This window comes from Phyllobates terribilis, unplaced genomic scaffold (genome assembly GCF_046119375.1).
Source record: "Phyllobates terribilis strain yellow unplaced genomic scaffold, ASM4611937v1 Scaffold_11__3_contigs__length_659146591, whole genome shotgun sequence".
In the NCBI taxonomy this organism is placed as follows: Eukaryota; Metazoa; Chordata; class Amphibia; order Anura; family Dendrobatidae; genus Phyllobates; species Phyllobates terribilis.
In genome coordinates, this window is record NW_027362771.1 from 541,897,779 (window position 1) to 541,969,867 (window position 72,089).

General features: G+C 44.3%; 1 protein-coding gene across 6 annotated transcripts; it reads left to right on the plus strand.

Moving 5' to 3' along the window:
- The first annotated feature begins 746 nt into the window (after window positions 1-746).
- Window positions 747-49,479, plus strand: LOC141166823 (uncharacterized). 6 transcript variants are annotated; one of them, XM_073653902.1, is made up of 16 exons: window positions 747-870; window positions 16,873-16,939; window positions 17,558-17,657; window positions 18,883-18,952; window positions 19,325-19,360; window positions 20,263-20,328; window positions 23,081-23,146; window positions 24,264-24,308; window positions 25,987-26,093; window positions 35,112-35,160; window positions 36,280-36,346; window positions 37,098-37,269; window positions 37,357-37,444; window positions 37,839-37,969; window positions 45,945-46,040; window positions 46,508-49,479. In XM_073653902.1, exons 1-16 carry the CDS (start codon window positions 795-797, stop codon window positions 46,802-46,804), a joined length of 1,533 nt encoding a protein of 510 aa, XP_073510003.1. In that variant the 5' UTR covers window positions 747-794; the 3' UTR covers window positions 46,805-49,479. The 6 variants fall into 6 exon arrangements, with proteins under 6 accessions (XP_073510003.1, XP_073510004.1, XP_073510005.1 ...); XM_073653903.1 differs by having other exon boundaries at window positions 20,266-20,328; XM_073653904.1 differs by lacking the exon at window positions 23,081-23,146.
- The last annotated feature ends 22,610 nt before the right edge of the window (window positions 49,480-72,089 follow it).

Here is a 72,089-nt window from a genome sequence, read left to right on the forward strand (position 1 = left end):
TATCGCTTTTATGAATAACACTTATAAAGCTAATATTACATTATCAAGTATATAAGTAGATTTAATTGTCTAAAATAATAATCAAAGCAAAGTATAAATATTTACCCCAACACCCTGCACCTATTGTAGTTACACCCCTGAGACTAACTCCTAATTTGCATTACCACCTATAGGGGAAAAAAAGAATAATGAAATAAAATATCAAAAAATGGTAAAAATTTAAGCTAAAATCGCCAGGTCTTGTGTCCGCAGGAGGTGAGTAGACAAGACCACCCAAGCCCCCCGGAGATGTCAAACCTCGCCAAAGCCTCTGAAAAGCAGCGTTTTTCGGGGTGTCACAATGCGTAGAAGTCAGGACGGTCAAGGAACACTAATTGTGACCCCATTCTTTGCAGGACCCAATAACCCTTCAGGATTCCAGTCTCTGCATGCTGCATATATTATAATATAGAGTATATTATGGCCATACATAATAATAATATACAATATTCTACAATATTTGTATAATAACCCTGCTATTATCTATGCACCATGTGGTGGTGTTATAGGGTGAGCTGCACAGCTTAGAGGGAGATATGGGTCCAACTGCTGAGAGTTCACACTGTGCCCGACGCCTGCGGCCGACATACTGTCAGAACTAACGCGAGAGCCGAGCTTTCCACAACAAAGATGGAAAAAAAAAAACGACATTCAGCTACTTTCTTTACGTCACATCCGGGAAGCAACCAATAGCGTTCTCTGATTAGGTTGATGGACGGGGGAACTGTCCAATCGGAACAGAACAGGTTCACGCGATGTACGCATGCTCAGTGTCCAAATTCGGAAGGGGAGCTGGAAACAACGCGGGCACTATGGCTGCCGGATACTGGGGTAAGCATGAAGATGGGGGTTTTAGTCACTGCGGTCATTTACATGTGGTAATACAGCAGGACCCTACATGTACCAGAGAGGGGGAACGACAATCCCCAGTTCGCTCTGCAAATTCCTGCAGGCAGGCCAGTTGTTGGCAGGGCATGCTGTTACTGCTAGTTCTCCTGCTAATGTAGCTGTGCAGTGTAATAACTGAGAGGTCAGAATTATACCAAATGGGCGTGAAAGTGGGCAAAACTACCTGGCTTGTTGTCTTGTGCTTCACCCAAAAGTCACATATTGTGTTTTCATGGCACTAGTAATAATCAGCCCATCTAATGCATCGGGGCGGATTAACCTCTCGCTATGGTCATCTTGCAACAGGAAACCGTAACAGTATGGATGAGAAGAGATGTATAGATGGGGGCCACTGATACAGAGGGGTCCCTGAGCAGAGAGGTACAGATGGGGGAGGGGGTCACAGATACACAGGGGTCCCTGAGCAGAGAGGTACAGATGGGGGGGGTCACAGATACACAGGGGTCCCTGAGCAGAGAGGTACAGATGGGGGAGGGGGTCACAGATACACAGGGGTCCCTGAGCAGAGAGGTACAGATGGGGGGGTCACAGATACACAGGGGTCCCTGAGCAGAGAGGTACAGATGGGGGGGTCACAGATACACAGGGGTCCCTGAGCAGAGAGGTACAGATGGGGGGGTCACAGATACACAGGGGTCCCTGAGCAGAGAGGTACAGATGGGGGGGTCACAGATACACAGGGGTCCCTGAGCAGAGAGGTACAGACGGGGAAGGGGGGGGGTCACAGATACACAGGGGTCCCCGAGCAGAGAGGTACAGACGGGGAAGGGGGGGGGTCACAGATACACAGGGGTCCCCGAGCAGAGAGGTACAGACGGGGAAGGGGGGGGGTCACAGATACACAGGGGTCCCCGAGCAGAGAGGTACAGACGGGGAAGGGGGGGGGTCACAGATACACAGGGGTCCCCGAGCAGAGAGGTACAGACGGGGAAGGGGGGGGGTCACAGATACACAGGGGTCCCCGAGCAGAGAGGTACAGACGGGGAAGGGGGGGGGTCACAGATACACAGGGGTCCCCGAGCAGAGAGGTACAGACGGGGAAGGGGGGGGGTCACAGATACACAGGGGTCCCCGAGCAGAGAGGTACAGACGGGGAAGGGGGGGGGTCACAGATACACAGGGGTCCCCGAGCAGAGAGGTACAGACGGGGAAGGGGGGGGGTCACAGATACACAGGGGTCCCCGAGCAGAGAGGTACAGACGGGGAAGGGGGGGGGGTCACAGATACACAGGGGTCCCCGAGCAGAGAGGTACAGACGGGGAAGGGGGGGGGGTCACAGATACACAGGGGTCCCCGAGCAGAGAGGTACAGACGGGGAAGGGGGGGGGGTCACAGATACACAGGGGTCCCCGAGCAGAGAGGTACAGACGGGGAAGGGGGGGGGGTCACAGATACACAGGGGTCCCCGAGCAGAGAGGTACAGACGGGGAAGGGGGGGGGGTCACAGATACACAGGGGTCCCCGAGCAGAGAGGTACAGACGGGGAAGGGGGGGGGGTCACAGATACACAGGGGTCCCCGAGCAGAGAGGTACAGACGGGGAAGGGGGGGGGGGGTCACAGATACACAGGGGTCCCCGAGCAGAGAGGTACAGACGGGGAAGGGGGGGGGGGGGTCACAGATACACAGGGGTCCCCGAGCAGAGAGGTACAGACGGGGAAGGGGGGGGGGGGGTCACAGATACACAGGGGTCCCCGAGCAGAGAGGTACAGACGGGGATGGGGGGGGGTCACAGATACACAGGGGTACTCCCCGAGCAGAGAGGTACAGACGGGGCTCAGATAAACAGGGGTCTCTGCTTGCAGCATCAGAGAATGCACAGTTTGGGCCAGCGGCACAATGACACAGTTTGTTCAAGCTGTTCAAAAGGTTGTCCAGTCTAAGTAGAAAAGCCTGCAGTCAGTCTGTGACTGCAGACTGCCAAATAGTGACAGTGTGCGATGTGCACACTGTCACGATTCCCCTGAATGGCCTATGTGAGTGGGCGGTCACCTGCCGACTAGAATTTCCTTCTCTAGAACATTGAAAAGCGGAGGAGAGTCTAGTCTGCACTTGACTGCAAGGATGCAAATCGCATATATGTGACCACCTACACTCACTGGGCACATAACGGAATTGTGACAGTGTGAACATTGCACATGTCACTATTCGGCAGGCTGCTGTCCCATAGAGTGTCTGCAGATTTTTCTTGAGACTGGAAAACGCCTTTTAACAAAGCAGGAAGCCGGTTGGCAGAGCAGTGGTGCCCTCCTGCAGAAGAGGAAGATAAAAACCTTTAACCCCTTCATAATAATAATTTGTATCTATATAGCCCCAACATATTCCACAGCCCTTTACAATTAAGTAGGGACATATAAAAACAATACAATATAACACATTTCAACAATTACAGGAGGAGTGAGGGCCCTGCTTGCTCCCAAGTAATATAGTGTACTGGAAAACGGGAAAAAAATTCCAAGTGCTGTGAAATTGCCAAAAAATGCAATTCTATAGTTGTTTTTTTTTTTGTTTTGTTTTTTTTTTAAATCATGTTTACTAAATGCTAAAACTGACCTGCCATTTTGATTCCCCAGGTCATTACAAGTTTGTAGATGCCAAACTTGTATAAGTTCTTTTTTATTTAAGTGGTGAAAAAAATCCAAAATTTGTTTAAAAAAAAAAAATTGCGCCATTTTCCGAGACTCATAGCATCTCCATTTTTCTAAGATCTGGGGCCTTTGTGAGGGCTTATTTTTTTTGTGCGCCGAGCTGACATTTTTATTGATACCATTTTGGGATAGATACGATGTTTTGATCGCTCGTTATTGCAATGTTGTGGCGTATTTCTGGCGTTTTGATTTTTTATTCTCGTTATGCCATTTACCGATCGGATTAATTCTCTTTATATATTGATAGATCGGGCGATTCTGAACGTGGCGATACCAAATGTGTATTATTTTTTTTATTTTTTATTTTATTTTGAATGGGGCGAAAGGGGGAGGGGTGACTTGAACTTTTATAATTTTAAAAACTTTTTTTTTTTTCTACTTTTCACATGCTTCAATAGTCTCCTTAGGAGACTAGAAGCTGCGATCGTCTGATCGCTTGTGTACACAAAAAATACTCGTCTATGCATGCTGGGCCGCACTTAGAGCAGTTATTCTAAATTTAGGCTGAGACCAGGCGTCTAAGTGCCCACGATGCAGAAATGCTGCAGATTTTTTCAGCATCTCCCTGGCAGGAAAAACGCATGCGGATTGTACATGCGGATTTTACATGCGTTTTTCCCGCCAGGTAGAAGCGTTTGTCAAGCGTTTTTGCATGCAATTCTGCATGCGGGTTATCAAGCGCTTTTCCAATCGATTTTAGCACCACTTGGAAAAGTGCTTGACAACTTGGTCACACTATATAAATCCATGCAACCGGCATAGATTTATATAGTGTGACAAAGTTAATAGTTGAAAAAAAGAATAAGAATGGTAAAAAAGAAAAAATAAACATTATACTCACTTACTGATGGCCCCCGGTCTCGTCCGGTGTCTTGTACGGCACGCAATGGTGTAAAAGGACCTTTCATGACGTCATTTAGTCATGTGACTGCTGACGTCTGCAGTCGCGTGACCTGTCACATGACTAAATGACATCATGGAAGGTCCTTTTAGACCATCGCGAGCTGCTGGGGAGCCAGGACGCATCGCTATGGAGACCGGGGGCCATCAGAAGGTGAGTATAATGTTTATTTTTTATTTTAAATTTTTTTTTTTTTTTTTTTTTTTACAGTTTCTATGGTACCTGGGTCTGGAGGAGAGTCTCCTCTTCTCCAAACCCGGGTACCATCCGCGCATTGAACCGCATGATATCCGCATGTGCCCATGTAGTCATGCGGATATTATGCGATTCAATGCAAGTCAATGGCAGCAATTACGCTGCGTGTCCGCAAAATTAATGGACATACTGCGTATTTTCCCGCAATGATCATCCGCAGCGGAAATTTCAGCAGCATGTGCACAGCACATGCGGATTATCATTGAGGAGTCACATGGAGACAGGTAAGAATTAAAACAAAGGGGTAAATTAGGAGACGGGAGATAAGAGAAACTTACCTACTAACACAGCAGGTAATTGAATAGGAAGAAGCCATATCAGCAAAAACAGAGACACTGTTGTGAATGGGGTTCAGTGAATATGCAGAGTATTGCAAATGGCGAACTTCATAAGTGATAACTTTTCTTTTTATTATGTCATCATAGCCTTATGATACATTTTTATTCATATAATTTTTGGGTATTGATTAGGGTTGAGCGAGTATGCTCGGGCCGAGCTCCGAGTATTTATAGCTGCTCGGTGATGAGGTTAAATCGCTCCCGTGTGCATGATTTGCAACTGTGTGACAGCTTTATTACATGTGAAGAATGTGTAAGAAATAGACATTCCTCACATGTAATAAAACTGTCAAAGGCTCTGTGCCCACGATGCGTTTTTTAAGCGTTTCCGCAGCGGCAAAAACACTGCAGAAACGCTTAAAAAACGCATGTTAGAAGGCTTGCCATGTCCCCTAATGATAATCCGCATGTGCTGTGCATATGCTGCGGAAATTTCCGCTGAAGATTATCATTGCGGAAAAAAAACGCAGAACTACCAATTATTTTGCGGAAGTGCTGCGTTTTCGCCGCCATTGACTTGCATTAGAACGCACCAATTCCGCAAGACTGCATCTGTACTTGGCGCTTTCTAATGTGCGGATGGTACCTGGGTGTGGAGGAGAGTCTCATCCACACCCAGGTACCATTAAAAGCTTTAAAAAAAGACTAAAATAAAAAAAAAAATTAATGTATACTTACCTTCTGGCGGCCCGCGCTGCGCTCCTCCTTGCTTCCCGGCACTTCGCGATGGACTGGAGGACCTGCGCTGACGTCAGTCATGTGACAGGTCACGCGATGCTGACGTCGGCAGGTCCTTCACTCTACCGCAGCCGGGACCGAGCGAAGCAAGACAGCGCGGGCCATCGGAGGGTAAGTGTGTGTATATGTGTGTATATATATATATATATATATATATATATATATATATATATATATATATATATATATATATATATATATATATATATATATATATATATATATATATATATATATATATATATATATATATATTTTTGACATTCTCTCGGTCACACTATATAAATCCATGCCTTTTGCATGGATTTATATAGTGTGACCAAGTTGTCAAGCACTTTCCATGTGATGCTAAAATCGCTTGGAAATGCAAGTGAAGAACGCTTCACTTCCGCATGTCCCTGGCAGGAAAACGCATGTACAATCCGCATGCGTTTTTTTCTGCCAGGGAGATGCAGAAACGCTCAGGAAAAAATCCTGAGCATTTCTGCATCGTGGGCACATAGCCAAACAGTCGCAAATCATGCACACGAGAGCGATTTAACCTTATCACCGAGCAGCTATAAATACTTGGAGCTCGGCCCGAGCATACTCGGCAAAAGGGTTAATAGAACATACTCGCTCAACACTAGTATTGATCGCTTTTTATTGCATTTCTTAGGGGAAGTGCCGTGACTGCAAAATGGCAATTCTGGATATTGTTTGTTTTCCGGTGTTTGAATAGTTTTATATTTCGATAAAGTTCAATTTTACAGACTGAACAATACCAACTATGCTTTATTTTTTTTGTTCATTGTTACATTGATTTAAACTTTTTATTTTTCATTAATACTTTTGAAAACATTTTTAAGTTTGCGATCACTTGTACTATATACTGCAAGTCTACAATAATACAGTATATTTACGCTACGCAACATTGAAATTGCAACACAAAGAAGGAAAAGTCATGTAATTATGGAAATCGCAGGATGGATAGTCGTTTTAACCACTTCGCACCAGAGCCTGTTTTTGCCTTCGTGACCGGGCCAATTTTTTCAATTCTGACCACTGTCACTTTATGAAGCAATTACTCTGGAACGCTTCAACGGATCCCCCTGATTCTGAGATTGTTTTTTCGTGACATATTGTACTTCATGATAGTGGTAAAATTTCTTTGATATCACATGCGTTTATTTGTGAAAAAATCGGAAATTTGGCGAAAATTTTGAAAATTTTGCAATTTTCAAACTTTGAATTTTTAAGCCCTTAAATCAGAGAAATATGTCACACAAAATACTTAATAAATAACATTTCCCACATGTCTACTTTACATCAGCACAATTTTGGAACCAAAATTTTTTTTTGTTAGGGAGCTATAAGGGTTAAAAGTTGACCAGCGATTTCTCATTTTTCCAACAAAATTTACAAAAACATTTTTTTAGGGACCACATCATATTTGAAGTCACTTTGAGGGGTCTTTATGACAGAAAATACCCAAAAGTGACACAGTTCTAAAAACTGCACCCCTCAAGGTGCTCAAAACCACATTCAAGAACTTTATTAACCCTTCAGGTGCTTCACAGAAATTTTTGGAATGTGGAAGAAAAAAATTAACATTTAACTTTTTTCACAAAAATGTTACTTTAGACCCAATTTTTTTTATTTTCACAGGGGTAACAGGAAAAAATGGACCCCAAAATTTTTTGTGCAATTTCTCTTGAGCGTGCTGATACCCCATATGTGAGGGAAAACCACTGTTTGGGCGCACGGCAGGGCTCGGAAAGGAAGGAGCGCCATTAGACTTTTTGAATGTAAAATTTGTCTGAATAATTAGCAGACACCATGTTGCGTTTGGAGAGCTCCTGATGTGACTAAACAGTGGAAACCCCCCACAAGTGACACCATTTTGGAAACTAGACCCCTTAGGGAACATATCTAGATGTGTGGTGAGCACCTTGAACCCCAAGGTGCTTCACAGAAGTTTATAATATTGAGCTGTAAAAATAAAATTTTCACATTTTTCCCACAAAAACGTTTTTCATCCCTTAATTTTCCATTATCATAATGGTAATAGGATAAATTGCACCATTAATTTTGTTGTGCAATTTCTCCTGAACACGCCGATACCCCATATGTGGGGGAAAACCACTGTTTGGGCGCACGGCAGGGTTTGGAAGGGAAGGAGCGCCATTTGACTTTCTGAATGTAAAATTTGTCTGAATAATTAGCAGACGCCATGTTGCGTTTGGAGAGCCCCTGATGTTCCTAAACAGTGGAAACCCCCCACAAGTGACACCATTTTGGAAACTAGACCCCTTAGGGAACTTATCTAGATGTGTGGTGAGCAACTTGAACCCCAACGTGCTTCACAGAAGTTTATAATAATCAGCTGTAAAAATAAAATTTTCACATTTTTCCCGCAAAAACGTTTTTCATCCCTTAATTTTGCATTATCATAAGGGTAATAGGATAAATTGCACCATGAAATTTGTTGTGCAATTTCTCCTGAACACGCCGATACCCCATATGTGGAGGCAAACCACTGTTTGGGTGCACGGCAGGGCTCGGAAGGAAAGGAGCGCCATTTGACTTTTTGAATGCAAAATTTGTTTGAATAATTAGCGGACGCCATGTTGCATTTGGGGAGCCCCTGATGTGCCTAAACAGTGGAAACCTCCCACAAGTGACACCATTTTGGAAACTAGACCCCTTAGGGAACTTATCTAGATGTGTGGTGAGCACCTTGAACCCCAAGGTGCTTCACAGAAGTTTATAATAATCAGCTGTAAAAATAAAATTTTCACATTTTTCCCGCAAAAACGTTTTTCATCCCTTAATTTTGCATTATCTTAAGGGTAATAGGATAAATTGCACCATGAAATTTGTTGTGCAATTTCTCCTGAACACGCCGATACCCCATATGTGGGGGAAAACCACTGCTTTGGTGTACGGCAGGGTTCGGAAGAGAAAGGAGCGCTATGTTGGCTGGGATAGGCAGCAGACACCATGTCACATTTGAAGAGTCGCTGACATGCAGAAACAGCAGAAACCCCCACAAGTGACCCCATTTTGTAAACTACACCTCTCAAGGAATTCATCTAGGGAAGTAGTGAGTATTTTTTAATTTTTAAATTTATACCATTGGGCAGTGAAAAAAGCATAATTATATTTTTACCACAAAAAAATGTTTTACCCTCAGATTTTACATTTTCACACAGGGCAATGGGTAAAAATGGTGCCGAAATGTGTCACACAATTTCTTCTAAAAGTGCCAATACCCCATATGTGGCTGTATCGTACCGCTCAGCCATACGGCGAGATCTGGGGGGGACGGAGTGCTATTTGACAATTGGAGAACAAATTATTGTAGAATAGGCATTTGGATTTGGGAGCACAAAATTTTCCCCTTCTCCCATGACAGCACCACCTGAGAGAGGGTATCCGCCCACCAAGGACAGGAACCTACTGAATAAAAAGGCGGTACCTCTCCTCCGCATCAGTTTTTGGTTCCTGTCCCTGATGGGAGCCTCACCAGGTGGTACCTCACGTACCTGGATTATGGACGATGCGGCCTGGAGGCCGTGGAAGCAGCAGATGGTCCCTGTTCCCAGCCCGTCTGGCTGCTGCCCGGGTCTGCGTGTGGGGAGGAGGTGCTGTTTTCCTTCGGATGCCTCCCCGCGTGCGCCGGGGCCTGCGGCTGGGTCTGCGCCTCGCAAAGATGAACTGAGCGCGCCGGCCGGCAGGTCTTCCGGGCTGCGCACGTGGGGGTCGCGTCGCACCCTCTGACGGAGCGCGCCGGAAGTCCGGGCTGCGCACGCGCGGGGTGCTGACGCGCCCTATCACGGAGTGCGCCGGAAACCGGGTCTGCGCATGCGCGGGTGGGAAGCTGTCATCCCGCTGCAAGCGCGCCGGGTGCCGCTGGGCTGCGCACGCGCAGAGGCAGGTGGATCTGCGGGTAGCGCGCCAGCTGGCTAAAATTAAAAAAAAAAAAAGGAAAAAGAGAGATGAGCACGCTGCCGGAAGGGGAGGAGCCTAAAGGAGGTGGAGCCCTACTGCTTTTAAGGATGGGGAGCAATCAGGATGGCGGTGTCTGCATCCCCGCCATGATGAATGAGGAACCGCAGTCACCTGGGCAGCAGCTGTCACCGCCACAGGAAGTACAGCAGCAGCCACAGCCATCAAAGCAGCGCAAGCAGCTCAAACAAATGGAACCAAAGAGGGTTCAGTCTTTCCTGGGTCTCATTCTGGACTCGGAAAACCAAACCTGTCTTCTGCCAGAGGAAAAGAAACTGAAGATCAGATCCCTAACATCTCAGATTGTCAGCAATCCGACCATCACCCTGAGGAGTGCAATGTCTCTGTTGGGTACAATGACGTCTTGCATTCCGGCGGTTCAGTGGGCCCAGCACCATTCCAGATGTCTTCAACAGGAGATTCTGGCAGCGGACAGGCGGCTCAAAGGTCGCCTGAATGGGAAAATATCTCTTCCAGATGTTGTGATCAACTCCCTGGACTGGTGGACATCTCCGGTCAACCTATCTTTGGGGGTTCCTTGGACCTTCCAGGTGTCGGATACAATTACAACAGACGCAAGTGCGGAAGGTTGGGGAGCTCACCTAAGGGATCGTTCTGTACAAGGCCTCTGGTCGGACAGCGAGACAAGCCTCTCTTCCAACATGAAAGAGCTGTTGGCAGCCAGAAACGCGCTAAAAGAATTCAGTTCTGTTCTTCAGGGTCCTCACGTCGGGATAATGTCAGACAACAGATCAACAGTCGCCTACATCAATCATCAGGGGGGTACCAGGTCTCTCCCTCTGATGTTAATAGCGGATCAGATCTTCAGGTTTGCCGAGAGTCGGCTGGTTACGCTCTCGGCACTGCATATAAAAGGGGAAGAGAACATAAAGGCCGATTTCTTGAGTCGTCACATCTTGAAACAAGGAGAGTGGGAGTTGAATCCAGCCGTTTTTCAGCAGATTGTGGATCGGTGGGGACAGCCCCAGATAGATCTGTTTGCAAACAGACACAATCGGAAGACCGAAACCTTTTGCTCCCTGAATCCAAAAGAGGGGGCGTTTGCGGTGGACGCGCTGCAGATTCAGTGGGATTTCACTCTAGCTTATGCCTTTCCCCCTTTAGTACTGATCCCTACTATCCTGAGGAAGATCCGAGAGGAACGGGCGAGGGTTATATTGATCGCCCCGTTCTGGCCCAAGAGACCATGGTTCACTTGGATGAAGAGAATGTCCCAAGCAGATCCATGGGTTCTTCCGGACATCCCGGATCTCCTCAGGCAGGGCCCAGTCTGTCATCCCCAAAGAGCGGGCCTGCATTTGACGGCTTGGATTTTGAGAGGTCGCTATTGACGCAAAGGGGGTTTTCTCCAGATCTTGTTACTACCCTTCTAGCAAGTAGAAAGCCGATAACAACTAGAATCTATGGTAGAACCTGGGCTAAGTTCTTGTCTACCTCGGGTCAGTCTGCCAAAGGGAGGGTTCCTATTGAGGCCATACTAGAATTCCTCCAGAAGGGGTTAAACATGGGACTAGCTACCAGTACTCTTAAGGTACAGGTATCTGCTCTGGGGGCACTGTATAATTATGACTTGGCAGCAAATAGATGGATCATTAGATTTATTAAAGCCTGTCATAGATCCAGACCTATTCCTGTTCCAAGAATGCCTCCTTGGGACCTTAATTTAGTTCTGGAAGCATTAACCAAACCTCCCTTCGAGCCCTTAGAGAAGGTTTCAGAAAAAATCTTAACCTTAAAGACTGCGCTATTGGTGGCCCTGACATCAGCTCGTAGAGTCAGTGACTTACACGCACTATCCATTAACCATCCATTCACTCAAGTATGTATGGATAGAGTAATCTTAAGACCAGACCCGGCCTATCTTCCAAAGGTAGCCTCCAAGTTCCATAGGACGCAAGTAATCACTCTCCCTTCCTTCTATCCTAATCCTAGGGATTCTGAGGAATATAAGCTTCACACCTTAGATGTTAGGAGGGTGTTAGTCCAGTATTTGGAGGTGACAAAAGCCTGGAGAAAGAGTGACGCTTTATTTATATCCTTTCAGGGGGCTAGGAAAGGACTTAAGGTTACAAGGGGGACCATAGCTAGATGGGTCAGGGATACTATTACCTTAGCCTACTCTTCTAGCAATCTGCCGGTTCCTGAGAACCTGAAGGCCCATTCCACCAGAGCGGTAGCTGCTTCCTGGGCTGAGAAGGCGGATGTGCCCATCGACATTATATGTAAGGCGGCAACTTGGTCATCCCCTGCTACATTTTACAAACATTACCGTCTTGACCTTTCCTCTTCTACTGATCTGTCCTTTGGTAGAAGGGTGTTTCAAGCGGTGATCCCTCCCTCTGGTATTTAATCTCTATAAATCTCTCAGGTGGTGCTGTCATGGGAGAAGGGGAAAAGATCCTAGTTACTTACCGGTAACGGGATTTTACAGAGCCCATGACAGCACCCTATTAATTCCCTCCCCTTTATCATTGTGGTGTGCACTTTTTTTTAAGGTGTTTAGTGCATATGTTGAGGTGGTGGTTATGTATTAACCTGTCTTCGGAGGCCCTCTCATGCTCTGAAACAAAAAACTGATGCGGAGGAGAGGTACTGCCTTTTTATTCAGTAGGTTCCTGTCCTTGGTGGGCGGATACCCTCTCTCAGGTGGTGCTGTCATGGGCTCTGTAAAATCCCGTTACCGGTAAGTAACTAGGATCTTTTTTGAATTTCTTTTGGGGGGCAAGGGCCATTTCGCTTTTCCAGAGCCTTTCTGCTACCAGTAACTTGGAAGTCCCTTATATTTTTAACAGATGACGGACCTGAGTGGGGACTAGCTTTTTTTGAGGACTGAGTTGAAGCTTTTATTGGGAACATTTTACGTAACATTTATCCGGCGCTCTAGGCTGAGCACTTACATCGGGGTTTCCATCTAAATTTCCAAGTGATGTAATTCAGATGAAACCCCTGCGGGATCCATTCACTGTAATGAGGCAGCAGAGTTACTCTGGACTCCGTCTGGCCTCTGTTTAGCGGTGTCCTTTTTTTCAGAAGTGCACAAAACTGTGGCCAACCGCACTTTTATGCACGCCTAAAACAAATGACACCGTGGGATCACAGGCCAGACGGCATCCACAGTGGCCTATATCTGCCTCATTACAGGGAATCTTCCGTCATGGGTTCCGGCTGAATCACATATTTCAGAGATTTACATGGAAACTCTGGCGTAAGTGCTCAGCGCAGAGCGCAGGATAAATGTGTGCCGAGCCATACTGCGATCTTTGGGAGACATAATAAACAAATCAGTAGCAGGTGAAGAATTGGTTTTATTTATTTTTTTACGCCGTTCCTAGTGTGATATAACTGATTAGATTACTTTATTCTTCGGGTCGGTGCGATTACAGAGATACCAGATTTATATCGGGTTTTTATGACTGACAGCTGTCACACACTAAGAGACGCTTTTTTTTTGCAAAATCTAGTTTTTGCATCGCCATATTTTGAGAGCTATAATTTTTCCATATTTCGGCCGACAGAGTCATGTGATGGCTTGTTTTTTGCGGGACGAGTTGACATTTTTATTGGTACCATTTGTGGGTACGTGACATTTTTTGATCGCTTTCTATTCCGTTTTTTTGGGAGGTAAAATTAACAAAAACCAACAATTCAGGAATTGTTTTTTGAGTTTTTTATGCCGTTCTGCGTGTGGTAAAAGTGATCAGGCAGCGTTATTCTTCGGGTCAGTACATTTACAGCGATACTACACTTACTGTATATTTTTTTATGTTTTGGCGCTTTTACACAATAAAACAATTTTAAAGAAAAAATATTTTTTTTGCATTGCTTTATTCTGAGAGGTATAACTTTTTTATTTTTTGGCTGATGGAGCTGTATAGTGGCTTGATTTTTGCAGAACAAGATGACGTTTTCAGCGGTACCATTTCTATTTCCATTTTGCTTTTTGATCGCATTCTTTTCCACTTTTTGTTTGGCGATATGAGGAAAAAGCATAGTTTTTTGCTCCGTTTTTTATTTATTTTTATTACGGTGTACACATAAGGAGTTAATTAGTGTGACAGTTTTATAGCTCGGGTTGTTTCGAACGCGGCAATACCAAATATGTGTACTTTTTTTATTTTTGCATAACTATATGGATTTATCGGTTTAATATTTTATTTATTTATTTTTATTTATTTTGTATTTTTTTTTTAACAGTTTCAAAACATTTTTTTTTACTTTTTTTACATTTTTACTTAGTCCCTGTATGGGACATTAATTTTTATTTTTCTGATCCCTGATCTCATGTAATGTAATAGACATATATTACATTACATGAGATCTTCACTGACTCTTTCAGTCAGTTTCCTGTCTGGCATCAGCTACAGGCTGAAGTCAGACAGGAAGGACACCATATATGGCAGAGCTGGAGGCGGTCATGTGACCTCCAGCTGGCATAGCAACGCCAGGTCCTGAAAGCAATCAAGGGGTCGTCAGAGAGGTAAGTGGACGACCCCCTCTCCTCCTGCTGTCTCCTATATGCCGCGATCACTATAGATCACAGCATATAGAAGACAGCAAAGGGTTAACATCACTGGGACCTGATCTAATCAGGTCCCGATGATGTTCCCTGTCAGAGCTAACGCTCTGCACCGCTCTCACAGCGCTTGCAGGACCCAGGGGGTCCTGAGCACTGCGAGACCACCCACCGTTTTTAAACGTCCGCGCTGCACAGAGCCCAGGCAGCGCGGACGTTTATCTACAGTGGGCGGTCGGGAAGCGGTTAATGATGAAAAAAATTGTCAAAACTTCTCAATTTAGTCAGCATGGAGTATGAGTGCCACATGGAGAAATCCCAGCACTTACAACCTTGGCTGCTATTAATGAGGTTATTAATGGTCACCTGAGGAATTGTCTGTCATACTGAACAAATGCACCTTGACAAATCATCAAGATCCGCTGCTGGCAGCTCCCTTTGCAATTGCCAACCAATAAAGTCCCAGATGTGCTCTACGGGAGGCAAGTCTGGATATGCTGAAGGCCATGGAAGCACATTTATGCTACGCCGGCTGTTCACAGTAGCACGAGCAACGTACAGCAATGTTGAAAACTCTCTTCCAAATTGCAGAAAGGTTGGGACAGCTGTACATTTACCACTGCACTCCTCTCTCTCACAGCTATGATTAGCGTTCATCTTTCTGTGAAAACTGGACAACAGTGACTAACCCAATCACAGCCTTCCAGCAGAAATCCCAAATTTAAAGGGTAGACCCAATATAACGTATTCACAGTATGCAGGAGAGGTGATATATTGTTGATCACTGGAGGGTCAACCTGCTGCAGTTGGGGGAGATCTGATCTTGGAGAGGTGATGAGCAATGGTGGGCCAACCTGAGATCCTTACATAAACCCCATTCACTTCTCTACTCCAGATCATTATTAGGACCCAGATTTACACTACTCACAAAAAGTAAGGGATATTTGGCTTTTGGGTAAAATTTATGGAAAATGTAAAAAGTTCACTCTACAATGATATTTTATCATGAAAGTAGGACATTTTAAGTAGAAGCATGCAATGGTGATTTCGTCATCTCAAATAATTTATTGAAACAAAAGTCAACAGTGGTGGGTATACCCCAACAAATGTCAATAACTTGTCATGTGGCCTTGAGCATCAATTACAGCTTGACAACGATGTCTCATGATGTTCACAAGTCGAGTTGTTGTCTGCTGAGGCATCCCACTCTTCTAGAAGGGTGGCCTTCAGGTCATTGAGGTTTTGGGATGCAGAGTTACGAGCCTCTACACTGCGACTCAGCTGATCCCGTAGGTTTTCTATGGGATTCAGGTCTGGAGAAAATGCAGGCCGCTCCATTTGAGGAACCCCAGTCTCCAGCAGCCAGTCCCTAATGATGTGACCTCGATGAGCTGGAGCATTGCCGTCCATGAAGATGAAATTGGACCTATATTATTCGTGCATAGGCACAATGACTGGATTAATGATGTTATTCAAGTAGTAGGGGCTTCTTGCTGTACCATTCACAAAGTGTAGGGCAGTTCTGTATTGACAGACACATCTGCTCACACATCACCATCAAAGGCTTGTTTGGTGATAACAGTGATACATAGCGCTCTTCTTGACTTCTCCGGCCATCATTTCTGCTCAGCATGAATCGACTTTCATCAGTGAACAGTACTGAGGCCCACTGGTCCCTCGCCCAGCGTAGATGCTCCTTATGATGACGCCTGTGCCTGGTGGTGCGGTCAGGTGCCCTTGCTGGTCATCTAGCATGTAGACCACACTGATGTAAACGGTTTTGAATATTCTGATGTGACATTTGCGTGCCTCTTACCTCTCTTAAATTTGCCTGGAGTTGTATGGCATTCCTCATCCAAAGGGCATGGGTTCACAATGAAGCGGTCATCAGTGTGGGATGTTGCCAAAGGATGTCCACTTCTTTGCCGTTCTGTGACTCTTCCAATCTTTGTGTCTCTGTTGCAACCTGCTGATGACACTTTGTGACACACTAAGCTCAGTGGCCACTTCCGTCTGAAAACATCCTGCGTAAAGCCTTGTAATGGCGAGGTACTGTTGATCAGTTGTTAGGTGTCATCTTGATCTCATGATGTGGAGGACTGTTTAAATGCCAATTCTAATTGAACCCCAACGTGTATTTCTCAATTCATCGATAAAACACCTGTTGTGAATTTTACCGCTAAGCTATTTGTTAGAGAATAGCAAGTTGTGCAAAAAGTACTGAAATGTTGCACGTGTGCATTCAAAAGTTTAGAGAAGGTCACATTAAGTTCACCTGAAAAGGTTAGAGTGCATTTTAGGTTCATCCTAAAACTTCGCCCTTTAGCCAAATATCCCTAACTTTTTGTGGATAGTGTATATTTATTTGTTGTTGTCCTGATTTGCCGACCAATGAACTGATAACATCACATCAGAAGTATATGGAGGGACTTGGGATTGCCTCCTAATGTGTACATCTGACTCTGTATAGTGCCTTTGTGGAACCATCTTTATCTTCTTTCCTATTTATCTTTTTTTCTAGGTCGCCCACGCTATAACTTTTCACGTCCACCAATGAACTACCGGGGAAATATGCCACACCCTAACAGGTAGCCTGTCACAACCCAATCTTTCTTTTCAGCCGATCCCGCTCTAAGGACCCACCATCTTATATCCCGTTTAGACACCAAAACCTTTAGGAAAAAGAACTCCCCCCTCCCCTTTATAAGAAAGCTAAATTGTCTGTGCTTTGGGGCGCAAAGAGCATGTCATCACGTAATATGGGACGTTCTGAGACATTGTACCTGTTCCAAATTAAATTGTAAAATCCAGGTGTGTACAGGGGGAGAGTCATGCGCACACACTTATGTTTATTACATCGTCGGTCAGGGTTTATATAGGTTTCACTAGACATACATTGTTGCACTATAATTGTCTCAGCTTATCTTTACATATGTGCTGGCATTCTCATATATACATCTATTTGGCTAAAGTTGATATCACCTACATCCTATGTGTGGCTCTCACGTCTTTCACTTTCCTATGTGTTATCTCTTAAGATCCGTTCTCAAAACATGCACAGACTCCATTTTGGAAAGCAAGCGGATGGACGTAGAATAACCAAAATGCAGTCAGGATAGATAAATAAATCCTGCTCTTCACCTCCCTGAAGCCTGCCCCCTATTGAGCTCAGTATGTGTGTAATGTGTCATTATTGTTCTCTCCAGACCATTCCATTACGGTCAGTTTACCGAGAATACCGAAATGCATAGCGACTCCTTTGTGGTTGGATTATTTTCAGAGCCATTTGACTCAAAGCAAGTTATGGTGAGTACTCACTCCCAGTGATAATTCTCAAGTGAAGCTACTGTATGATTATGCCTCTGGTATATAGACACTTCTATTGGCCACATTACTGCTAGTTGTGTTCCAGTGCCTTAGTATCACTAACATACCTATATAATGCCCAACCCTATAGCCTCCCCTCCATGTACTAACAGCTGATATATATGTTCATCAGGCACAGGTTGCGGTCGTATGTAGCGGGCTCAGTAGTTGAGTCTGCTAGACTTAGGGCAAGTTTCAGCTGTATTATACAGGCGGCACCTGCCGGAGCAGTGGTTCTGTCTCCGTGAGGATGCATTTTAAGAAGGACTTTGTGGCTGCTCTCAAATACTGCTGTCATGCTGTGGCATTAAGCCACAGCAACCCTGTGTGGTTGCAGTCCTTATACCGTTTCCCTGCACAATAGCTTAATTTTTGCAACTAAGTGGCTACGATCTGCTGCTCGCTTGAGGTTAAAGGGAATCTGTCCCTATGGAGGGTAGAGACCCTGATTTCAGCGATGTGTCACTCACTGGGCTGCTTGCTGTAGTTTTGATAAAATCCCTGTTTTCTCTGCTGCAGTTCTCTGAATTCTGACCTCTGTATAACCCCGACCACACCACTGATTGGTCGCTTTCTATGTACACTGTGCATAGGGAGAAAGCGTCCAATCAGTGATGGGGGCGGGGTTATACAGAGATCATGAATGCGGAGGACTACACGGCAGCAGGTTTACTAGTCGTCTAGTGATAATCTCCTGTTGACAAAACTGTGATTTTTATCAAAACTACAGATGGCAGCCCAGTAAGTGACACATTATAGGAATCTACATTATACTTAGGTGGCAAAAACCTGGTGACAGATTCCCTTTAATGTGATTGTGACAGATAACTGTAGAAAGGCTTGTGTTCTAAAAAAAAGCTGCGTGTGAACAAATTGTTAAAGGAGTTTTCCCATAATGTTATGGTATGAAATGATAACCCCTGTCCATATGCCCTAAAGAAGGACCCTGACCTCCTTAACATAGCAGCGCTCCTGCCAACCATGCACATCCATAGCCGCTCATTCACACTTGCAAGCTATAAATCAAGACCAGATTTCGCAGTCAGACTGTCTACCAAAAATGGCCAGGTCCGCACGGCGTTAGACATCAGGGTGAAATGTAATGGAGTCTGATGTCTCTGCTGACCGTATCTCCCTCTCTCTCTTTTTCGCTGGCATTTTCTAGTGGAACAAAAAGAAATATAAGAAAAAGAATCTTCTCGTTCACCAGATGCCTCAGAAACCGCAGAAGAAAGGTACACTACTTGGGGGGAGGAAACCCAATGCAAAGAATTAAGTGGAGACCTTTCCCATAGCGGCTGGTCATTCTCCAGAGGATGCCCCTGATCCATTTCTGTGGGCGCCAGCTCCCCTTTTCATGGCCCTCAATGTCCCTTTTTTTGTCTTGCTGTCAGATTTTGCTAATAATCCACAGCTGAAAAAGAAGAAAACTTTCCGTAAGAGAGCGAAAAAATACTGCTCATTTATCCCATAGCTGCTCATGGGATGGCGGTTTTCAGCGCATTTTCGATATAATAGTGGGGGCTTCTTGTGTCGATATGGGCAACTCATCAACTTTATTTGGCGGCACCAGTTTTCATAACTTTGGTATTTTTGTTCCCTTCCAGGCGCCTCCGTTAATCAACAACCGCAGACTTCAGGAGGTGAGGAATCAGATCTCTTTACAACTTTGTCACTTACTCAACCTCCCCAGGTCCAGCAACAAGTCTCCACCTCTGGTCCAGGTGTTCTTTACTGTCTACAGCGCTGCAGGCAATCAATGATGTGAGCTGTGCGGTTCGTGCTGTCCATTCAGGTTCACTGACTGTAGTGCTGTCGACATGACGTCAGCGCTGCAGGCAAAAGAAAAAAGTATGGCATAGTTTCTTTTATTTTTCCTGTTGGGATACAAGGATTTTCTGAAACTGGAAAACTCCTTTTAAAAGTATTAATAAATATGGGGAGTGAGGCAGAACTTCCTGTGAAATTAACCTTAAAGGAATCCCCAGATATTTCAGACAAAGCCAGGGGCTACACTGCAGCAGCAGTTGTCAGACAAGTTGCAAAACCAAAATAGTTTGTGCACCTTGTCTGAGACTTGCTGTTGTCCAACTATTATCGAGCTGTGATTTTTGTCGCGTGTAACATGCATCAAAGTCTATGGCAAGTGAGTCACTTGCCACCAGCGACAGGAGATCAAACACATGCGGGAACAAATGTGAGTCTGTTATAGTATTTCACAAAGTGAAATACTTGGAGGAAACTAATTTCCCTTACAGGAAACTAATTACTTTACACCGCTGCAATCTCAATGTTGCTGTGTAGCCCTAGCCTAAAGGATGAGGCATATTTAATCTCAACTTGTCCAATCTTTTCCTGGGCATCTGCCTTTGTTGGAGAGTTGGGACACCTTCATATTCATGAGATGTTCAGCAGGCTTTACAAGACATGTCCTACTCATGCTTTTATTTCCTCTGTGTTATCTAAAGACCACCCTGCATACACCATTCCCTCCAAGCTGTTGCTGTAGATTGCAGACTACCCTAATCCCATGTTTCATCGTCAGTAGGTGCCGCGAAGAATCCGCAGCAGCATCAGAAGAAAAACCCCAGCCAGTCAAAACCGTCCGGAGGTAAGGACCTATGGTGTATACATGGGGGATAATGCAAAACACCTTTGTGTTAGGAGAAAAACACTGACTTGTGCTAATTTAACTGAGGAGCTGTAAGAAAGACAAGAGATTGTGCTTTGATTATGGCCGAGCTTCAGTAACCCGACACGGACTGATCTGCTAGTGTCAGAGCTGCTCGAACTCCAATTTCAAAGTTTTTGAGATTCAATCGGCGGCCAGCGAAAACAGGGAAATACACAGCCGTGTGATCTCCAAAGAACTCTGGAGTGTCTGTATTCGAGGGGGTACCCCAAAAAAAAAGAGAATTGCTAATTTTATTTATTATTCAAGATAACATCTTGAAAACATTAATCCCCTTCAAAACACTGTCCATTAGATGATGACCTTGTCCCAACGGTTTTTCCACTGTTCGAAACATTTTTTTTTATATTCTTCAGAACTAATTTCTGAACTTTTTCTACGTCCTGAAAACACATTCCCCTCATTCTTGGGAATAAGAAGTCTTCGCAGGGGGCTAGTTCTGGAGAGTAAGGGGGTGGGAACCCGTTGTTATGCTGTTTTTCGCCAAAAGCATTGTCATGATGAAGCAGCCAGTCATCCGATCGCCACAATTCAGGTCGTTTTTTTCTTCTCCCTGCCTCACGCAATCGCTTCAGCACTTGCAGATAGTAATGTCGGTTCACTGTGGTGCCCTGAGGAACAAATTCAACGTGATGACTTTTGGTGTCGAAAAACAAACCATCATGGATTTCTAACTTGATTTCACTTGCTGTGCTTTTTTTTTTGGGGGGGGGGGGGGGTTGGACGATGAAGCTGTCTTCCACTGGCTGGCCTGCTGTTTTGTTTCAGGATCATAGGGGTAACACCAAGATTCATAACAATTTTTATTTTTATATTGCCAACATATTCTTCAGAACTTTACATTTTTAGGGGGGATTTTTACAGACAATAAAGAAGTTACAGAATAAGCATAACTCAGATATTAATAGGAGTGAGGGCCCTGCTCGCAAGCTTACAGTCTGAGGAAATAGGGGAGACACAAAAGGTAAAATGTATAATGCAGCCATAATATGCTAAATAGGGTAACTACATAGCACTACAGGAACTAGTAGCCAGCCAGTATGTGTACAGTACAGACAGTGGATGGTATGAATATGATTTTGAAGAACATTTTTTTTATATGGGCCAAACCGGCACAGTTAGATGAGCATGTTGAGGCAATAGGCCAGTCTAAAGAAATGTTTTTTAAGGGCATGCTTAAAACTGTGGGTATTGGGAATTAATTGAATTGTCCTGGGTAGTGCATTCCAAAGAATTGGCGCAGCATGCGAAAGATCTTGTAGACCTTGTAGACGGGAGTGGGAGGTTCGGATTATGGAGGATTTTAGTTTTAAGTCATTAGGAGAACAGAGGGCACGGGTAGGGTGGTAGACTGAGACAAGGGAGGAGATGTAGGGCGATGCTGAATCGTGGAGCGCTTTGTGGGTGAGAGTGATAAGTTTATATTGAACTCTGTATCGGATGGGCAACTAGTTCAATGACTGGCACAGGGAAGAGGCATCGGTGTAGCGGTTGGCGAGGAATGAGATTCTGGCTGCTGCGTTCAGGACGGATTGGAGAGGGGAGAGTTTGGTAAGATGGAGACCGATTAGTAGAGAGTTGCAGTAGTCCAGACGAGAATGAATAAGAGCGACAGTAAGAGTTTTTGCCGAGTCAAAGGTAAGAAAAATTCTAATTTTAGGTATGGTTTTGAGGTGTAGATGGCATGAGCGAGTGATTTGATGTGAGGAGTGAAGGAAAGATCTGAATCAAGTATGACCCCAAGACAGCGGGCTTGTTGCTGGGGAGTAATGGTAGAGCCACAAAAGTCATACCCCTGTGATGACTTTTGACAAAAAATCATGGTCTGTTTGTGTTTGTTCTTTTGATTCCTGACACATTCTCAGACTGTTCTCCCTCTGGTCATTGGAAAGCAGTCGTGGAACAAAGTTTTCCGTGATGCTTCTCATGTTCAGATCTCCAATTTGTATTCTTTGGCGTGAACTCCAGGAAATTCCAGTTATTTGCCGATTGTTTTGCATCGATCAAACATTATGGCATTGCGCACTTTTTGAAAATTTTCTACATTAAGGGGCAACCTAAACGGATTTTATCTTCAAGTGACTTTTATTCAATTTAGAATCGGGCAAACCACTTGTGAATTCTTGCCTGGTTTCGTTCCCATAGCTTCCTGAAGGATTGAAAGTTTGCCATCGCAAAATCGCCAAGAGCGTTGAGAGCAGATTAAGGAAACAATCACTTTGTCCACTATGATGGTTTCCCCTGAACACTACTTGGTCATCTGAGCAGGGAGAGGGCAATACTGCCAACCCATTTGCCTACAGAAAATAATTATTTTCTTTTTTTTTGGGGTACCCCCTCGTATTTATAACTTTCATGAACATAGGCGTTCTGTACATAAATGTAGGCGTTTCTTACATAATAATAAACTTCATAGGTAAGTAAAGGCTTTCTGTATCCTCCCAGCTTAGTGTAGAAGACAATAGTAGTTTGGCAGTGTATCCCTAGCTACCGTCTGTCAGAAATGACGACCGCCCAGAAGATCTTTACGATACAAGAGTTTGGAGATATATTGAAATTAATTAGCTGGACAGTAATGGTGGTAGTTCTTCAGAGGATGCACTTAGCTGCTCTGCTTTTTCATGGGCATTTTCATGTCCTCCCTCTCTTTTTTTTCTTCTCTTGCTGTCAGATGCTGATAAAAATCCTAAGCAGAGGAAGAAGAATGCTTTTCGTAATAAAGTGAAAAAATTAAGACGTGAGAGTTTCCATACTGTATTCATACATACTGCTACAGGAACAAAACCGTAGATATTGAAAACGCATTGATTGCATATTGGAAAAGGTGCAACTGCTCATTACATCCTATAGTTGCTCAGGGGATGGCGGTTTTCAATGCACTTTCAGTATAATAGCGGTAGTTTCTTGGATTAATGAGTGCAATTAGCCTTAGGCTATGTTTACATGTTGCTTTTTTGCTGCATTTTTTTAATGCAAATTTTAAGCTGTGTTTTACAGTATCAGCAAAATCTGTGAGATTTCGGAAATCTCATGCTCACACATTGGGTTTTTTTCCTGACTAAATTGGAAAACTGCTGCGTTTTTGCAAAAACTGCAGCATGTTACTTCTTTCGGGGGTTTTTGCAGCTTTTTTTCACCCTTAAAAAGCAATGAGACAGTGCAAAAACGCAGCAAAAAATGCAGGTGTCAGGTTTTGCTGCACATATTAGTGAAAAAAAAGCAGGTACAGCAGTATATTTGTGATTCCCCTCCCCCAAGTTTAAGCCATAATGTCTTGTTCTCCTCACCTGAGATGGCAGTTAGGATTAGTACAGTTTAATTAAATGAATGATGTGTGCAAAGTAAACATTGTCTGACCTAGGTGTGAAATTGAACAATACCAACTCAAGGGCCGACCAAAGTGTAAAATTAAACAGTGTCCTACAAACTCAATTCTCTGCCAATGTCTTAGCTAAACTATTCCCGACCAATTCACCTCCCCCTGCTGTTATATTTGTAATTTGTGTATTTTTTCATGAACTCTTATTGACTTTTTTGTTCAGAATAGTCATTATTTTTTCAGACATAAAAATATTTTTTCACTAAATAATTTGATCTAATTGCCATTTTTTTTTTCCAAATTAGTTTTAAGGTTTCACATATGTCTTGCATTGTTGACCTAACACCTTGCAATGTTCATGGTGGAAGTTAAGCTGAATTTTTGGGATCCTGAAAAACTCCAGCAAAACCTGCTTTTTGTAAGCCGCTTCTTTACTGCCAAGAGAGCAGGTTTTGCGTGCAGCAAAAACGCAACGATTGAACATAGCCTTATTCAGCTAAGCCAGTTTTCATAACTCAGGTTTTCCTATTTCCAGGTGCCGCTAAAAAACTACAAAACAGTCAAGCGCAAGCTTCAGTAGGTGAGGATCCATATCTTGCTTTGGCCTCCATGATGTTAGGTCTCTTGGGCTGCTAGGAATCTCGCTTCTCATTGCCAAGCATATATTATCAGCCTTTTACCCTTTTTATCACATTTGAGAACCAAAATGCCATCCGTTGTTATACTGAACTGTGCATCGGCGTCAGTTAGACAGCATCAGGACAGGTTTTCTACAGTAAAAGCAGTAGATGATTCACTGACCATAAGCAGAGACCTTGAAAGTGTTGATGAATTGACACACAAGGTATAGAAACGTAGTATACATTGGTTGGGTCTCCTGTTAACCTAGAAACCTGAGCAGTAGTCTATACACATAATCTGCAAGTCAGACTGCTGGAACCGTTGAGAATCAGCAGGGAGATGTTATAGAAATGTAGTGTTACATGGTTTTCAATGAAAGCCTTGTAATAAATGATTGCGTTGAGTGCTTCAGTGCTGGCCTTTGCAGAAGATCTGTATATCTCCAAATTCTTGTATCGTACAGTAATGGTCAGATCCCTTCTTGCAATTGGTTTTGGGCCCTGTTGATGACAACTTTTATGCTTCAAAAGCCTTTTTTTTCATATTAAGTTAGGACTTTATGACCATCTTGGCTGTGTCGACAAAACTTGCTTTATGCGGCTGCTCGATCGTAGCAGGTGTAGGAAAAATTGCTGCACAATAAGGGCTGTTTCAGACGTTCGTGATAATCAGTCCGATGTCGGATCGCAATGCACGGGCTTGGCCACACATCTCCTGACCCTAGTGTGGTGGCTCCATATATTTCTTATCAGTCAGAAGATGTGGGGCCAGCCCGTGCATTGTGAACTGACATCGGATAGATTATCAGAGACATCTGAAACAGCCTTAAGAACGCTTTCACAATATAGAAGTTCTAATGGTTTTGATCAATTCACAAAATGAAAAGTGTACAAAAAAATAAAAATCACATCAATATTTGATGTGACCGACCTTTGCCTTCAAATATTGTCAGTTCTTCTAAGTACAGTTTTTGAAGGAACTTGGCAGAAAGATTGTACCAAACATCTGTGAGAACTAACCACAGATCTTGTCGCTTGTGCAAATCTTTCCGTCTCTCCCTGTGATCCCAGACAAACTCGGATGATGAGATCAGGGCTCTGTAGGGGCCTGATCATCACCTCCAGGAAGGACTCCTTGTTTTTCTTTACACCGAAGATGTTTTTTTTTAAAGGGGTTGTCCACTACTACTACAACCACTTCTCATTCCCCAGGTTTGAGAAGCTGTTGTCCTAGTAGTGGACAACTCCTTTAAATCAGTCATTTTCTGGGCATGGCTTCCCTTTTACGCCCTTCCAGACCTGGTTGCAAAGGGTTTTTTTAAAAAAAAAAATACTGGTTATTAATCATGGAAATTTTTTATAAAAAAATAGCTCAGGTTTGTGTAGCTGAAAACCTGTGACTTAGGTTGTCATCAGCCGACCCCACTGTCAGTTTACTTGGATTTGAAGCGGTTGAATCTTTATTTTTTTTGCCCAATAAAATGTCTGGCAGGTGCTTATCTCCATTAAAAATTAATTTTGCTTTTGGGACAGCAATTCTATGTCTTTTGAATGATAGTGGTGGAATGGGGTAACAACCTCTCTTCAATGGATGTTTGTATTCTGTATACATTTATTTTTTTATATTGATTTATGCAGCAAAAAATCCACAGCAGCCGAAAACCCCAGTGGTCAGTAAGACGAAAAGTCCACAGCAGCCGAAAACCCCAGTGGACAGTCAACAGGCAAACGCAGAAGTCAAACAAGTGAGTATTGCTGGGATGGAGCCTTATAGGAGGTCTCTTACCATGAATGTGTGCGGTAGGTATATAGATGACTGCTGGGATGGAGCCTTATAGGGGTTCTCTTACTATGAATGTGTGCGGTAGGTATATAGATGACTTCTAGGACTGCTGGGATAGAGCCTTATAGGGATTCTCTTACCATGAATGTGTGGTAGGTATATAGATGACTTCTAGGACTACATGTGAACAAGGGGTAGAAATTGGGAAAACAGCCGAGTAGAATGGCATCGAAAAACTTTATTGTATAAATATTAAAAGACAGTACATCACTTTAGTAACAATGACATATAGATAGGACAAGCGGACATATAATCCCTCATATTGCATATAAATAGGTCTAAACAGAAGGTCTCTTGAGAAAGCCAGGTCCAAACACCGGCGAAACGCGCGTCGAGGCTTTTTCTAACCCTGCGTCCTATCCCTGCACCACCTTTTGCAGGTCTGGAGTCCCTCTCTATCCGGGTGAGTCTGGTGCAACATGATTTTTGAGACTTTTGGGAGTATACAACCCACATGGGAGTGATTCCTAATTTTCAACTACATGTCCCTCTCCCTGTCTTAATTTTAGCACCATGTCCTGACCCTCGGGGTGAACCTTTTGTTTAGACCTGTTTATATGCAATATGAGGGATTATATGTCCGCTTGTCCTATTGTCTTTTAATATTTATACAATAAAGTTTTTCGATGCCATTCTACTCAGCTGTTCTCCCAATTTCTATGTATTGTTTTGAGTAGGCTATGTGGTAACGGGTCCAATCTTTTGTGGAGACCCCTTACCCATATGATTTATTATGCAGGTCGTAATCTGTTTATTAATGTGAACAAGGGGGCCTGTTGAAAGTGTCATTTTGATACTAATCAAAGGTTTTGTCACATTGTTTCCATTGTAGATAAACCTGGTCTAAACTTTAGATACAATGTATCACTGTAGATAACTACCAAGACTGGAGAGAGAGATCTGTGCCTTTATTCAGCTTCCAGATGATTGAGGGGACCAGAAATGTGGCGCTTATTGCACAACTATTACCTTTTTCATTATACAAACCTCTTTAAATAGAGGACCTGTCACAAAGTCAAAAATTGCCTTTTTGTTTTTTAAAGAAATCAAACTTAGACTTAAGCCTTTTTATTTAATTTACCCAGTCTGCTAATTTTTGTGGATTTTCAGAATGTATCTTTATTCTATTTTTGCTTTATTTTTTCCATAACTACCACGCGAGCCACGTCCCATGCAAAGACCATAAAAATTAGCATATTGGGCACGCAAAATAAAAAGGCCCTTATCTGTGGAAGAGTATGGCAAATTAAAATAAAAAATAAACTGTTACTCAGGGAATCAGCATCAATATAAATAAGAGTAAAAACTGTCCACTTTTGCCTGATTTTGTAAAAGGGGTTCTCCACAAAACAGTATATACTTGCTTAGTGTAACAGTGCCAGTCCATCCATGCTGGTTCTCCTGTTGGGTGTCGTGACGTTGTATCACGTGACAGCTTCAACCTTTACTATTTCGACAAATCTGACTTCCTGATGGAATGTTGATGAGCTGCAGCAAAAGTTTTGTTATAAGAATATTATTTATCATAGATTTAACACTGTAGAACTAGATTTACCAAAAGTCATATAGCGTGATTGGAAAACACCACCTAAAATAGCAGATGTTACCTCTGCAGTCACACTCAAGACTGAATTTTCGAGAAGTGTGCAGAATCCTTAAACAGCACCTGTGGAACTCTGTATTCTTAAGAATTCTATCTACAACCTGCTACAAAGAATCAACATTAAACTGCCATTGATGGAGAAAGGCATATTTAGTATTCATATATCGCTTCATTAGGGGACACAGGAAACCATGGCTGTATGCTGCTGCCACTAGAAGGCTGACACTAGGCCGAAATAAAGGCTAACTCCTCCCCAGCAGGCTACACCCACTGACAGGGAGAGAACTAACCAGTTTTTGGTTAGTGTCCAAGGAGGAAAGACTTTGGGTCTGCGCTCAGACCCGTCTCTACCATCTTGTTGTGTTTTACTAATGATGTTTTTCTTTCAGATACAGTTTGTGACTTCAGGCAACAGAGTGTAACAACTCGCCCTGATTTCCTACCTTTTGGGACAGAGAGAACAGTGTGGTGTCTCCCACATCGTCCACTCTCTTGTCTAACAGGCAGGATCCTTTTTTCCCTCCAACACTTCAAGCATGTCTCGGAGCCGCTCATGGCGGACGGTCCTGCCTCCCCAGCCCCCTCCTCGGAGCGGGCCGGGAGGAAGACTGTGGTCACTAGTCAGTGACCCTCCCCTCATCCAGGGTCGACACAGTCTTCTGCACCGTCTGGGACCAGGGACGGTGCGGGAAGGAAAATGCAAAGGTTCCAGTGAACCCCTTTTTATTCCCAGGAGCTCCTGATGCCGTATTCAGAACTGTGAAGGAGTCGGGACCACGTCTGGATGCAGGTATCCCTCCCTTGGATAGCTCCCTGTAATTGGCGGCAGGGTTCCACAGCAAAGACACAATAAATTTAGACCCCGGCTTCGGCCCAGCTCCATGCTCCTTTTTTCTCCCTAGCCTATCATAGCCGCGGTGCCTTCCCTGCGCCTTTTTGAACCAATCCCGGGGGTTTTTACTGTCTTCTCAGCACTGGCTCTCTGTGTGCCCTTTTTGGCCCCGCCCCCCTCTTTCCGACATTTTTTTCCACACGACTGCAGGTGCATCTCATTGGTACAGCCCCGGCTACAGCTTCCGTGCGGCTGCATGCGGGACCCAGCACTGCCCGGGCCACGGCACCCATGCAGCTGCCTGCGATTCCAGGTTCGGCCGGCCGCTGCATCCGTACGGCTACCTGTGATTCCCAGCACTGTCCTGGCCGCAGCATCTGTGCGGCTGCCGGCAGGCCCCAGCTGCGGCATCAGAGCGGCTGCCTACCAGCCCGGTCTCAGCCCTGACGGCTGCATCAGTAACGCTACCTGCGGGCCCCAGCTCAGCTCCAGCCGCAGCATCCATGCGTCTCTGGACGCCTGCAGCCTCTAGCCTGCTTGCCACTACATCCATATTCCTTCTGTGGCTCGCAGCATGTCTCCAGTTGCAGCTCCCATCTGACTGCGGCCTCACAGCCCCGGCCTCATCATCCGCGCGGCTGACTGCTTGCCCCGGCCGCCGCATCGGTGCGGCCTTCCGACCGGCCCAGTCTCAGCCCTGACCGCGTCATCCGTACGGCTTCCTGCAGGCCTCAGCTCCAGCCGCAGCATTCATGCGTCTCTGGACGCCCGCAGCTTCTAGCCCGCTCGCCACTACATCTATATACCTGTCTGTGGCTCGCAGCATGTCTCCAACCGCAGTTCCCATCTGACTGCGGCCTCACAGCCCTGGCCACAACACCCACGCGGCTGCCTGCCGAACGGGGCTCAGCTCCTGCCGTGGCTTCCATGCGGCGGCCTGGGCCCTCACCATAGTCAGCCGCGACATCCATGCGTCTGCGGCGCCCACGGTTTATATATGCTAGCCACTCATCAACACGGCTGTCTGTGGCTCTTAGCATGGCCCAGCCGCACCACCTGTCTATCTGCAAATGCCTTTTGCCCTGGCGTAGCTCCAGCCACATGTCCATGCACAGCGGATGCCTACAGCCCTGGCATATTTTCAGGCAATATTCGTGGACTTCTAGCTGGGCAACAGCAGGGTCTCCACACAGGACCAGGTAGGCCTAGTCAGCTTATTCCACAACCATAGCGTTTGCGGGGCATCTCCTTCCTAACCCATGGTGTTTGCGGGGCATCTCCTTCCTAACCCATGGTGTTTGCGGGGCATCTCCTTCCTAACCCATGGTGTTTGCGGGGCATCTCCTTCCTAACTCATAAGGTGTTTGTGGGCATATCAGAGACATCATGTTGCAACCATACAGTTTTGTAGACTCCAGAACCATAGAGCCTATGGTCATGCCTATATATAAAAAATAAATAAATAAAATACAAATGAAAGGTGCTCTCTCTCTCGTGCAGGATCTTACTGCAGAACCATAGGGTTTGAATCATCCCTGACTATGAACTGTATGGTTTTATGGACTTCATCATTCCAGACCAAGTGTCCCTGCTCTGACCACAGCCAGATTCATATAAGTCTCTCAGGAGCCCCCTGCCGCCAGGGATGCAGCGCACCCCCTCCTCAGAGTAGGTTGTCTCCCTATTTCAGTCATACTGACCTAACCAACGCATCTCAGTCTTTGGTGTAGGTCCCCTTGCGGCTAACTAATAAACCATCCGCCTCTGCAGCTCTGATCAGTTCCTCCTGAATCAGACACATGCAGCTATGACGAACCTTACATAGGTCTTAGAAGCGGGCGCATCTCAGTCATTGGTTGAGGACCCCATGTGGCTGACTAATAATAAGTCCGCCTCTGCAGCTCTGATCAGTTCCTGCTGAATCAGATACTTGCAGCCATGACTGACCTTACACAGGTCGAAGAAGCGGGTTCACTCCTACTCAACGTCTGGACCACCATCCAGGTTCACTTCCATGATTCCCACTCCTCTCCCAGAGGCAGTCTGGGGTCTGTCGCTAGTCCCCTGCCATTTACATCTCGACTCTTAAGTTACAGGACATGTTCACAGCTGGTCAACAGCTATCAGTAGACTTAATCAGGAAGACTACCTCTCCCACGGAGCCCTTGGTCTACCTCCAAAAGGCTAGACGATTCATCCCTATCCTAGGGATAGGATTCGCAGGTATGTACTATAACCTGTCATATTCGGACAGCACCTCTACAGTCTATAGTAGGACTCAGGAGCAGGGTGTTATATCACCATTGCTATTTATGGACAGACAGGCCATCATCCACCCTTACCTCTGCTACAGAGAGTTACTTATGCGTCAACTGTCTGTTATCTTCTCAACATACTAATGTAGGTCAGACCCATTAGCCCTGTTTCCCTATGGCAGACATTCTCTTCTGCCCACAGCCACGTCTAGGGAAAGGTTACCTATGTTAACTATTACCGGCTCTCTGACTGTTATCCATAGCGGATCAGACCTACTACCTTCCTTATCCGCAGTTACAGTGCAGCGTCCTGCTTTCACCTACTGTATAATAATCAATCCGTGATCCTCAGCCTGTTTGTGTATCAGTAATCAACACCCTATTTCCTCAATAACTCACCACTTCAAGTCTTCATTAGATACATCATGATGTCTTTCCAGCCCTGACGGTATTACAGACCTGGTATCTGGTGCGTGTCAGGAACAGGCCTCTGTTCATCTCGGAAACGGATTCTCTCAGCCCGCTCATCCTGTATCCTTTTTCAGTAGCCTTGTCCGTTAATGTCTGGTACGTGGTGCCACGCCACGGCTTTGTCCTCATCTCTCCATGAACAGTTACAAGCCGCTAGCTATCTCTGCATCGTCAGGTCACAGGTTCAGTCCAGTGACTGCTTCTGCTTGCCGTTGTGGGGCTTTCAGGATTGCTCTGGTCCGTCCAAGCTCCTGGCCAATTTTTCGCTCCGGGCTCCTACAGGAAGTCATGGAGTGCCCCTACACGAGTTGTTGTCTCTTTTCTTTTTCCCTACAGTTGTCGGCAGCGTTCGACATTTGCAGGTTAATTGGTTGTTAACGGAGCTCATCTCGGGAAACTCTGCTTGGATTCATGATTCAGTTTACAGGTACTCGTCTTCTCTTCCTCCCTTCAGGATTGTCACCTGTCTAGGACCAAGACGGACTATCGTTTTCCGGACGGCTTAGGATGGTTCACTAACTCCACATCCTGAGTAGTCTGCCGCCTACCTGACAAGGGCCCCTTTAATGCCGTGTTCCTTACCGTATCTTCCCCTTTGACGAGAGAACTTCCGCTATTCAGGATATGAGGGCCCTTCCTCAAGCCGGCCTGTCCAGCGTAACACGGACCAGTCGGTCGTTTACATTTCCAGAGACAGGTAAAGTTTTTCCTCATCGGAGTTTTCACTTCAGTCGGGCAGTCGTTACTCAAGCCTGACAGGTGTCATCAGATGGACGGTATTTATTCCAGCCTGACAGGTGTCGTCATGATTACTCCTATCGTGTGTGGAATCTTCCCTCCGTTGGCGCCAAGGCTCCCACAGTAAGAGTCCTCGATCCTTCCCTTTCAAAGTCGGACTCTTTTGTTTTCCACCTTCTATCATCTCTACATAAGCATGTTCAGTAATATGGGGAGACAGTGTAAAACATGGGACAGGTTGACACTTCGTCTTACCTCTGGGCAAAGTTTTTCCTGTATGGGAGGAGCCATCCTTTTCTCTTTTAAGCTCTCCGCCTGTCAAAAGTACGACGTGTCCAGGGACACTTGCTCCCCGGCCTGGGAACTGCCATTTAGGACCTTGGTCAATGGCCACCAGGAAGTCCATGATTCTCCCGTCTTATCTTCCCAGCCATGGATTACATCCAGGGTGGAGCGTTAAATTAGACAGTCTGGTTCTTTCTGCTGAACTCACTGTTTTTCTACATGCGTTTACATTTCCAGAGACAGGTAAAGTTTTTCCTCATCGGAGTTTTCACTTCAGTCGGGCAGTCGTTACTCAAGCCTGACAGGTGTCATCAGATGGACGGTATTTATTCCAGCCTGACAGGTGTCGTCATGATTACTCCTATCGTGTGTGGAATCTTCCCTCCGTTGGCGCCAAGGCTCCCACAGTAAGAGTCCTCGATCCTTCCCTTTCAAAGTCGGACTCTTTTGTTTTCCACCTTCTATCATCTCTACATAAGCATGTTCAGTAATATGGGGAGACAGTGTAAAACATGGGACAGGGTGACACTTCGTCTTACCTCTGGGCGAAGTTTTTCCTGTATGGGAGGAGCCATCCTTTTCTCTTTTAAGCTCTCCGCCTGTCAAAAGTACGACGTGTCCAGGGACACTTGCTCCCCGGCCTGGGAACTGCCATTTAGGACCTTGGTCAATGGCCACCAGGAAGTCCATGATTCTCCCGTCTTATCTTCCCAGCCATGGATTACATCCAGGGTGGAGCGTTAAATTAGACAGTCTGGTTCTTTCTGCTGAACTCACTGTTTTTCTACGCAGTTTCTCACCCGAAAGGGTACATTCCAAGATTATCCAAAATCTTCCTATCTCTCCAGGAACTGGTCATCTTTCCTGGTCTTCGGTCCACACCTTCTTGTACTACACGGTAGCTCCGTTCGGCCTCAGCAGCGCCAATCTGAATAGTAGGTCCCTCATGCAGCAATGGACCGACCCTACCTTTTAAGTACTTGTCTCTTCCCACCCCAGGACTGCTTTTGGACGTCCCATGGTTTCCTGTGTCACCCAATGAAGTGATAGAGAAAAGAGGATTTTTGGTACTCACCGTAAAATCCCTTTCTCGGAGCCTTTATTGGGGGACACAGAACCCACCCTTATTTGTGCCATTGTTGGTTCATCTCAGGGTAATCTCTTTATACCTCCTTTCCTACTGCTTTCTTACAAACTGGTTAGTTCTCTCCCTGTCAGTGGGTGTAGCCTGCTGAGGAGGAGTTAGCCTTTTCTTATTTCTTCCTAGTGTCAGCCTCCTAGTTGCAGCAGCATACACCCATGGTTTCCTGTGTCCCCTCCAATGAAGGCTTCGAGAAAGGGATTTTACCGTGAGCACCAAAAATCCTCTTTTTATTGCCTTATCAGATTGATCAAAATGTATAAGCGTTAGACAGCCTGCTGAGTATGCACTTGTCTCCTTGCTGACAAGCAATAAAAGAAACTTGTGCTTCGGATTCAGATGTCTTTGACTTTCCCTTAGTAAAGGCTGAAACTCTCCTGACTGCAGTCCCTTATTTTTATCACGTGACCGCTGCAGCCAATCAGTGGACGCTGATGGGCTGCAGCTCCTCAATATTCCGTCAGAGCAGTCGTCTGCTTTGACCAAATGGAAAAGGCTGTATAGGTCACGTGAGAGAACAATATCACCTCACCTGTCAGTGATAGCAAAATTGAAGGAGGTGAGGATCAATTGTTCTTTTTATTATGTAAGGGGCCTTGGAGTGATTAAGCAAGGGATGTCGAGTAGTGGAAAACTCCCTTTTAACCTGTTGACATCAATATAATCTTTTTCACTCTCGGCAACACTCAAATTCCAAGATTTAAAAAAAAAAAAATCATATTATGTCCCCATATTCTTCCATTTTTTATTTTTTTTTCTAAAGTGGACACAAGGTGAAAATACCACCTAGCACTTTAATTTTGCATCAATTAATTTATAAATAGAAAAAAAAAGTATAAAATTCAAGTTTGTGGCTCAAAGTCTGACCCTCGTCACCGATCAAATCCAGGTGAAAATGGCCTCTGATGGGGTTAATAAAGAAAAAAATACTGCTGCATGTGCGTAGTTCTTATCCAAGGTAGTTATGAATAATGTTTTTCGAATTAATAGGACATGGTATGTTGATGGGTACAAGTTGTATAACCTTTTTATTTGCATCCACTTAGACTTTTTAATGTTCTTGTACAATTTTCAATAAAATAAAAAATTAAATAAATGACGTAAAGCAAGAAATAAATGGGTATAAACCTATGCTGGGTTTAGGCAGCACAATCCAGGGGGTTAACAGCCGATCAGCTACATACAAGCGGATCGGTGGTCGTTTACGGTCAGAATCCTATGCACGCTGAACAGTCGGTAATAGAAGTTCATGTTCTCGGCTGCACATCACTGGTGTACAAAGGACAATGCACTGCCGATTTATTTTTTAAGATGCCTTAAAAATTATTGTACCTTATGAACCAATGTTTTGCTCGTTTGATGGCCAGCTTAGAAAGGCTTTTCTGCAAACACTGATTCAGTGATTATCTGATTGGGTCTTTACATGAGACCCTCTAAAGACCAGCGTGAGACATGTTAGTAAATTTGCCACATTATAAGAGTGTCTAGTCTAGCCGGTACACAACTTTTGTAAATCAGCTCCATTGTTATATAAATTAGAAGCTTCTATGTAAGTATTAATAAAGGTTTATATCTCTTTTCATTTCATTTTGCAGGAGAAACAAACCACTACCCAAAATGGAGGGGCTACTGGGGAGACCAAAGGTAGCTGATATTCCTGCAGTATCAAATGTTAATGGTGGTGTCCGGCATTTCTCACTTCCACATCAGGAGGTGACCTTTTCCAAACGTGAGACCTATTGGTACATCACCCCTTAGGTGTCGCCATATGGAGCAGGCTCAGGAGCTGAGCCCGTAATATGCCCGGCTAATGCATGTTACACTGCCGGCATCTTGTTGTAACCGCAGCAACTGGCGCTAGTCAGTCACTAACAGCGGCGTCAATGTCGCTGTTTGTTGCCAAGTGCCTGCATCTGCTCCCATCAGCTTTCCCCAAACGATGCATTGTCATCACAGACAGGGACCCACTGAAATACTCTATGCCTGCCAACTTAGTCTCCCTGCATAGCGAGGGCTTCATAAGACAATATAATTTTTCGTTATATTGCAGCACAGTGGTATTGTAGTATCCAGAGCAATCAATCAAACAATCACAGGTTCAAGTCCCCTAAGGGGACTTAAAAAGGAAGGGGGGGTGGATTTGAAAAAATTAAAAAAATTTGAATCGCCCCCTCACTTTTTAAAATATAAATACATTAAAAATTAGCACATTTGGTATCATCACATCTGTTAAAGTCAGATCTATCAAAATATAAAATAATTTAACCAGTACGGTAAATGCTTTAAAAAGGAAAAAAATCGTAAAACCAGAATTTTTTTTTTTTTTGCCGCCATTGCTCCCATAAAAAAAATGCAATAAAAGGATCAAAAAGTTAGCTGTACCCCAAAATGGTATCATTAAAATCTACAGCTGGCCACGCAAAAGAAAAAAACAAGCCCTCGTACAGCTCGATGGAAAAATGAAGAGTCCCTTATTGCCGTAATTGCTCTGACCTGGACAGTCATGTTGCCAAGTCAATTTTGTCACACAATGAACGGCGTAAAAACAGAAGGTGGAATTGCGTTTTTTTTTTTTTTGTTGTTGTTGTTTTTTTTTCTCCACCATTTCATTTTTTCCCCTATCTTCAGTACATTATATAAGAGGAATGTTGTAATTCAAAACTATAACTTGTTCTGCAAAAACAAAAAAAAGTACAAAAAAATAATAATTGTGCAGTTATGAAGGGGTTAATCAATTAACATGAGCCTGGTGTCCATTCCTAGATGCTGATGTGCCAACTCCACCGCACAAGAAGTTGAAGACAGAAGAGTCAATCCTTCCAGAAGATCTGTAAGAACCATAGATGGTAGCCATGTCTAATTCACTTGCCCAGCTTTTCAGACACCTGGGGGATGTTGGCTTACAAGAGTTTACATACCCAGCCCTTCTTAAATTCATCTTCATATTACAAAATTATGATGGCCATATAAGTAACATACCCAAATATCAGCTGCGTATGGAGGCCAATAGGCGTGTAGCTGCTATTCTTTTGAATAGACGTATACAAATTGCCCCCCCTGGGGAAGAGACGCTCTGCTAGACTAGCCCTGCCTCATTAAAATATGCAACGCCACAGGGTAAAACTGTGCTACTGAAAAGTCTTCATTAGAATACAAGCTATGTACCACCATAGTAGCGGTTGTGAACAAATATGGGATGTGACAGGTTCCCTTTAAATTGTTATTGTTGCTGTTTAAGATCTCGATAGAGGATCACTTGAAAATGGACCATTTAAGGGTAAACGTACTTTGAAAAGCCGGCTATAGACTGTGTGAGAACTAGTCTCATGCAATCCCCTGGCCACAGATGGAGCGAGGCTGGGAAAACTGCCTACGACTAGTAATCTGAGACTCAGTCTCCCGACTACTTCTCAAAGTATGTTTTTTCTCTGATACGCCGCATTGTTTCAGAGTGCAATATACCTGGCTGAAATCGTGTCTGATAGCAGATGAATCAGATGACAGGTTCCCTATAACTACCTGGATTTTAGAATCACCATCCGCTTATGATGCTTCTCTTTTTTCCTGTTTTTCATTGTTAGACCCATTCATGGATGGCGAGGAGATACCAGCACAATGTTCTCATGTAGCTTGTGTCGATATTATACCCCAGACGAGCGCGAAATGCAGATCCATTTCTATTCCTCCCAGCATAAAGAGGTCATGAAACATCTGTACATCTTCTACCCCAAACAGAGAGTGGACTTCCTTCATGTGAGAGAGAAGCTTTTAGAATTTCGTCCTGTGATGCCGCTCACTCCTGGCCCGGAGGGGGCTAACTGTGGTGTCTTTTATTTCTAGAATTACCTTTTATTTAAGAAGAGGAAAATGTCCATGGAGCAGAAGAGCAACAACAACCTACAGCCCGTTATCAGGGATAAATTTAAAGGTAGGGAAGGATATTCTTGGCTGATGTTCGGACTGCAGCGCTTTTCTTGGCAGGAGATGGTTATATTGGGGCAAAGCAACTAATCCAATTCCCCGAGATATCTTCTGGGGTCTCCCATAATACAGCAATTGGTGGGGGTCTGATGTTATGTGTTGTATGGTGCCAGGATTTGGATGTTACAGCCTGAGACACGGCAACACTGGAGGGGTGAAGAGGGTAATCGGAGGACCTGCCGGTGATTCCATGGCTCTGCACAGGGGGTGAGGGAATTGCTGTGAATGAGCCAGGCAAGAATAAGGAATGCTTAGACACCGGAATGGGATTATTCCCTGCGGTGATACGGTTGGGAATCTCTGCTGTCAGTGCATTTCTTATATTTCCATCTGTCTTTCAGGAATAGGTCAGGAACATTTCCTCCATCGTATCCAAGCTGCACAATGTCAGGCGTGCAACGTTCTCATCCCAGATGTCCCAGAGCTTTTGTCGGTGCATATAAAATCTGACGTCCACCAACAGAATTGCAAGGTAAAAATCAACTGGAATATAAAGATATATTCTCACCCGGCAGGTTTATTGCGGAAGTTTCTGCAGCTGAAAATCCATTCCTTACCCATGAATGGGAAAATTTATGCAACATGCAGACAGATTTCTGCACGTTCCTGTCGGGTGAGTGCAGACATTTCTGCAGTTAATCTGTCACGTGTGAACATGCCGAGATGTGTTGAAATTAACCAGCTTTATTACCAATGCGCTTACGATCCTTCACCTTGCACGTATCATACAAGATACTTATGAATCGGCCAAATACGCAAACCATGTATACTAAGGCTTGGCTCACATTTTCGTTCAAAGCTCAATTGCAAGTTCATTCATATGTGACAGAACTTCTTCCCGATGGAACGACATATATCCTAAGTATCTGTCCAGGGAATTAAGAGATTACTCCAATTACTGGTTCTAATTCTTTATAAATTCATCAAAAAAAAAAAAGAATTCCCTACGCCACCATCAAATTCATATTATATTTGTGACGAAAACATTGGTTTGAACAGTTATAAAGATCATTCGCTTTTATCGTAAGGATGGCAGCCCTAGTTACTAATGGTCCAAAGTGATGAAAAGAGGTTTTTCAATCCAGCAAAGTGAAGTAAAAGCAAAAATTCTTTATTGTCACTTCATTAATATAGTAGTATGGACGTAAAAAATATATCTTGACTCGTTTTGAGTCAGGCTGATTCTTAATCGTAGATATACAACCAGCAGCACTAGCAGACAGCCGATCAGCTACCTTCCATGAGGACTTTATGCGTCAGACTAATGACATTTATGTACAGACACTTTGAGGTTGATTAAAGCCATACCTTTATTGTACAAATCCGTTTTGGCATTTCTCAGCAATCTAGAGATGAAATGTTATGGTAATGAGCTGCAAGTGATTCTGAGTGGGACATTGCACTTGCAGCTCTCTGGCCCTCCCTCCATATTCCCCTCCCACTGCTTGTATCGTCCTGACAAATCAGTCTTATTTCCGTGACCTTCCCCTCCTGATCAAGATCTGTCTAAAGCGCCATTAGTGCCAAGGTCAGCGCATGTGCACTAAAGTCCTTGTGATGTCTCTAGACCCACAGAGTCTGTCTGCGCATGCATCGCCCCAGGGCCTAGCGGGTGATCTTGAGAAACTTTAGTAGGGAAACCAAGTCACTGAAACAAGGTCTCTAACAGCGGAAGGGGAATAGAGAGGGGGAGGGCAAGTTCCTACCCCAAAGCACTTGAGGCTCATTTCCATAAAATATAAACTCTGGATTGCTGAGAAACGCCAAAACATATTTTTCCCCTTCTCCCATGACAGCACCACCTGAGAGAGTATCCGCCCACCAAGGACAGGAACCTACTGAATAAAAAGGTGGTACCTCTCTTCCGCATCAGTTTTTGGTTCCTGTCCTTGATGGGAGCCTCGCCAGGTGGTACCTCACGTACCTGGACCGTGGATTCCGGGGTCGGTGCGGCCTGGAGGCCGTGGAAGCAGTCGATGGCCCCTGTTCTCAGCTCATCTGGCTGCTGCCTGTGTCTGCGTGTGGGGGGGCTGCCTTGCGGAGTCCTCCCCGCGTGCGCCGGGTCCTGCGGTCGGGTCTGCGCCTCACAATGGACTAAACTGAGCGCGCGCCGGCCAGCAGGACTTCCAGATCTGCGCACGTGGGGGTCGCGTCGCACCCTGTGACGGAGCATGCCGGAAGTCCGGGCTGCGCACGCGCGGGGTGGTGATGCGCCCTATCACGGAGTGCGTCGGAAGCCGGGTCTGCGCATGCGCGGGTGGGAAGCCGACATCCCGCTGCAAGCGCGCCAGGTGCCGCTGGGCTGCGCACGCGCAGAAGGAGGAGGAACTGCAGTGTAGCGCGCCAGCTGGCCAAATTTGGAAGAAAAAAAAGAGAGAATGAGCACGCTGCCGGAAGGGGAGGAGCCTAAAGGAGGTGGAGCCCTACTGCTTTTTAAAGGATGGTGAGGAATCAAGATGGCGGTGTCTGTATCCCCGACATAATGAGTGAGGAGCCGCAGCTTAAGAAACTGGTTCATGAATCTTCCCATCACCAAAGCCACAGCAGTGGAGGGCGTACGAGTTCCGGCAGAACCGGTCAGAAAAGACCTAGTCAGTCCACCTCCGCCAGATGGGAGCCCTCATGTGAACGGCAACCACCGCCTCCGGTACCCTAGTCTGAACAGCAGTGTGGTGAGTGATCTTCGTGAAAGTCTCACCTTGAGTAATGTGCTCTTCTCTGTTTTCCTCTCTTTTTCTCCTTTCAATTCTTGGGGTGTTAGGAGCCAAAGAAGTGTAGCTCTAAGAGTAAAAACATGAGTGTGCTTTATGTAAAATCAGTCTTCCCACCTCCTACGTCAAAAACCTGTGTGCGGACTGTATTCAGAAAACCATAGTGGAAGAGTCCCCCAGGTTTTCTATGGAATTAAAGAATCTGATCCAGACAGAAGTCAGGGATTCTTTAAAAAGCTTAACCTCACGCAGGAAGAAGAAACAGAAGCTAGTTTCCTCAGAATCAGAGGAATCTGTAGAGTCCCGGTTTACAAGAGAACTGCCTTCCTCCTCTAATCCCTCCTCATCATCATCGGAATCTTCGGATGATGATGGGGGGGGGGGGGGTAGGCCTTGTTTTTCGGTAGATAATACTGAGAGACTAGTTAGAGCCGTCAGAGTGACTATGGGTATTACTGATACCAAAGTTCGCAGAACAGTCCAGGATGTTATGTTCGGGGGCTTGGACCAGAGGAAGAGACGCACATTCCCGGTTAATGAGAGGATCAAATCGCTTATAGAAAGGGAATGGAAAAAAAACGGAGAAGAAGGGTCAGCTGCCTTCCTCCTCTAAGCGGAGATACCCCCTTGAGGAAGAGGATGCGGCTAAATGGGACAAAACCCCTAAGATTGATGTGGCCATTGCAAAGTCCTCAAAAAGATCCACTCTGCCCTTTGAGGATTTAGGGGCCTTGAAAGACCCGCTTGATAAAAAAGCGGAGTCTTTCCTTAAACAAGCCTGGGAGTCGTCAGCAGGGGCCCTTAAACCGGCGATGGCAGCCACCTGCACCGCTAGATCTATGATGATCTGGCTTCAACAATTGGAAGACGAGATTAGGGGGAATGTCTCGAGGGAGAAGATTTTGTCGGACCTTCCTCTTGTGCAGGGGGCGGCTGCATTCCTGGCAGACGCACCGGCAGATTCAGAGAGGCTGGCTGCCCGGTCTGCAAATCTCTCTAATGCAGCTCGTAGGGCATTATGGCTCAAGAGCTGGTCAGGGGATGTGCAATCAAAGACTAAGCTATGCTCATTCCCTTGTGAGGGGGACTTTCTGTTCGGCGAAGGTCTAGATCAGGGTTCCCCAACTCCAGTCCTCAAGGCCCACCAACAGGTCATGTTTTCAGGATTTCCTTAGTATTGCTCAGGTGATAATTCCATCATCAGCACAGGCAATAGTTACATCACCTGTGCAATACTAAGGAAATCCTGAAAACATGACCTGTTGGTGGGCCTTGAGGACTGGAGTTGGGGAACCCTGGTCTAGATGACATCCTGGATAAGGCCGCAGACAAAAACCATGGGTTTCCCACTGTCTGGTTCCCAGTTTAAAAGCTCCTTTCGGAAGAGGAAGTACAGTCGCAGTAAAGCTCCTAGAGACCAAGGTACCTGGAAAGACCGGAAGCCGTATAACCGAGGCTTCATGTTCAGGGGTCCCTCCTCCGAGAATAAGAAGGCCCGTAAGTGACAGTCCCCCCAGGTGGGAGGAAGGTTGTCCCACTTCCTGCCCGCCTGGGAGAAAATTTCATCCAATTCTTGGATTTTAGGGATAATTAGGAGGGGGCTCACATTGGAGTTCAAGAGCAGGCCCAGGAACACCGTCAAAATTTCAGCCCCCAGGGGTCTAGCGGAGCAGATAGCCTTGCAGCAGGAAGTTCTCTCTCTGCTTGTGAAGGGGGTTCTGGTGGAAACGCCTTCACCCGAGCAAGGAAGGGGATTCTATTCAACTCTCTTCCTAATAAAGAAGCCGGACGGCTCCTTCAGGACCATTGCCAACTTGAAGAAGCTGAACAACCTTTTAATCTACAGGCCGTTCAAAATGGAAACAATAAAGTCGGCCATAAGGATGCTATTTCCGGACTGTTATATGTGCGTCCTCGATCTGAAGGACGCCTACTACCACATCCCGATCTTGGCAGATCATCAATAGTTTCTGAGGGTGGCTGTACAGTTCGGCAAGCACGTAAGGCATTTTCAGTTCGCAGCTCTTCCCTTTGGCATTTCCATGGCGCCGAGAGTCTTCACAAAAATTATCCTGGAGGTTACAGCACATTTGAGGGAAAGAGATATTCTGGTCATCCCTTATCTGGACGACTTCCTAGTAGTGGGCAGATCAAGACAACTCTGTGCTCTAGCCCTGCCGGACGTCATGGCCAATCTAAAACGCATGGGTTGGCTGTTAAATTTAGAGAAGTCAAGGCTGGAACCAAAGCGGGTCCAGTCTTTCCTGGGTCTCATTCTGAACTCAGAAAACCAAACCTGTCTTCTACCAGAGGAAAAGAAGCTGAAGATCGGATCCCTAATATCTCGGGTTATCAGCAATCCGACCATGACCCTGAGGAAGGCAATGTCTCTGTTGGGTACAATGACATCTTGCATCCTGGCGGTTCAGTGTGCCCAGTACCATTCCAGATGTCTTCAGCAGGAGATCCTGGCAGCGGACAGGCGGCTCAAAGGTCGCCTGAAAGGCAAAATATCTCTTCCAGAAGTTGTAATTAACTCCCTGGACTGGTGGAGATCTCCAGTCAATCTATCTTTGGGGGTTCCTTGGACCTTCCAGGTGTCGGATACAATTACAGCGGACGCAAGTGCAGAGTGCTGGGGAGCTCACCTAAGAGATCATTCTGTCTGGTCGGACAGCGCCTCAAGTCTCTCTTCCAACATGAGGGAGCTGTTGGCAGCCAAAAATGCTCTAATAAAGTTCAGTCCTGTTCTTCGGGGTCATCACATCCGGATAATGTCAGACAACAGATCGACAGTCGCCTACATCAATCATCAAGGGGGTACCAGGTCTCTCCCTCTGATGTTAGTAGTGGATCAGATCTTCAGGTTTGCCGAGAATCAGCTGCTCACGCTCTCGGCGCTTCATATAAAAGGGGAAGAGAACGTAAAGGCCGATTTCCTGAGTCGTCACATCTTAAAACAAGGAGAGTGGGAATTGAATCCAGCCGTATTTCAGCAGATTGTGGATCGGTGGGGACAGCCCCAGATAGATCTGTTTGCAAACAGACTCAATCGAAAGACCGAAATCTTTTGCTCCCTGAATCCAAAAGAGGGGGCATTTGCGGTGGACGCGCTGCAGATTCCTTGGAATTTTACTCTAGCCTATGCCTTTCCCCCTTTAATACTGATCCCTACTATCCTGAGGAAGATCTGAGAGGAAAGGGCGAGGGTTATATTGATCGCCCCATTCTGGCCCAAGAGACCATGGTTCACTTGGATGAAGAGAATGTCCCAAGCAGATCCATGGGTTTTTCCGGACATCCCAGATCTCCTCAGGCAGGGCCCAGTCTGTCATCCCCAAAGATCGGGCCTGGATTTTGAAAGGTTGCTATTGACACAAAGGGGGTTTTCTCCGGATCTGGTTACTACCCTAGTGACAAGTAGAAAGCCGGTAACAACTAGGATCTATGGTAGAACCTGGGCTAAGTTCCTGTCTACCTTGGGTCAGTCCGCCAAAGGGAGGGTTCCTATTGGGGCCATACTAGAATTCCTCCAGAAGGGGTTAAGCATGGGTCTAGCCACCAGTACTCTTAAGGTACAAGTATCAGCTCTGGGGGCATTATATAATTATGACTTGGCGGCGAATAGGTGGATCATTAGGTTTATTAAAGCTTGATAGGTCCAGGCCTATTCCTACTCCAAGGATGCCTCCTTGGGACCTTAATTTGGTTCTGGAGGCACTAACCAAACCTCCCTTCGAGCCCTTAGAGGAAGTTTCAGAAAAAATCCTAACTTTAAAGACTGCCCTACTGGTAGCTCTGACATCAGCTCGTAGAGTCAGTGACTTACACGCACTATCTGTTAACCATCCATTCACTCAAGTATGTACGGATAGAGTAATCTTAAGACCAGACCCAGCCTATCTTCCGAAGGTAGCCTCCAAATTCCATAGGACGCAAGTAATCACTCTCCCTTCCTTCTATCCTAATCCTAGGGATTCTGAGGAACATAAGCTTCACACCTTAGATGTTAGGAGGGTGTTAGTCCAGTATTTGGAGGTGACAAAAGCCTGGAGGAAGAGTGACGCCTTATTTATATCCTTTCAAGGGGCTAGGAAAGGACTTAAGGTTACAAGAGGGACCATAGCTAGATGGGTCAGGGATACTATTACCTTAGCCTACTCTTCTAGCAATCTGCCGGTTCCAGAGAACCTGAAGGCCCATTCCACCAGAGCGGTAGCTGCTTCCTGGGCGGAGAAGGCGGATGTGCCCATCGACATCATATGTAAGGCGGCAACTTGGTCATCCCCCGCTACATTTTACAAGCATTACCGGCTTGACCTTTCCTCTTCTACTGATCTGTCCTTTGGTAGGAAGGTGTTGCAAGCGGTGATCCCTCCCTCTGGTGTCTGATCTCTATAAATCTCTCAGGTGGTGCTGTCATGGGAGAAGGGGAAAAGATCCTAGTTACTTACCGGTAACGGGATTTTACAGAGCCCATGACAGCACCCTATTAATTCCCTCCCCTTTATCACTATGGTGTGCACTTTTTAAGGTGTTTATTACAAATGTTGAGGTGGCGGTTATGTATTAACCTGTTTTCAGAGGCCCTCTCATGCTCTGAAACCAAAACTGATGCGGAAGAGAGGTACCGCCTTTTTATTCAGTAGGTTCCTGTCCTTGGTGGGCGGATACTCTCTCAGGTGGTGCTGTCATGGGCTCTGTAAAATCCCGTTACCGGTAGGTAACTAGGATCTTTTACAATGAAGGTAAGGATTTAATCTGCTTTAAGGCGTACATCCGCACCAAACATAGGCGCACAGTGCACCCTTGGTGTGTCCAAACAATTCAGTGCACCTTCCCACCTTCTTGTTTTCCATTCATCTCCGTCCTTTTTTGGATCTGTAAAGCCAGAGCTGTCAATCAAAAAAGAGGAGGGGTGTATATATTTGGAAAACAAGTAGGTGGGAAGGTGCAGTAAATTGCTTGGCCACACCAAGGGTGCACCAAGCACCTGTATTTGGTTTAGCTGTCAGACTCCCTATAAGACTGCCTGCCTTGTGTCTCCAAGTATGATCGAGCATACATAGTCACTTCTGTCCTGCACCTACCATCATTGTAGCGGTAACATTAGATTCCTCCAGCTTTATACTAGTGAAGTAAAAAGCTGGGGAGGAATCTAGTATTACAGCTCCCGTAGGACAGGATATGGACTAGAAAACTGACTGGTAACTCCGTAGGGTGCCATCTTTATGAGAAAAGGTAATGATCTTTGTAGCGGTGCATTGGTTTTAACAGGTGTAATTTGCCAAAATGCCTCAACGACACACAAATATAAATGTAATCGTGGGACAACCCCTTCATGGCGCTCATCCATCCGCGTCTTCAGTCTCGGTCCATTTCCTGGGCAGCTTTCTTGGACTCTTCATAACAACTTGTACATTGTATATAAACTTAAAGGGACTGGAGTAGGATTTCTGGCTTCAGGTATACCACGTCCTGTCATGAATACAGGCAGGCTTTGCCACACCAAGTTTCACAAAATGTTTGCACTTCACTTTGCTCAAAAATTTGGTGACTTTACAAAGTGTTTTACCCCAGTTTTCTGAGCGAAATACTTGGATGTTTCGGGCCTTTTCTACAGGGTGATGTACTCCAGAGAGGACAAACTGCGAATGAGAAGCCCAGTCATTCAGATGGTTTCCTGATCTTATTCCTAAACATTGTGCTTTTGTCATTTTTGTATTTTTTTACCAGGTTACACTTAAAAACATAAAGGTGAACAGCCTGGCAGCAGCAAGGGAGCTTTTACTGGATAAAGAAGTTCTGCAAATGCTAAAAATCTACATCTCGGTGAGTGAAATCTACGTCCAGCTGGGTCATTCTTCTCTGTTGGGTAGGGGTAGTGTGAAGATTAAGGAGGATGTCTGGGTCATAGATGTAGTGAAAATGACAAGCTGAGTTACACCAGCTTTCTACCCTGTGGACTCAGTAGTCTGATGATGTCAGTCTTCTGCCTGAGGCTAGTGATTGGCTGCAGTGGTCAGAGAACTAGAACAGAGGTGGCACCAGAGAAACATCTCATGTCGTCCATTCTAGTTGTAACCCATGAATTTAACGCCATCGTATCCCATACCGTGATAATCATCACTGTCCCCATTGAGGCTCACAATCTAGATTCCCTATCACTATGTCTTTAGAGTGTGAGAGGAAACTGGAGAACCTGGAGGAAACCCACGCAAACATGGGGAGAACATACAATCTCTGATTTAATGTATTAATGTTTCATAGAAACTTCTGTCTCTTGTGTGGTCTTTTAGGGAAAAAATCCATTTAAGGACACGGCGTCCTGTCCATCGAAGGTAAGCGGCACACCTGAAGTCCTAGTCGCCGAAGAGGATGATGAAGATGTTGTCTTTAATGCAGATGATGATGATCATCATCATCATCTTTCTGTTGATGATACTGATGATAACGACACCATTGCTGATGCTGAAGTTGGTGAAGAGGTTCCTGCCGACAAAGGCTCTGGCTCAATCATGTCTGTGAATACTGAAAAAACGGTTAAAGAAGAGGAAACGGACGAGGATGAAGAAGAGGCGGCCGAGGCCCCATGATGTCATTTATTATATTTCAATGTGAATTATTAGTTTGTTTTTTACCTCCATCCTCTGAAGCCCTTTATATCATTAATATCTAGGTATGAGCCCTGGAGCCATTGCCTTCAGTAAGATGGCCTCCTACTACCAGAGCGTAAAGACATGCCGCATGTCCTTCATGGCCCTTTAAATGGGTTGTCTTGCCCAATATGACCCTTTTTTAAATAGATCCTGGTTCGGTAATTATCTGACCACCACATCTGACTATTTTTTTGCCCCTGCAATGGCCGCTGGGAGAATGTATGTTGCCAGCTGTTCGAGTGGCCAACCTTACAATATAAGGGCACGCCATTCACTGTCTCAAAAGGGGTGTAAAACACACAATATATGTGGTGTGAGGCGTGCACAACTGTTTGTTTTTTTTAGACATAAAAAAAAAAAAAAGGAAATTGGGGAAGAATTACTAGGCGAAATCCCCCCAGAATTCTGGCCAAGCGAGCTCCGCTATTTTGAAGATATTGGGTGGTCAAATGCACTGTCTAGATATGGTAAAGGGGCACACATTATATTATAAAGTATCTACAAAAGTTAATTTCTCAATTGCTATTAAAGAGATTCTTCTATTAAAAATAAAAATTATTTAAAAAAAAACCACAGCGGCACGCTTGTCCCGCTGGCCGTGCCTGGTATTTCAGTTTGGCAGAAAAGTGAATGAGCCTGAGCTGCTCTACCAGGTCTGGCCTTGGAGAAAAGCGGCGCTGATTCTAGATTTAGAAGAATGATAATAATAAAAAAATCCAAATTTTTTTTTGCCTAATCTCATATACCTTTTAAAGGTAAGGCCGGTATCACACGTCAGCCTTTTGTGGTCCGAGTATGGACCTCAAAGTCGGCACCGGCTGCGGATCTCTGGACTTAAACTCTCAACCTCTTATGGGCATATATATGAGGTCGTTAAGTTCAGGTCAGGAGACCCGCGGCTTGTCCATACTTGGCCATCAATGACGTACTTGTGAAACCGGCCTTTTTATCAGTCCTATATCTGTAATGAGGAGAAAATTGTTTATTGACCATTTGAAAATTACCATTAATGATTGTCAGTTATCTCCTATAGTCCTCAATATTTCTATATCCCCGACACCCCCGCCTTCTTGGTCCAGTCCCGTAAAATCAAGCGAAGTGCGGCTTAGATGTCCGTAGACACCAATCAGAACTTGGCTTTTATTTTTTTAAACCAGTTTGGAAACATGAAAGCTGTCATCTGGTTGGTGGCTACAGGCAACAAAGCCAGGTTTCTTGTTTTGATAAATCTGAGGATGGCTGTCATGTAGATGTCATAAAGGGAGCTGTCTTTTTTCTGATTTTGACTTCCATAGGCCAAAGTGAAGCGCTTTAGAAAAGAATATCAAGATTAGTCGCCTTAAAGTCACCCATTTTGCCCCCTCGGTATAAAGGGTAATTTCTCGTATCATGACCTATTCGAAGAATAAGCTATACATGTCAAGGTCTCTTAGATATTGGTTGTAGAAGAGAGACACCCCTAAAATAGAACTTTTATTATAGATATTAAAATTGTTTCAAACAAAAAAAGGTTCCCACCAAAAATTTGTGAAGTAGGTGCAGAATAAAAGTATTTAGTCAATCTACAAAAAAAAAAGCAGCCACGGAGAGATGTTGAGTTCCTCATAGAATGGTATGACTTGGCCACAGCACTATATTTATCACTTATTGTTGTGGCCAAGTCATATTGTTCTATGAGGAATTCAATATTTGTTTGGCTGTTTTTTTTTGTTGTGTGTGTTTTTTTTTTTTTTTGGGAGGATTTTGAGTTAATACTTTTATTCTGCACTTCACTAATTTTTGGTGAGTTTTTTTTTTTTTGTTAAAATTGTTCCAATCTATATTAAAAGTTCTATTTTAGGGGTGTAAAACAGTTGTGTCCATACCCTTATACCAGGGTTCCCCAACTCCAGAACTCAAGGCCCAACAGGTCATTTTTTCAGGATTTCCTTAGTATTACACGGGTGATAATTCCATCACCTGCATAGACAATAATTCCACCACCTGTGTAATAGTAAGGAAATCCTGAAAACATGATCTGTTGGTGGGCCCTGAGGACTGGAGTTAGGGAACACTGCCTTATACTATCCCATACGTTGTTGGCTGGAATTATGGAAGAGAAACCCACATCTATAAGTCGGGAATTCAGCTCCATCTTTAACACTGCACAAGGATCTTTCTCCATTCACCAAAATATACCCGAAAAATTGTATTTGGCTATTTTCTCATAGAAGTGAATGGGAAGAGGCCAACTTTCCATTCACAGCAGTGAAACAGGCCCATTCTCTAGATAGATATGGGGCCCACATGGATCACATTCATAGCATCACCTGTGGATATACCCTAAATGGCTGATATGGGTGGCACCCCCCTCAACAAACATGGAGACATGTCATAATTTTCATTTCTGAGGATGACAATCTCATATAGGTCTGTGGCACGGCCATGAATATTCGGGCACTATCATTTTGGATAATCCAGAGGCTCTCGGATCTGAAGTTTGTAATTGGTCACGATTCCTATTCATTTTGTTGTGTATGGATGTAATGTTGGCTGCTTCATTTTGTGTTTTTGTTTTTTAACTTTTTTTTTTTTTAACATCTTAGCTATAAATAAAAATATAAGTTGTACAACGAAGTATTTTTTAAGACCCTGCAGTATTCCAAATGAAGGCTATGAGAAAGATTTTATGATAAGTACAAAAATCCTCTTTATTTAGGTGCTCATTGGGGGACACAAACCATGGGACATCCCAAAGCAGTCGCTAGGATGGGAAAATGTATAGATGGGTAAGGTGAGTCTCCCAGTAGGTAACCTGAGCGACCGTTGCTTGTAGCACCTTTCTGCCCAGACTCGCGTCTGTCGAGGTGACATTGTGAGCCTTGTAAAATTTAGAGAGGGTGTAAACAGTGGATCAAGTAGCAAGGTCGAAGCTGCAAGGTTGATGCTTGATGGTGAAGAGGCCAAGCTCCCACTGCCCGATAGGAATGGCCTTCACCCCCGGTGGGGCACTTTGTTCTTGGCTTTATAAGCTTCCAGGTTGGCAGAAAGAATCCAACGGGTAATGGCCGTCTTGGAGGCAGAAAGACCGCGGTAAGGTCCTTCTGGAATGATGAACAGGAAATGTGACTGAAGGAAGCCGTCATCTTCTGGAAGTGATGCACAGCGCTGACCAAATCTGAACAGTGTAAGGATTTCTCTGCAGGATTACAAAGGTAAGGAAAAAAAATGATTTTGTTAAGGTTGCAGGAAGAAACTTTCTTGGGAAAGAATGGAGGTACTGGATGCAGCACCACCTTGTCCAGGTGAAGTACAAAAAAGTGAGAGAAATGCTAGTTCATATACTCACCTGAGAGAAGTGATCGCAATCAGGAACACCACCTTCTGGGAAAGCCAGAGTGGGTGGTATACTGTGGATTGGTTCAAAGGGAAGATACTAGTGCGTTGAGCACCAGATTAAGATCCAAGGGAGGCTGGTAAGGAGGAACAGAATGGGCTATACCCTGAAGAAAATTCTTGATGACTTCTTCCTTCTGAAAAAGGAAAGAACACTGCCTAACTTGGCCCTTGAGAAAGCTGAGGGCTAAGCCAGACTGAAGTCCCGACTGCAGGAATGGAAGGAAGAGAAAAACCATTGGCGAGAACAAGGCCTTACGGGTGGTAGATGTGAGACAAGAATCGCTTCCAAGCTTTGAACCTGAGGATTTTAGAGCTGTGGCTTCAACAGCCATGCCATTAAATTGAGCAACCAAAAATTTGTGTGGAAGAGGGGACCTTGGAAGAGAAGGTCCAGTCTATTTGGAAGTCTCCATGGAACATCTGCAAGAAGGTTAACCACTTACACTGACTTGATCTTCATGAAAAGCTTGAATAGCAGAGGTAGAGGTGGGTATAGGTAAGGAAAAACAGACCAAGAAATCGTTAGAGGATCACTAGCTCTGGACACGAATTGGACACTTTGATTGTGGCTGGATGCCATCAGGTCGAATTCCACACTATAGATTTGATCGAAGACTAATGCAGACACCACTCTTCCGCGAATAATCCTTTGCGACTTAGGAAGTCTGCTGCCTAATTGTCCACATCTAGAATTTGGATCATTAAAAAGGCTGGGATTCTTCGATCCACCAAGGCAAAAATCTGAGATCTCTGACAGTGTTTGACGAATCACAGTTCCACCTTGATAAGTGGTGTTGTCAGACTGGATCCTGGTTGCAAGATCTAACAGCTGATCCTGCCAATGAAACCGTGCAAGACAAATTGCCTTGAGTTCTAGGATGTTGATGGCAAATAGGACTCTTCCACCGACCCTGCATCGTCAACTTCCAGAAGACTGCTTCCAAACTGAGAAGGCTGGTGTCAGTTGTCACAATCTACTCGTGAATAGGTCGGAAGGAATGACCGAAAAGAATGAAGGGCGAGTTCTGCCACCATAACAGACTGTCTGACTCGGGAGGGAGAATCGTGCGACAAACTTGTCTCAGTGGGAAAGTTGCACCAGCAGCAGTGGCCTGGTGTGGAACTGAGAAAACGGGATTGCATCAGTGGCCGCCACCATCTTGCCTAGGATGCCCGTGCAGAAGCGAAACGGAAGAGAAGGGTGGTACAGGGATTACAGGTCAGTCTGTAGAGCCAACCTCTTGTCTTGTGGAAGGAAAACTTTTATTTGAACTGTTGAACAGCATTCCCAGAAAGATGATGCACTGAACCGGGATCAATGCTAACTTTGATTTATTGACAATCCATTCATAGTGAGACAGCGTGATGTGCAGACTCTGTAGATTCTTGGAGTAGGAGGGAGCCTTTACCAGGATGTTATCCAGGTAGGGAATGACCACTATCCTCTCTGATGTGTAGAACAGCCACAACGGCAGCCATGACATTTGTGAATACCTGGGGAGCCATGGCCAGAAGGGGAGGGCCACATATTTAAAGTGGGACTGATTGACAGCAGAACGGAGAAACTTCTGAAGGGTGAACACATTCTCATCGCAGGCAGCAGAGGGCTCCTGAGCTGAAGGCTGAGTGCAAGTGGCGCAGGTCACCGTGGATTGGCCTTACTGGAATTTTTGTTTTACAGGATACGCAAGCAAAGTACACAACCAGCGAGGGCTGTGAGAACTGGCATGTACATCTTTCTATGGTGTCAGACCTAGTATAAAGGAAAATCGGGATAGGTAAGAAGGGATTAATGGATGCTAGAAGTGTATGAGCCTTGCAGGGGGCCTTTGGGATCCCAGGGCAGGCAATCTACCAGAGCTGGTGGGAGTCCAGGGTGTTAAGGCAGAACCCTGAGTGGGGTTATCTAGACAGTTGCCAATTTATAAGTGAAAATACACTTTTTGGCTCTCCTAGGCAAAGGAAGGAGACAGGTTCTGTGTCCCAGAGATGAACAAGCTTTGGTCCGACATGTGCATATCGACCCAAAGACTAAAGCAAAAGTGAAGATGATGGCGGAAGCTGGTAAGATTGTGTCAATAACCACAGTGAAACAAGTACTGTATCAACAGGGGCTGAAAGGCCACTCTGCTAGGAAGAGTCCATTACTCCAAAAGAAACAAAAAAGCCAGATTAATGTTTGCAAATGCACACAGGAACAAAGACCTTAATTTTTGGAGACGTCCTGTGGTCTGATGAAACTAAAATTTAACTTTTTGGGCATAATGACCATCGTTACATTTGGAGGAAAAAGGGAGAAGCTTGGAAGCCTAAGACCACCATCCCAACTGTGAAACACCGGGGGTGGCAGCATCATGTTGTGGAGTTGTTTTGCCGCAGGAGGGACTGGTGCACTTCACAAAATAGATGGCATCATGAGAAAAGAAGATTATGTGGCAATACTGAAGCAACATCTTAAGACCTGAGCCAGGAAGTTAAAGCTTTGGCGAAAATGGGTCTTCCAAATGGACAATGGTCTGAAGCATAGTGCCAAAATGGTAATAAAGTGGCTTTAGGATAACAAAGTAAATGTTTTGGAGAGGCCCTCACAAAGCCCTGATCTCAATCCAAAATTTATGGGCAAAGCTGAAAAGGCAGGTGAGAGCAAGGCGACCTACAAACCTGGATCAGTTACACCAGTTTTGTCAGGAGGAATGGGCCAAATTTCCAGCCAACTACTGAGAAGCTTGTGGAAAGTTATCCCAAACGTTTGACCCAAATCATTCATTCAGTTTAAGGGCAATGGTACCAAATACTAATGAAATGTATGCAAACTTTTGACTTTGCAGTAAGTAATAAAAATGCCTTAAAACATTCTCATTATTTTGGCATTTGGCAAATATTAAAAATTCTGGTAATCCTAATTGACCTAAAACGGGAAAGGTTTATTCTGATTTCATGTCAGATATTGAGAAAAACATGCATATGTGGCATCAAGCCCAGGGGTTAGTAATGGAGAGGCATCTAGCAGACACCCCCAGTAATTTAAGAGAAAAACACACAAAAAATAAGTTTACTTTAAAAAACACTTCCACACATCTTTCACCAATTTAATAAAAAGGCAAAAAAAAACGAAGATTGGAAGTAGTCCTAGGAATCCGAATGTCGTTGCCACATAATGTGAGATGTTGTGCCTGTTCCAAAATAGATTGTAAAATTCTAAGTACATGTACAAAGAGAGAGAACCACACTTACACTTTCAGTATCAGAACAGAACTACACTGTGTGCAGAATTATTAGGCAAGTTGTATTTTAGAGGATTATTTTTATTATTGATCAACAACTATGTTCTCAATCAACCCAAAAGGCTCATAAATATCCAAGCTTAATATTTTTGGAAGTTGGAGTGTTTTTTTTTTTTAGATTTGGCTATCTTAGGATATCTGTTTGTGCAGGTAATTATTACTGTGCAGAATTATTAGGCAACTTAATAAAAATCAAATATAATCCCATCTCACTTGTTTATTTTCACCAGGTAAACCAATATCAGTGCACAAAATTTAGAAATAAACATTTCTGACATGCAAAAACAAAAACCCCAAAAATTAGTGATCAGTATAGCCACCTTTCTTTATGATGACACTCAACAGCCTTCCATCCATAGATTCTGGCAGTTGCTTGATCTGTTTTCGATCAACATTGCGTACAGCAGCCACCACAGCCTCCCAGACACTGTTCTGAGAGGTGTACTGTTTTCCCTCCCTGTAGATCTCACATTTTATGATGGACCACAGGTTCTCTATGGGGTTCAGATCAGGTGAACAAGGGGCCATGTCATTATTTTTTCTTCTTTTAGACCTTTTCTGGCCAGCCACGCTGTGGAGTAGTTGGATGCATGTGATGGAGCATTGTCCTGCATGAAAATCATGTTTTTCTTGAATGATACCAACTTCTTCCTGTACCACTGCTTGAAGAAGTTGTCTTCCAGAAACTGGCAGTAGGTCTGGGAGTTGAGCTTCACTCCATCCTCAACCCGAAAAGGTCCCACAAGTTCATCTTTTATGATACCAGCCCATACCAGTACCCCACCTCCACCTTGCTGGCGTCTGAGTCGGATTGGAGCTCTCTGCCCTTTACTGATCCAGCCTCTGGCCCATCAAGAGTCACTCTCATTTCATCAGTCCATAAAGCCTTTGAAAAATCAGTCTTAAGATATTTCTTGACGTTTTATCTTATGGTTCTTGTTCAAAGGTGGTCACACAAAGAAGTCCAGAACCTGAAAGACATTAAAAAGAGATAATTAAATAAAGACAAGAAACACTCCTTCATTCACCAATTTAATTCTCTTTTAGCAATGTGTGAACATTGTGGAGGCCAAGTCCCACCCTGGCACTGCATATGTGCTACCGATGCCCAGGATTGCTGGCCCTAACTACTATCAAGGTTCTTGTACCCCATCCTGCTGTCCTCATCCTCCATCTCCGATGTGCTATCTCAGAGCAGGTCGTCCACATCAGCTGGAAGCTGCAGCACTGCCTCAGCAAAGCGGCAACAGGCTCTGCTGAAGCTAATTTGTCTAGGAGACAAACTGCACACCGCGGCAGAGTTATTGAAAGGAATAACCGACCAGACATCTGTGGCTCTCGCTGCTAAACCTGCAACCATTCATGTTCGTGTATGATAATGGTTTGTAACCTGGTGGTGGCTGTGAAGCTTCGCAAGCTCATACAGGTACAGTGCTTGGCCCACAAGCTCAATTTGGTAGTGTAACGGTTTCTAATAATTATTTTTATTTAGCGCCACCATATTCCGCAGCACTTTACAATTAAGTAGGGACATGTACAGACAATAAAAACAATACAATGTTTTACATTTCAACCATTACAGGGGAGTGAGGGCCCTGCTCGCAAGCTTACAATCTGTAAACCTTTCTGAAAACCTACCCAAATTTGTCAGAGCTTCTGGTCAAGGTACGCCGCGTCAGCGCCCATTTCCGCAAGTCAGCTACAGCTGCCGCCTCTCTGGCAATGCTGCAGCAGTACATTCAAGTGCCAGCTCACTGACTGTTGTGTGATGTGACCACACGCTTGAACTCCACACTGCACATGCTGGCAAGGCTTTGTGAGCAGCAGAGGCCAGTTGTCGAATACCAGCTCCAACACGCCCGTCGGTATTCTGGTCAGCATCCACACATAACAAGGGAAGAGTGAGCATGTATGTCTGACGTATGCGATTTTCCAAGACTTTGAGGACTCCACAAAGATGGTGAGCAACAATGACGCAACTATCCTGCTTCTACTTAACCCCTTCATGATCGGGCCAATTTGCATTTTCGTTTTTTGCTTCCCTTGTTCCCAGAGCCATAACTTTTTTTTTTTTTCTGTCTATATGGCCATGTGAGGGCTTATTTTTTGCGGGAAAAGTTGTACTTTTGAACGATGCCATTGGTTTTACCATATTTTGTACTGGAAAACGGGAAAAAAAATTCCAAGTGCGGTGAAATTACAAAAAAAAAGTGCAATTCCACAGTTGTTGTTGGTTTTTTTTTTTTTTTTTTGTTGGTTTTTTTACCATGTTCCCTAAATGCTAAAACTGACCTGCCATTTATGATTCTCCCAGGTCATTACGAGTTCGTAGATACCAAACATCTATAAGTTATTTTTTATTTAGGTAATGAAAAAAAAATCCAAACTTTGTTTAAAAAAAAAATGGCTCCAATTCCAAGACCCTTAGCATCTCCATTTTTTGGGATCTGGGGCCGGGTGAGGGCATATTTTATCCACGCTGAGCTGCCGTTTTTATTCATACCATTTTTGGGTAGATCCAATGTTTTAATCGCCCGTTATTGCATTTTATTGCAATGTTGGGGTGACCAAAAAACCTAATTCTGGCTTTTTGAAAATTGTTTCTGGTTATGCAGTTTACTAATCAGATTAATTATTTTTTTATATTGATAGATTGGGCGATTCTGAACGCGGTGATACCAAATATGTGTATACTTGATTTTTTTTATTGCTTTATTTTGAATGGGGCAAAAGATTTAAACTTTTATATATTTTTTTTAATATTTTTGAAAACCTTTTTTTTTTTTTTTTTTTTTAACTTTTTGCAACAACCACGGGTGAATCGTGAAAGGTCCGGGTTCAGCGATAGGGAGATATTGCCCATTCTTATCTCATCTAATCTGCTCGGAGCAGATTGCGTAACAATGAGGAGGTGGAGGCTGAAGAAGAGGAGGAGGAACAGGTGCTGGCTGATAGCGCAAAAGAGGTTAGTACCCACACAAGCTTTGTTCCGTCTCTCCTACATGGATGTGCTGAGAAGGGGAATGAGGAGGAGGAGATGGAGAATAGTCATCATAGTGGAGACGGGGAAGTGTTGGCTGTAGGGACCTTGGCACAAATGGCAGACTTTATATACTGCTGCCTTTCCTGTGACCCTTGTATTACATTTATCTTGGCCAAAAAAGAGTACTGGTTGTTCACCCTGCTAGACCCAAGGAGAACTTTGCATCTCTTCCTACTGAGGCAGAGAGGTCTAATAAAATGATGCTATACCAGAAGTCCATTCTGGAAAATATGTTGAAAGAATTCCCAGCAGACAACCCTAGCGGCAGAGAGGGCAAGCTTCCTTGCCCAACCAAGGAGGAGAGGCGAGAGAGACACAGCAGAGGCAGGGGGTATACTGTCAAAGGCTTGGACCAATTTCATGACGCCCTCCCTGCATCCATGCCCTGATGACCGGGTATTTTTAACAAGGAATTTTTAAAGATGGTCAAGCAATACCTGGCCGACAAAACCAGTATCTCAAAGCTGGACACCTGGCATGAGCTGTTCCTCTATGCCTTGGAGGTGTTGTGCTGCCGTGCGCTAGCGTCTTGTCTGAGCGGGTTTTTAGTGCCACTGGGGAAGGTCATAACAGTCAGGCGCTTTCGCCTGTCAACAGAAACATTCAGGGTATCCGTGAACTCAGAAGAAATTGCACAACAAATTGTATGGTCCATTTTTTCCTGTTACCCTATTGAAAATGAAAAATTTGGGGCTAAAATAACATTTTTGTGTGAAAAATTTACATTTTCATTTTTTCCTTCCACATTGCTTTAATTCCTGTGAAGCACCTAAAGGGTTAATAAACTTATTGAATGTGGTTTTGAGAACTCTGAGGGGTGTAGATTTTAAAATGGTGTCACTTTTGAGTATTTTCTGTCACAAAGGCCACTAAAAGTAACTTCAAATGTGTTTTGGGATTACTACAAGAAAATGGTTTTTGTAAATTTAGTTGGAAAAATTAATAATTGCTGGTAAACTTTTAACCCTTCTAACTTCCTAATAAAATGAAAATTATGTTTAAAAAATAATTCTGATGTGAAGTAGACATATTGTAAATGTTGGTTATTCTCTTCCATCCCATCTGGTTTAAAGGCATAAAAATTCAAAGTTTGAAAATTGCACGATTGTACTTTTTTTGGTCAAATTTTTTATATTTTCAAAAATAAACATAAATCATATCGACCAACATTTACCACTAACATGAAGTACAACGAGTCATGATAAACTATTTTAAAATCACTGGGATATGTTGAAGCATTGCAGAGTTATTCGTGAAGGGGTTAAGCGCAAATAGTAGCTTGACACTCAGTTCAATCATAGATTAATCACCTGTTTGTTACCATTTGCTATATAAATAACATATGTGGCAACAGTCCCAATCCTGCAGGAATGTACTTATTTTTAAACTCTTTAACCCCCAAACCTGTTTTCACCTTTATGACCAGGCCAAATTTTACAGATCTGACCAGTGTCAATTTATATGGTATTAACTCTGGAACGCTTCAATGGATCCCGATGATTCTGAGAATGTTTGTTTTTTTTTTTTTTTTATTACATATTGTACTTCATGATCGTGTTAAAACTTGTTCAGTATGACTTGCATTCAATTGTGAAAAAATCAAAAATTTGGAGAAAATGTTTAAAATTTCACATTTTTCATACTTTAAATTTTTAGTCACTAAGCCAGTGAGTTATGTCACACAAAATAGATAATAAATAACATTTCCCGCATGTTTACTTTACATCAGCAAAATTTTTGAAACATTTTTTTTTTTTTGTTAGTAAGTTAGAAGGGTTACAAGTTGACCAGCGATTTCTCATTTTTCCAACAAAATTTACAAAATAATTTTTTTAGGGACCACATCACATTTGAAGTCACTTCAAGGGGCCTATCTGGCAGAAAATACCCAAAAGTGAAACCATTCTAAAAACTGCACCCCTCAAGGTGCTCAAAACCACATTCAAGAAGTTTATTAACCCTTCAGATGTTTCACATGAACTGAAGCAATGTGGAAGGAAAAAATGATCATTTAACTTTTTTTCTCAAATTTTCTTGTAGCACCAAATTCTTTTTTTATAATGGTAACGAGAGAAATGGACCCCAAAAATTGTTGTGCAATTTCTCCTGAGTACGCCGGTACTCCATATGTGGGAGAAAACTACTGTTTGGACACACGGCAGGGCTCGGAAGGGAAGGAGCACCACTTTGACTTTTGGAGCACAAAATTGTCTGGAATCATTAGCGAACACCATGTCGCGCTTGGAGAGCCCCTTATGTGCCTAAACAGTTGAAATTCCCCACAAGTGACCCCAATTTGGAAAATAAAGCCCTCCCGGAATGTATCTAGTTGTGTGGTGAGCACCTTGAACCCCCAGGTGCTTCATAGAAGTTTGTAATGTAGAGCAGTGAAAATAAAAAATCATATTGTTCCCATAAAAATGTTGTTTTAGTATAATTTTTTTTTTATTTTCACAAGGGTAACAGGAGAAAATGTAAGCCAAAATTTGTGGGGTAAAACTACGGTTTGGGTGCACGGCAGGGCTCAGAACGGAACGAGTGACATTTTGGAACGTAGACTTTAATGGAATGGTCTGCAGGTGTCCTCTCGCATTTGGAGAGCCCCTGATGTGCCTAAACAGTGGAAACCCCCCCACAAGGGATGCCATTTTGGAAACTGGACCCTTCAAGGAATGTGTCTAGAAACATGTGGCAAGAACCTTGAATCCACATGTGATTCACTGAATTTTACAACGTTGACCTGTAAAAATGAAAAAAAAAATATTTTCCACCAAAATGTTGTTTTAGCCTCAAATTTTTTCATTTTCACAAGGATAGCAGGAGAAAATGGACCCCAGCTTCTGTGTGCGCAAAATCGCCATGACGTACCCAGTACGTCCAAGGTCAGGAAGTCATTCCCTTCCATGACACACGGGGTATGTCCAAGGTTTGGAAGGGGTTAAAGAGCAATGTAGGCCAATATTTAGCATTAGCTTTAGCAAATGCACGAACAACAATTTTATTAATGCATCTGTTATCTAGGCTTATCTTCTGAATTAAACCAAATGTGTTTTCTCTCCCTATAAAATGTATATACACCTATAAAATGTATATACACTGACGAGCGAAAGGGTAACAATGTTTTGAACTTTTGACTTTCGGACTCCATATCTCACCATTCACTACTGCTTCGAACATGAGACTACCATCATTTTATAGACGATTACCTTGGCTATCTCATACATAAATTTGACTTGCAACTATTTAGCATATGTGATCTCACTATTACGAACCATAAGAGCCACCTCCATTGCCATGTTTGTCACTACAGAAATGATAGACCTTGTGATGAGCCGACTTGTTGACTCTGATATTTTGCCTGGACGTCCACCTCTTGGCTTTTGAATGGATGGATGGACTTCATTTCGTATTCTTCCAACTGTCATGGCGCTCACATGATGCAGTTTGGCAATTTTCTTGGTTAAGAGACCGCTATCAATGAGCTGGATGATGCGGTTTCTCTTTACTTTGGAAATCATCTTCATGGCTGCTCCGCGATTCGAAACAGTGATCTTTCCCTTGGAAACCAAACTAGTAACACCCTGAGCTATTAGGGAATAGGAGAACAAGTTGTATTTTGTAATATACAGGAAGAAAAAGATTTTCAAACCACTAGGATCAAAACAGTAACAATGCAGTGACATGAAAATAATCTGCATAACTAATCATATGCTAAATAGTTGCAAGTCAAATATATGTACGAGATAGCCAAGATGATTGTCTATAAAATTATGGAAGTCTTACTTTCGAAGCAGTAGTGGATGATGAGATATGGAGCCTGAAAGTCAAAAGTTACCCTTTTCCTCGTCAGGAAGCTTGTGGAAGGAAATCCCAAACGTTTGACCCAAGTCATTCAGTTTAAGGTCAATGGTACCAAATACTAATGAAATGTATGTAAAGTTTTGACTTTGCAGTAAGTAATAAAAATGCCTTAAAACATTCTCTCTCTCTCTCATTATTCTGGCATTTGGTAAATATTAAAAATGATGGTAATCCTAATTGACCTAAAACGGGAAAGGTTTATTCTGATTTCATGTCAGATATTGAGAAAAACATGCATATGTGTCTTTTTATATAATGTATGTAAACTTCTGGTTTCAACTGTATATGGGGGCCACATCATCTGTTGGGGGAGATAAGGATCTGACATGTCCGATTTCTGACTACCGATATTTTTATTCTCTAAGAGATAAGCTGTCAGAGATATCTGGCAGGGGCTCTCTCAAAAAGAACGAGGAAAAGAGAGCAAATGCTCCTGCATAAGGGAGAGTTGGGTAAGATAGCTACCGGTCAAACAATCGTCAGAATCTCCATTCAGATGACAGCTAATTAATGTGCATGGTCCGAAGTGCAAATGAATTTTCCTCTTAAATCCCTATCTATTTAATGCCATAATCCAAACTATTTTCTAATATACTTGAATAAAAAATAACCCTACCCTTCCCTGATTGCAGTAACTGGTTTCTTTTTTTCCTCTTCCTTTTTGATGATGCTTCATTTCAAAATCCCAGTGTATGCTGGGAGACTCAAACAAAGCGTCATCAGGGGGCAGAGGCTCCAGTCACTGCCGCAGACTCTTCTCCCTGAAATGAAGAGTTATCAGTAACGTTCATTTCAGGGGCTGGGCTAGTCCATTCGCGATGACCACAATGACAGCGCACTCCCTTGTCGGCTCAGATCAGCAGTAATGAGCTGGCAGGAGAGTGTGTTGTCATAATAACCAGCGTGCAGAGACGAGTGACGTCACTTGGGGGTGCAGCTCTGGTCTTTGCACGTTCTCTCCTGCTGGCTCGTTACTGTTGATCTGTGCTGGCAGCAGAGCGAGCTGTCATTGTGCACATCAAACAGTACATAGTGTGCAGGGACTAGCCCAGCACCTGAAACAAACATCACCGATGATGCTTCATTTCAGGGAGGGGCAGTCTGCTGCAGTGGCTGCAGCCTCTGCCCCTGATGACACTTCATTTGATTATCCCAGCCTGCATTAGGATTTTCAAACGAAGCGTATACAAAAAGGAAGTGGAAAACAAAATAGAAAAACAGCTAGATAATGTAGTGAGGGAAAGATAGGGAATTTGTAATCTATATATATAATCGTCTTATCCCGTCTGTCTGTCTGTCTGTCTGTCCAGAAAATCCCGCGTCGCTCATTTGTCCGGCCGCGGCCAATCAGCAACGCGGGATTTGAGAAAAAGATGGCTGTCGTTAGCGGCTCATCTGCAGGACGGAGGTCAGCGGCGATGCAGCCGGGAGATGAGGCGGCGCGAAGCGCTCATCTCCCGGCCGCTAGCAGCAGAAGTATCCCGACCGGCGGCGGCGCCGCTGACCTCCATGCGGCTAGGGTGTCAAGGGAGGACCGGGGAGCGGCGCTGCCGGTCGGGATACTTCTGCTGCGAGCAGCCGCTCATCTCCCGGCTTCTCGCAACGGAAGTAGCCGCACAGGCAGCGACGCTCCCTGGTCCTCACCAATATGATTCCGCTCCCGATCCTCACAAATACGATGGTCGCGGCCGGAGGCTACTTCCAAATCAGTGATCTTGGCGCAAAATTTAAACACCGCTGTGCTGATTGGTCACGGACGCTGCCCGCGACCAATCAGCGATTTTTGTGCCACATTTAAACAGCGGCCGCGACCAATCAGCGGTTTTACCGCAAAATTTAAACAGCGTCCGCGACCAATCAGCGAGATTGGCGCCAAATTTAAACAACGCTCTGCTGATTGGTCGCAGCCGGCCGCGGCTGCGACCAATCAGCGAGATTGGCGCCAAATTAAAACAACGCTCTGCTGACTGGTCGCGGCCGCCGGCCGGCCGTGACCAATCAGCGAGATTGGCGCCAAATTTAAACACCGCTCTGCTGATTGGTCGCGGCCGCCAGCCGCGAGCAATAAGCGAGATTGGCGCCAAATTAAAACAACGCTCTGCTGATTGGTCGCGGCCGGCAACCGCGACCAATCAGCGATTTTGGCGCAAAATTTAAACAACGTTCTGCTGATTGCGCCCCGTCGGCAGCATACATATTCTAGAATACCCGATGCGTTAGAATCGGGCCACCATCTAGTTCAAATATATTAGAAAATAGTTTAGATTATGGTACTAAATAGATAGGGATTTAGGAGGAAAATTAATTTGGACTTCAGACCACTCCTTTAAGGCTATTTGCCCACGATGCAGAATTGAAGCAGAAAATTTTCGCAGCGTTTCTGCATGTTCTTGGCAGTAAAATCGCTTGCGGATTTTACACTCGTTTTTCAAGCGTTTTTGCAGCATTTTTACATGTGGATTTGACTTGCGTTTTTCAAATGCTTTGTGACCTTGAATCCGCATGCGGAAACGCACAAATAATGGACATGCTGCAGATTTTTCTGCAAGGAAAATCCGCTGCAGAAAATTCCGCAGCATGTGCACAGAACATGTGGATTTTCATTGGGGATCATGGGGCACGGATTACCAAGTGTTTTTCTAGCGTTTACGCTACGGAAATTCCGCATCATAAACGCTTGAAAAACGCATAGTGGGCACACAGCCTAAGAGGAGTGGGAGACAGGACAACTGCTTAAATCAAATGTCTAGCTAAGTACTTATTACATTACAAATCTTTTCAACAGTTCGACCTCGAAAATGTATTTGTTTTGTGTACAAGAAAAATGGATCAATTTTGATCAGTGTTTCTTATCCAATTATTATGTTTATTTTTGTTCTTTTTTTTTGGTCCGTGTGTTAATAATAATTAGCATCTGTTTTTCTTGTACAGGAAAAAAAATTCCAAGCTTCCAAGTAGGGAAGAAGAGCTGTATGCAGAAAAATATAGAACAAGACAAGAGTCAACGATCATGAAAATTTATTATTTAGAGTTTTTCTAAAAAATAAATTATATAATTTTAAATTCGGATTTTGCAGCTAGACACGTAGAAAAAAAGTGACTTTCGTTTTTTTTGTGTTTTTTTTTTTGTGTATTGCTATGGATCCCGTTTCGGTGTCAGCGGAACAGTTTCAGAATTTGTCATTGGAGGTAACTGGTCTGCGATCAGCTGTTCAGCAGCGGCCGCAGACTCCTAATGTTGGGGACACTGCATCCCCTTCAGCAGGGGGACCGGTCAGTGGAGACTTTTAGTTCTGAATTTTGTAGATGGGCAACCGATACCAAGTGGAATGACCCGGCTCTTAGAAGCCAATTTTGTCAGGGTCTTTCAGAAAGGTTGAAGGATGCCTTTCAGTTTACGAAACTCCTGGGTCCTTGGAGGCTGCCATGTCGTTGTCTATACGCATAGATAGACGCCGTCGGTAAAGGAGGGTGAGACCACCTTCTCCAGAGCCCATTTTTCGGGACAAACTCCATTGCCGGGGGGGGCGGTCTGTCCCTCGGTTCCTAAACTAAAACGAACATCGGGAACTCGATTGACCCTTGGTAGTGTGGAGTTGGATAATCAGCGAAGGGGCCATGGATATTGGCCCTCCCCGGCCTAAAAATAGCTCGCAGCTTCCCCAGAAAAGGCGCGTCTATTCTGGCGCTTTCCTGGCTCTTCCCACTTGCCCTGGTGCAGTGGCAAGTGGGGTAATATTTATGGTATTGATGTCAGCTTTGTAATGTCAGCTGACCTCAAGCCTAGGGATTGTTAATGGAGAGGCGTCTATAAGACGCCCCCATTACTAATCCTATAGTCAAATTGTAATAAAGACACAGCCAGAATAGAGTTCTTTATTTGAAATGATACTCCCCACCCTCTTTTTCCCATTTATTACTGTAAAATTAAAAATGATAAAATCCCATATTCCTCACTTGTCCAACAAAAATCCAAGTGTCCCACGATGAGTCCAGCTCTGCTTCATCTGGATTTCATGGCTGAGTGGTGGCATGATGCAACAGCACAGCCATGAATCCAGGAGACACTGAACTGCTGAGAGCGCAGGTTCAGTGACCTGCGATGACGTCATTGAGGTTACCACAGGTGACAGGCTGCGGTTCCCACTGGCAGCTGAGTGTATGCGGGTTGTTGAACTGCGGTGACCTCAGTGAGATCACCTCTAGCACCATGAGAAATTTCTCACTGTGCTAGCAGTGATCTCATTGAGGTCACTGCAGTTCATCGGCCCATGGGAACTGCAGCTTGTGACCTGCAGTAACCTCAATGACGTCACCACAGGTCACTGAAGCTGCTCTCTGAGGCTCAGTGTCTCCTGGATTCACGGCTGTGCTGTGCAGTCGCATCATGCCTCCGCTCAGCCATGAAATCCAGATGAAGCAGAGCTGGACTCATCGTGGGACAAATGGATTGTCGTCGGACAGGTGAGGAATATGGTGTTTTATTATTTTTAATTTTACGGTAATAAATGGGAAAATGAGAGTGGTGAGTTTTATTTCAAATAAAGGACTTTATTCTGGCTGTGTCTTTATTACAATATGACTATGGGGTTAGTAATGGGCTTTTTTGTTTGTTTGTTTTTTGCATGGGAAGCTAGTGATGTGGTGACCAAAAAATAAGCAATTCTTGGAGTTTTGAATTTTTTTGAGTTTTTTTTATTTTTCATTACGGCATTTACTGTTTGAGTTTATTAATTTAATATTGTGATCAGGCTTTTTCCACATGTTTCGATACCAAATGTGCTTATTTTTTTATTTGCTTTTATTTCTGAATTATTATTGGAGGAAAAGGGGTGATTTTGAATTTTCATATTTTGTTTTTAAAAACTTTTTTGCGATGCACCTGAAAATGCTGCAGCTTGTGCTTCCACAGTTCACACCGGATGCTTATGAAAGCAATAGAATTGGATGATAGTACACTGAAAGATGTTGCAACTTGTAGTGCAACGACTGGATTTGTGGCGCCCCAGAGGGTTCAGTCGCTACAGAGGTACTGCATCTCATCCAGAGGTGTGGTACCTCACTCTCAGGTAAGGAAGGAGTATGGCTCAGGACCCTAACACCTGCATTCACTACACCACATTTCCGGGGGACAGGGCGAGATTGCTCCTACGGGAGAGCACAGTCCCTGGTCCCTGGCTGGAGTGGGGAGGAACCACAAGTGAGGGGGAACCATGTAGTGGATGGGGTGGAGAAAGTAGATCCTGGGAGCACTTGAAAGGAAGCTGTATAAAACAGGGAACCATCTTAGTTCAGTGTGGAGTCTGAGGAGGAAAGTGACAGGAGCAGAGGCTCTGTATGAGCTCTGCTCCTGAGGCGGGCCTGGACAGTGAGGCCCAAGTCTGGGAAGAGAAGAGGGAGCATGCTCCATGCTCTTGCCGACCGCTTATGTCCAAAGAGAGATTTTTGCATTCTACAAACAAGTTGCTCTTCACTCTTTTTAATACATCTCTCGGGTTGGCTCATGTACAACTCTTCTTCAATATCACCATGTAGGAAGGCTGTTTTGATGTCAAAATGTCTCACTGTCATCTGTTGAACTGCAGCTATGGACATTAAAGTTCTGAATGTGGTTTGCTTCGCAACTGGAGAAAATGTAGCATCATATTCTTCACCATATTTTTGCGAGTACCCTTTTGCGACCAATCTTGCTTTAAACCGGTGAACTTTACCTTCTGAGTTTTTGAAGACCCACTTACATCCAATAGCTCTTTTTCCTTCTGGTATCTCCTTAAGCTCCCATGTCTGGAGTTGGTGAAGGGATTCCATCTCTTCATTAGCGGCATTTATCCACTTCTGCTTCTCGTGGACAGGCAGTTTTTGCATCTCTTGCCATGACTGTGGCTCTGGCTCAGGAAGTGTTCTGACCATATAAGAAAGGCATCTAGCTGGGATACCTTTGTTTGGTCTTTCTGATCTCCTGACTGAAGGTTGACTTGGTTCTTCTGTTTCTTTCTTGCTGGCTTCAGAGCTTAACCAGACTTCAGTGTTTTCTTTTTCAGTGTCTGGGTTTGGTGATTGAGATTCTTGTTCTTGTTTCTTGGCTTGAATGACTGGTGTAACTACATGGAATTTGAGCGAAACTGAGTTCTTATTAATCACTACGTCTCTGCTGATTGTTACTGTGTTGGTCTCTGGGTGCAAGATTCTGTATCCATTTTGAGTTTCGCTATAGCCCACCAGGACTTCTCGCTTTGCATGTGATTCCAACTTGGAACGTTTTTCTTTGGGAACTTACACAAATGTTTTGCTTCCAAATATCCTTAGGTGCTTCAGGTTAGGCTTCTCACAGTTCCATAACTCATATGGAGTTTTATTTGTGGCTCTACCTGGCAGTCTGTTTTGAAGATAGCAAGCTGTCGTGATGGCTTCTCCCCAATACGTTGTAGGTAGATTCGTATCAAACAACATACTTCTTCCACTTTCACAGAGAGTGCGGTTCTTTCTCTCTGCAATGCTATTCTGTTCTGGGTTGTATGGGATGGTAGTCTGGAACATGATTCCATTCTTTTTCAAAATGGTTTGCACCTTACCACTTGTATATTCAGTCCCATTATCTGCACGCAGGACTTTTGGCATTCTTCCAAATTTGTTAAATACTACGGCAAGATATTCTTCAAGTTTCTGGGGAACTTCATCCTTACTGTGAAGCAGGTAGACGACTGTATATCTGGAGTAGTCATCAATAAATGTGAGAAAATATCTCTTCTTGCTTGGAGTTTGAACACTCATTGGACCGCAAACATCTGTGTGTATCAAATCCAGTGGCTGTGCAGATCTTGTGGTGCTTACTTTAGGAAAGGATTTTCTGAATATTTTCCCTTTTAAGACAGCGCTTCATCATTTGACTACATTGCTTGATTTCCACACCATTTGCAAGTTGACCTAGCTTCCTTATTGCTTCTGGGTCTCTGTGCCCAAGACGTCTGTGCCATATATGGATACAGTTCTTATGCAGATCTTGTCTAGCACTGAACACTCTTTCTTTGCATTTTAGCTGATAAAGTTAATTTTGGATTTTTCCTTCTGCAAGAGTGTGACCCTTCTTTGATATAATGCAGCTATTGTCTTTAAAAGTAACTACATTCCCTTTTTGCGTAAGCTTCTTTACTGACAGAAGATTACTTTCAAGACTGGGAACATAGAGAACATCCTTTACTGAGATCTTTCTGCTTTGTGCTGAGGAAACTGGACAGTGGAGGTAGCCGTCTCCTATTCCTTCTGAAGTCATATATTGACCATTAGCTAAGATGACCTTTTCTGACTTGCTTTCATCAAGGTCAGTGAAAAAATCCTTGTTATTCATCATATGGCTGCTAACACCAGGGTCTATACACCACATATGCTTTGCAGATGAGCCTGTACTGGTATTAAAAGCAGTTTCAACGCATGCAGACTTTTCCTCTACAGCTGTTTTTTCACCTTTTGATCACTGTTCTGCTTTTTAAGCTGACTCATTCTAGCTTTCCAAATTCTGCAGTCTGCTTTAAGGTAGGAGGGCTTTCTACAGACAAAACATTCACGAGTTTCCCTTAGATTGCTCTTATTTTTAGGAAAGTCCTGTGTCTTTAATGCTGTTTCTGCTCTAGATTCATTACTGCTGCTTGCATTGTGTGTTTTTCGCTTGAATTCATCTACAAGCTTGCCTTTGACATATTCTAGTGTGAGCTCATCATCTGGCCGTGCATCTAGTGCAGTGACAAGTGTGTCATAACTTTCTGGAAGACCACTTAATAGTAGTGCAGCAACATAAAAGTCTTTCATTTCTTCTCCAATGCCCCTGAGATGCTCCACAATCTCTAGGTTGTTTCTTATATAGTCCTGCATATTCTGCCTATCACTTAGCTTAGACTGATACAGTTTTCTCTCTCATGAGATAAATCAAATCTCAGCAATAAGCTTTTTCATGCACTTTCTGTAATTCATCCCACATCTCTTTTGCAGTTGCACATTTGCATATATGCACAATCTGATCATCATCTACACTGAGGGAGATAGTGCTTTTTGCTTTCTGATCCTTCTCTAGCCAATCATCTGGTAATGGATGAGGCACTTGTTCCTGCGTATATTTCCACGTACCTTCTCTTATGAGCAGCATTTTCACCTTAAATTTCCAAGATTGATAATTCTGATTGGTGAGACTTTGCACTGAGAACTTGCAGTGATCCCTGCTTGTGGACATCTTCTCTGTTGCTCTGTGCTGCTTTTGCTTTGGGCTTCTGTTTCTGTATTACTCTTCTGTGTCACTCCTAGGGTTCTGTGTCACGCTGGAGTTCTGTGTCACCGCTGGGCCCATAATCTGTTGTCAGCAGATCATTCAGGATACTCTCAACGCGTGTTGACAACAGAATAAAGCTTTAATTAGCTATAAACAGGTACAGATATGATAGGCTTTGTGGAATCAGGAATATACATATCTTAAGTGTCTCTGTGCAGCATCAGCAGGCTGCTTCTCCTCTCATGCACAGACACAGGAAACTTGAACACAGTCACATGGTCTTTTCTGTGTGTGAGCCTCTGGGAGTTTTTTTTTTTTAACTTTATAGACCATACACAAACCTAGCAATAGAACATTTACATACACAGGAATGGAGTTGTTGCACTAAACATATTCCAACAACTAGTGATTGTTCTGTCCCCATCAATCTTCCTCAGCCGGTGTAAAGAAGCCGGGAAACAAGTGTCAAACGACTTCAGTATTGTCGATAACGCTCGATTAGCGGCCTGAACTCAACATGTAAATACAACCGAAATGTTTCTGTGTGATGGTGCAATTTGTGAACATTTGGGGCCCCACTTTAAACTTTTGCCTAGAGCCCCTTCTTGTCTAAAACCGGCCCTGAAGGGAGGGCCCATCTCTTTAACTCCCTCCTGACTTACAGGGTCTGACAGGCAGAACATATTAAATGCCATCTAATGCCATGTCAAGAACAACATAATACACATATAAGCAGCCCCTCACATGCTTTCTTAAAACAGGGGACTTTGGGACCCTTGTTTTTGTGATTGGTGGGGACTGGGGGTCCTAGCAAATGTATGTCTATATATCCTGTGAACAAATGATACGTGTTGTTTTTAGGACAAGTTCAAAATTCTGCTGGTTTCCTGGTACCAGTATGGAAACTGGCATTACAGAGGTAAGTGATAGCTTCTTGCTATGTTATCACTTAATGATAACTGGTTGTCTAAACTCTGGGACTCCCACCAATCCTAAGATTGAAGGGGGCGCAGGGCTGCATCCTCTTCATGGGGGGGTTCCCAGACATCGGAGAACCAGCGATTATTACTAGAGATGAGCGGTGTTCGACTAGAACTGTTCGCCAATCTCAAATTCGAGCTGTTTTGGGCGGTGTTCGAGTCGTTCGACGAATGCGAACGATTTACAAAAAATTCGGCTGTTCGAGGTTATGTTCGATAACTGTTCGTGCACCAAAAGCGTGTCCTGCATGTCTGGCGCTATTTAGAGCACCAATCATGCAGGGATTGTCTGCCACTCACTGTAATGCCACAGCCATGGTGGTTGTGGCATTACAGTGGTTGCCCAAATCGATGGGAACAGTGATCACAGTGAAACATGAAAAGCCGCAATTCAGCAGCGGCATACACCGGTACCCGACAATTTAGACAAGAAGGAATAGAGCTTCACACATAGATTAGATAGATAGAAACATGTCAGCCACATATATATGAAGTACAGTGACAGTGTTGGTTACTGTACTTGTCATTTAGTGTTAAAGGATTTATTAAAAAAATATTAGTGTTTTCATGCACTGTCTCTTTAAAAAAGCCGGCCGGCAATTCAGCATCGGAACCCGACAATTTATAACACAAAGAATAGAGCATCACACATAGATTAGATAGATAGATATTATATATGTGACTGACATGTTTCTAAGTACAGTGACAGTGTTGGTTACTGTACTTGTCATTTAGTGTTAAAGGATTTATTAAAAAAAAAATTGGCGTGGTGTTCCCCGTAATTTTAGTCTCTAGCGGAGGTTAAGCAGACGGCTGGGGCAGATGTTTGAAGCCTGGGAAGGGGGTAATACCCACGGAGCTTCCCAGGCTACTGATATCAGCCCCCAGCTGAATACCTAGCCTTTACTAGCTATTAAAATGGGGGACCCCCAAAAAAATTACGTGGGGTCCCCCCTATTTTAATAGCTAGCAAAGGCTAGGCAGACAGCTGGGGGCTGATATTAATAGCCCAGGAAGGGTGCCATGAATATTGGCCCCCTCCCAGGCTAGAAACACCAGCCGTCAGCCACCCCAGAAATGGCGCATCCATAGGATGCGCCAATTCTGGCACTTAGCCTCGCTCTTCCCACTGCCCTGTAGCGGTGGCAGTGGGGTAATAGGGCTGGGGTTGATGTCCGCTTATAATGCCAGCTGACATCAAGCCCAGGTTAGTAATGGAGAGGCGTCTATAAGACACCCCCATTACTAACCCCATAGTCAAAGTTAAAAAAAAAAACACAAACACCCAGAATTCTTTATTGTTCTAAATTAAACCATACCTACCATCACGCCCATTCCAGCTGAAGCCAACGATCTCCTGCAATAAAAGTAAAATAATAAAGCAACCTCATCCTTACCTTTCCATGGTTCCCACGACAGCTTCAGCTCTGCTCCATTCACATGACAGGCTGGACCGCAGCAGAACGCTGCCATCGAGCTTGCCATGCCGCAGAGACTGAGAAGCGCAGGCATGCTTGCGCTCCTCAGTGTCTGGCTGTGACGGCATAAAGATGAGCCGAGGTCATGTCCAAAGAACTCAGCTCACCTCATGCACGTTACTGACGGCGTGGGAAAATTCTCCTGCGCATGCGGTGAGTGCAGGAGAATTTTCCCACGCTGTCAGTGACATGCATGAGGTGAGCTCATGTCCAATGAACTCAGCTCACCTCATGCACGTCACTGACAGCGTGGGAAAATTCTCAGCGCTCAGCGCTTGAGCAGGGGAATTCTCCCACACTGGGATGGCATTGAGATGACAGGCTGGATCACAGCTGAGCACTGCCATCCAGCATGCCATCCTTCATAGACACTGCAGAGTGCAGGGAACCTCACACTGTAGAACTGCCTTAGCTGTCCCCATCTTGCGTCTGAATTTTAGGAAACATAAGTGTTGAGGAGAGCCATAGGATCAAATACCTAATTAACCTCAAAACATAGGAGATTGAGAGAAAAGATCCACAAAGTGTATTATTTCACCTTACATAAGCTTTTATAGATCAAAAGATGGCTGCCATTTCCTGTTTCATCACATCATGCTCTGTTATGCAAGATGGCTACTGGACCTATGATTACATCCTGTTGTACATGTGGCAAAGGTGGAGACTTTATTTATGACTACATCCTGTCGTACAAGGAAGTTCTGGGAGGAAGCTGAATTCTATAGAAGGACTAACCAATCACAGAGCAACACATCGCTTGGAGACACCCACCCTGATGACCTCATGGATCACGCCCCCTGTTGACCTCATGGATCACGCCCCCTGTTGACCTCATGGATCACGCCCCCTGTTGACCTCATGGATCACGCCCCCTGTTGACCTCATGGATCACGCCCCCTGATGACCTCATGGATCACGCCCCCTGATGACCTCATGGATCA

What these genes read in the sequence shown, in the direction of transcription:
- LOC141166823 (XM_073653902.1), top strand. Translation starts at nt 795, where the DNA reads ATGTACGCATGCTCAGTGTCCAAATTCGGAAGGGGAGCTGGAAACAAC. An exon ending in AATATGCCACACCCTAACAG is followed by an intron (nt 16,940 to 17,557) that starts GTAGCCTGTCAC and finishes TGTTCTCTCCAG; the next exon opens with ACCATTCCATTACGGTCAGT. An exon ending in TCCACCAACAGAATTGCAAG is followed by an intron (nt 37,970 to 45,944) that starts GTAAAAATCAAC and finishes TTTTTTTACCAG; the next exon opens with GTTACACTTAAAAACATAAA.